The following is a 56,567-nucleotide window of genomic DNA, read 5'->3' as shown; positions in this document are numbered from 1 at the left end:
CATTTTGTACATTTTTTTAATTTATGTTGAATATAAAAAGTCCCATCTTTTTTTCTTTTTTTTTTCCTTTTTTTGTAAAAATTTTTAGACATTGCTCTGATTGATAGTATACATATGAAGTATTGTGCTGTAAAGGTTATACCTGTCCACCACTCCCCCACCCTTTGTATAAGAGGGCCTTTGGAAACCACAACCCTGAGTTTCTCATTTGAACCAGTCAGCTAGTCCTCTCATTTTTGAAAGGGATCTCTTTCATTTCAGCTCGACTGCTTTCTGCCTAGGTGCGTCTGCTTCTTTAGACATCAGTTCTTGGGAAGGTCTGATAAATTATGGTAAGCTAAACCTGTCTCTGTGATTGCGGAAAACCCCTTGATTGGGGTTTAACTTGAAAGTAGATCGCTCCAATCCTAGGAACAGCTTACAGTCCAAAGGGTGTGTTTACCATAATGGCCTACTTTCTTCTGGACTCCAGTTCCTTGAAATGTAATCCTGTGGAGCAGAAATAATTATCATCATCATAATAAAAGATATTCTTAGGATTACTTGTCAATTGAAGTATAGGTGTTATTGGTTTAAGACGTCCCTTTAAGATTTTGGGAGAGAGAAGTTTCTAGAAAATCTCATGTAACTACTGTCACTGAATGCTTTCAAACATCTGCTTCCGTTTTTATGCTCCACTGCTGTGCTCCTTCAACAAAGAAACAGTATTTCTAAATGTTTTCTAAATGCCCTCTTCAAAACATTTTTACAGCTAAAATCCTTTTCTCTATTCCATCACTGTCCCCGTTCTGGGCATCCTCCTTTGTTTCTAACATTTTCTATATTTCTGATGAAAACTGGGACAATGGAAATTGAATCTAGGGTTTCAAGATCCCCCTCTGAAATGTAAATTTGGACAAACAACTTTGGTTTGATGAAGTTCAAACAGAGATTTTACCAGACTCTAAATTGGCCACTTGACCATTTTACTATCTTTCATAACCCGTGATGAGTTGAAATGTATTTGATCATCATTAATATTTCTTGGAACCCAAGGGCAAGAGTTGATATCACAGGCAGACAGCCTTTCCCGTCTGTCCATATTTGTGTGACTTTTGAGTTCACTATTAACTGGTAAACACATTTTACAGGAGCCTTCAAATTTCTGGTTTTGGTTAAGAGAATGGTCTCTGGTGTCTTGCTTTAATAACTGTTACTCAATCTTGTTGGTGAATACATTCTCATCAGTGCTTAAAAAAATGAAAATTTCAGAAATTCCTTAGTCTCATAGGTTGAGTCGGTGTTCACCTCTACATGGATGCAAGTATGCTATACAATAATAACATGATATGCTGGCATTTTGGGGGATTTCAAGGGCAGGTGGAAGAATACAATGAAACTCCTTACTTTCATTAAACAATGCCCTGTTTCCCCCTAATATTTGTATTGATTATCTCCAGTTTTCTCCTTTATGACAATCAGAGATCATCAGGGTGTACGTGACAATTTAAATGCTGTGGCATGGATTTCTCTGCTGGTGTGAAGATGATAGAAGTAGTATAAAAAGGAAGATAAAGGGTCTCTCTGTTTCTGATTTAGAATTTTGTAAAGGAATTGGGGGAAGACACTTGAAAGCAATATCTTTTTTATATCCCTCGAGGAAATTGATCAACTGGACAATCCTTATACTTTTTTTCACAATGTTGGAAAGGATCACTGTCTTTGGGAGAGCTCAACTAATAATAAAGTTGGAAAGTACAATAAGCGATTATATGTATTTGAAAATGAAAATCATTTACCCTTCCTCTCTAGTTCATTAGGATCATAACCACAGGAGATTCACCCCTCCCAAAAAAATTATGAGGACCCTAAGTCATTGGGTAATAGTTACTGCAAATACTGCATTTGCCTGTGAATTGAGAGTCATTCTGGTGCTAGCTTTCATTGATAGAGCTTAGTGCTACTGATCTCTACTCAAATCTCTGATCCATTCCCCAGTTAACAGCAACATGAACATATGAGAAAAAGACCTGAGTAAGTTATTTAGCTGCTTTGGAAATTATAGTGGCTCCTGAATGAAGAGATCTGAGAACTTGATAGAATGTTGAAGCTAATTTCTTTTGTGGTATACTTTGAAGATTGTAGGGCAGAACCAGGGTAAAGTTGGGGGTGGGGTTTCTTATTTTAAAGTAATAGATATAGTTTTCTATAAAGTAGGGATATCAGATAATCCATGTACAAGCAATTTCACTTTTAACCATAACAGATTTGTAGACCAATAACTAGAGGAAGTTGTTAGTGAATAGGATTTTATCTTCTCTCCATGATTCACTCAGGACAATCCATTTTAAACATTTCAAATTTACATCTAAGCAGTTGCTCCCAAACAGACTAAATGGTTTTCTGCTTTGATTTTTCTCATACTATCAGTTTATTTCTTGAACTAATATTCAAACAATCCAGAAATCATGGTTCCATCACTCCTCAGGGTGGTAGCATTGTCCTCCTGTTTTGTGACTCTACCAAGAGTGCTTCCTTAGCAGACTTCAGAAGAGGTGAACAGACTTCCCTAAGACTTCTCTTGCTCTAGAAGAAGTGCTATTGGCTCCACCTCTCTAGCCAGACAAGACCTCCTTTCTTTTTCTGAATTATATGCTTTTAAAACTGAAATATCATATAGATCAAATTCTTCTTTTGGTTCTGTTCACAGTCTATGAAGGATCAAATTTGAAACAGATACTTTTTAATGGAAAAATAGCCTGTTGCCTTTTTTAAAACACCCAATTTTTGATGCTTGGTAATAAGGGCAGAGGAAGGAATCACTTTTTTTTTTTTTAAACAGAGTTGTACACCAGAATAAGAACAGCCTAATTTTTTTCTGAAAATGTATAAAAGATGACAGCTGTCCTTCCAGGTGGACACAGAGGGCAGCTGACTAAGTGGTGACCAGAAGATTTCTTTAAAAGTGGGGGTAAAGGTGTCATGTCTGTGGTGTGGAGGCCTGGCATAGTGAATAAATATATTATATATATATATATATATCTCACAGATATTTGGTCTTTCTAATCATGAGCCTTTGAGACATAATGCCAGTGTGTCTCTCTAGCTTGGATAGTCTTTTCTTAATCCCAAAAGTCATTGTCCTAGCGTTTTTCAAAACAGGAAAAGAAAAGCATTTGTTTTGGCAAATGTCACATTATATATCCCTGAGAAGGATAACTTCGGGACCTATCAGCTTTGGAAGTGCCCTTACCATCTCCCTCTTCTCTAGGGGAGTTCAGAAACACTGAGAGTGAAGCCCCTGTTCCTCAGAATGCTCATGAACCTCAAAAGGTTGCAACCAAAAAACATAAACTTCACTTAGTTTAGAGGTGAGTATATATGCATCTAGTGGTTATTTCCACCTCTCAGGGTACAGTATATTTGGAATCAGACCCCTCTGGCCCATCTTTATTGTATGTAAAATTACAGTTTACATCCAAGGTTTCTGACTGGTTATAGTTTAGACTTTTAAGTATTCACCACCCCCATGAACAGGAGAAATCAGCAATACCATTAGGTAAGCGAGCACTCGTCATCAGACTTGTTTAGGAAAGAAGGGCTTTCACTAAGAAGACAGCATTTGAATACTGGTACGTTTAACCTGACATGCTGCCCAGAGCCAGAAGGCTGACCTAGCCTTCAGACATAGACTTCCTATGTATGAATTATCAGGTGTTTCCCTCCCTTCTCTGTGATGGAAATTTATTCACTATTCCACATAGGCCTATTGAGATAATTTCCTGATTATTTTCTGAGATTGGTTCTAGTTGCCATGGGAGCACTAAAACCTAAGTTCCTTCTCTTTCAAAACATTCTTTACCCCATCCAAATTAGGGTATCAGAAGGAGGGATGAGCTATGAACCTGGTAAGCATGAGGTTAAATTTTACTAGTATCAGTAGTGGTAACCATGAAGACCTGCCATGTCCAAAAGTCAGGTACCCTCCGAATCTGGAGTTCCTGCTGTTAAAAGGGAGTGTGGATACGTGTCTTTAGAACAGAGCAGCCCATGAAAGACAACCATCTCATTCTCTTTGTACTTAGTAGCGGTTTCTTTTTCTCTTTAAAATGTGTGTGTATGTAGACATGCACACACAAACATACTCTCCAAGAATGAGACGTTTTTCATGGCAACTTCAAGAATAACACTGATGCATTCTGCTGTTTGTTGGTGCCTTCATTGTTACTCTCTGAAAATCCCCCCAGAGAAGCCAAGGAAAGAAGGGATGGGCTGTGCAGAGAATTGTTGGTTATCAGGTAACAATAGAGAACTTTAATGGTTGTAGGTCATTTTGCCCCTGACAGCATATATAAAAAGCAGCCTGCCTATATCATTTCTTGAGAATTGTAACCAACCTATATCTAGCCAGCAAAGAGAATAAGGGGATAGTCTGTTCATTTAAGGAAAATAAACACTGGCAATCTTCTCATACCAGTTACAAAAGTTACATGGTTAATGCCTGCTTTCACTGGGTAAAAGACTCCTCGTTGGACAAGCTCAAGGCTTTATGTCTCTCCACAGCCTGGACAAAGAGGACTTTTTGTCAAACTCTGTTGAAAGTGATTCTGGGTTTCCCCACTTCAAACCCTCAGTATAGTCTTGTCTTAAGTGATTTATTTATACCTACACACAACCTCACCATTGCCAACAAATGGCACTTTAAAGTCTGTCCGCTTTCCCCTCCGCCCCTCTCAAATTTCCCTACATCTGTCTTTTTTGCATGTGGTAGCAAAGTGCATGTAATAAGGAGGGAGCTTGCAATGGGGCTTAGGGAACAAAGGTACGTTTTTATCTTCTACCAGAGAACCTTGACAGTGATGCCATCCTGAACACCTTTCTCATCCTTTCTCTGTGCACTGTGATCAGCAGGGATTTTTCTAATAGACTTTACAGCCAGCTCCATTCCAAGGGGATCCTGAATTTACCTGCTTGAATGACTTAGTTAGAATACATGAGACTAGGTAGTGGTAGAAGTATTTTTTTAGGTTCTCCTGAATGATGAATTGCATTCCTGTTCCCTGGAGATTGCCTCCTTTTTCCTGCTTTTTGGATATGTTAATGACAATGGTGGAAAAATGTTATTTATTGGCAGAAATATTTAACAATTTCTTTTTTGTGAACAAGGAACAAATTGTCTTACTGTAAATTGGAAGTCATCTTAAAGGGGAAAAAGAAAGACAAAAAAATTCCCGTCCTTAAGATTAAACTACTTTATTGGCTTCAGGTGTCTTTATTTATTTATTTTTATCCCATGGTGCAGGCACTGAAGTTTGACTTCTCATTCAATTTATCATTCAGGAAGTTGAAAGAAAGCCCAACCTTTGAAGTCTGAAAAGCTGATCTGATGGCACTGCCAAGGAATACCCTTGCATAGGGCACAGAGGCCGGTAATGCTCCTGGATCAGAAATGCCCTGGGGCTTTACGTAGCTTCCCCAGCTGTCCTATAGTGACTTTTCCATCACAGTTCAAAGTCCCTTCTTCCTTCACCTGGCTCTTTATTTGTAAACTGTGCTGGCTCTTACAGTGCCCTTTTTTCCTCCCCTGACCTGAAACAGTTCCACCCCCTTCCCACCCACCACTGGTTCACATTACATACATGTGTACTCTTAGGTGACCAGATTTCAGACATGCTAATGCAGAATAAGACCAGTACCTACATCCTGGAAAGGATCCAGAGAAGAAGTGCATGTTCACTGATCTAAAGAGGTAGCCACAACCAACTTTTGAACTTCCTCTGTAAAGTAAAACTAGGGTTGTTGTTGTAGCAAGCATGGATGCCCCTGAGCAAAAAAGAGGAAGAGGTGGGGACCACTAGGATTACGGAGCAAGGGCTTTCATGGTGGGTGCCATATTAAGGGTGGCATTGCGGGTAACGGGATATTAGAGGGCACTCCAGCAGTGCCATGTTCCGGCAAGTACGTTGTACTTGGAATTTTGGTCCAATTTAACCTCATGGGTATGGTTTGAGGCATCCTGACAGATGTTATTGTACTTCAATCCTTCTGTAAAATAGAAATATTAATAGTGGCAATCTTAGCTAGCATTTATATGGTGCTTACTAAGTGCCTTCTACGCATTGTGCCAGGTGCTGTGCAGTTATCTCATTTGATCCTCACAACAACCCTGGAAGTTAGATGCTATTATTATTCCCATTTTACTGATGGAGTCTAAGGTTGGATTTTTACCTCGAGTCTTCCTCAACCTAGGCTCAGTGTTGGTTTTCTGCCTCATTTCTTATTAACACTGAATGGGCACTGCCTTAGTCAAACAGACCTGTGAAAAACCTTGGCTTGAAAAGGCCAAGGACCCCACTGCTTCCTGGGCCCTCTCCAGTCATCCTGATCCACATCTGGCCACTGGACTCAGATGGTTCCAGAGGAGAAAGAGAGGCCGGTGACTGCACAGCCCACCCTCACTTAAATCCAATTCATTTACATGTCATGGCATCATCACCTCCCTGATGTCATGGTCCTCTTTGAGAATGAAGGACAAACAACAACAATCTTATCGTATCACCACACAGCTGCTGCTAATATAAATAATCATTTTATTTGTCTATGCCCTTCCCTTTCCCATTGATATAAACTAGTAAAGACACTGAATTATAAAGGCAGAAACCACAAATTCAAATTCCACTTTTCCTGGTTCCCTTTAATACTGAATCAAACCCCCTTGGCTACTACTATGGAACCATGTGCTATTCCTTACAGCTTCCTGTGCTGAGAAAGATGGTGTCTGTAATATTGATTATAGGACATTAGGAATTATAAATTAGGTTGGTATACGCTGTTGTGGTTGAAGAGTTTCATTAGCATCTAAGGAGGCAAGAAGACAAGGTTGATTACTTTTGGAGGACCAAGGCACAATATCAGGCCAGTGACCATCTTCATCTTCATCCCTGCTCACGTTGCCAAGAGAGTAGATCTCAAGTCAGAGCTGAGGAGAGGCCGTGGAGTGCATAGAATACAGAACTCACAGTCAAAGGACCTCGATTTTCATCCTGACAAGAATCACAAGTGTGACCTTGGGCAAGTCAGTCATTGGGAGCCACGGTTTTCTCGTCTACAAAATGGTGTTAAACTGTATGACCTCTAAGGTCCCTCCCATCCCTAGATCTGCTCTGTTAGGAATAATTCACATTCCCTGCCTTCAATTAGCTTGTGTTCTATTTGGAGAGAAAAAGTACATACAAATACTGTCATGAAAAATAGAATAAAGTGAATTATAAAATAATGTAAAGTTCTACTGCAGTATTAATTAAATACCTGCGGTGGGTTCTGGCTCTAGGATGGAGAAATGCTGTCAGTTGGATAGAGGAGATATGGCCTTGAAGTGACATTGAAGCTGAGCCCTGAAGGATAAGTAGAATTTCAACACAGAAAATAGGGGAAAGAATTGAGCAAATGTATGAAGTCAAGAAAGTAAAATGATTACTAAAAATGAGTACAGCTTGGTGGGATTGTAGAACTGTGAAAGGGGAGTAGTATGAGATGAGAAAGGGCTGACAAGAAAGGGTGGTGCCAGATTTAACTTTTTAATTTGCCAAACCACCTGCCTTCTCTGTGGTGATGCTTTGAATGGGTTTACCTTTTTGGTCGTCACTGATATCCTCATTTGTCCTTTAATGTTTCAGTGTGAAGATCCATTATTTTTTATTGATGTAGGTAATTTTTCTAACAAAATGCAGATTGAGACCTATCATTGCCTCCCATGAATGAGAAGGGATGATGATGTAACCTCTCTGCATGAGAGTGGGGCCACTTCCAACTATTCTACCAAAGTGAGAATTCATTTTCTCCTGGTTCTTTTTTTCCAACTTTTCTGTCACTACCATCTTTGTCCCCAAGGTCCCCAAGTAGTCTTCAAGACTCTGTCCTTGACCGCTTGTTGATTTCATTGGCTGTCATAGGTTCAGTTATCGCCTTGGTGCAAATGACTCACTCAATATGCCCAGCTCCCATTTCAGTCCCACTCATCTTAACGTCTTGCTGGCCACATCACTGGAATTTCTTGTCGTTATGAGCTCAACATGTCTCCCGCCTCCCTATTTCCCTATTTTCTGTTGATGGTACAATCATCCAGTCACCCAGGTCCACAATCTCATTTTTTTTATTTAAGATTTTATCCTCATCAGTTGCCACGTCTTGAGTCTACTTCCACAATTTTTCCTTTGTTTATTGTTCCCCCTCTCTTTGCTAATATGACCACTATTCTAGCTTTGATCTTCATCATGTTCTGCCTGGACTATTAGCATGGCTTTCTAACTCATCTCCCCACCTCCCATCTTTCCCTACCTTTAGTACATCCTACAAAGGCTTCCAAATAATATCCCTGAGACAGAAATCTCACCATGACATTCCCCCTCCTCAAAAACCTCCAGGAGCTTTCTGTAACCTACTAGATAAAATAAAGTTGCCTCTTAAAACTAGTGTGAATTTGGCCCCAACCAGCCTTTCCAGGTTTATCTCACATTATTCTCTTAAGCCATCCTACCTCTTTAGTAGTAGATCAGCCAAGCAATTGCCATAGAAATGCATTTGTGGCCACCACTCTCTCTGTTCCAAGCTAAACTACTTACTGGTTGTTTTCTGATCTCATCCTACTGTCCTCCACTTCTGGGGAGGTCATCCTCCTTTGTTGTCTCCCAGAAAAGATTAGCCCAATTAGCCACTTTTTCCACAAAGCCTTCCCTAACTCTCCCCCTACCCCCACCATTGAAAGTGGTCTCTCTTTTCAAATTTTCCTGGCACGCTTTGTATCTCCTGCTTCTGTCACACTCCATTTTCTGTTATGTGTGTATTTTGTATGTCTTCCTTCCAGGCCTCCCAAGCAGATTATAAATTTGAAGGCATGTCATTTTTCATCGTTGCTCCCTACTTCCTAACACAGGCTCTTGCACATAGAAGCACTTAATAAATGTTCAGTTGAATAATGCCTGGTGCTAGACAAGTACACCATGTTCAAGAATTTAAACTTCCTAGATCTAGGCACTGTGATTTAAAATGTTCAACCAATACACTCCTAGAAGGGCTTTTCAAGACCTTGAAATAGATTAGTTGTCCTATTTGTTTACTTCTCTTCCCATAGGCAGCTGGCATAGAGGTGGGTCATCAATGGGATCTGGCAAGTAACATAAACTTATACCAGGATGAAAAGATTCCCAAGGGAAAGAAGAGAGCCCAGAAAACTAAAACGGAAAAGGAATGATTGGTGCCAGGGTATCCTGTGTGATCTGATTTTCTGATTTATCTTGCTGACCATTGTGTCATTGTGGTCTTGCCCTCCAGAGCAATCCAAACCACTGAAAAAAGAATGTTTTGTCATAGGAAGATGGAATGTAGGGTGTATAGGGAGCAAAATACCTAAAAATAAGGCATGGAGCCAATTTCTTTGTAAACTCAGTGGATTCTGGTAGAATGGCTTTCTTTCTCTCTGCTAGTAATAGTAGGAAAAGATACTTCTTCCCCTAAGAAATGAATGAAGATCTGGACTCCTGTCTCTTGCAGTTCCCTCATACTTCTGCATTCCAAGAAAAAATATTTGTAAATCCTATCCCTCTTAGACTTGTCTCACCCTTCACATTGTAACGAAAGTCCACCTAACCTGTCCTCTTTCCTTACTTCCCTTGGTGACCAAGCTTGGCTTTCAGAATGACCTGTTATTCCTGTATTTGCAGTTACATAGCTCTGCTCCCCAGTCCCTCCCTCTGTCAGTATGAACAACCTCCCCTGCTCATGGCCACAGATTCATTGCCATGGCAATCTCTTGGCTGAGCCATCTCCTGCCATTAGAGAGGCAATGTGGTCTAGTAGAAAGCTCTCTGGACTTGGGAGTTGGGAATGCTTGAGTTTAGACCCTATCTCTGATGCTTATTAGCTGTGAAAGCAGATTCTGAGCCTCAAAGCACTCATCCATAAAATGCTTGTAGCCCCTGTCACCAAATCACCCTCAAGGCTCCCTTGTTAGAGCCTACCTCTGACACATACCGGCAGCATGTCATAGTGGGCTCCTCAGACAGCTGACTTTTAAGTTACTGACCAGTTGCTGATGTTTGATGTTTATCATGGAGGGGGAGCATCCCTCCCTCTACATTCTCTCTCTCCCTCCCCCTCTCCCTCCCTCCCCCTCTCCCTCTCCTTCCCTCCCTTCCCCCCCCTCTCTCTATCCCTCCCCTTCTCCCTTCCTTGGGGCAAAATATCTACCTGACAGGTTCCTGAGGCTTCAGTGACGTATGGTGTATGTAAAGTGATTTGCTAACCTTCAAGTGCTGTTATGTAAATGCCACCTATTATAATAGGTGTAGAGGACGGATAGATTTCTATTTACACACGTTATATAACATGCAAAAGAAAAGAAAAGACAGCAAAGGAGGTGGGATAGCTTTTGAGGGCTTGAAGCAAAAAACACCTGTGGCTGCTGCATCAAGTAGCTGGGAAAAGAAGAGCAAGCTGTTGTAGTGCTGGGCAGCTGGAACAGCAGTAGCAAGCTCCCCAAAAACAAATAGAATCCCTACCCCCATCCCTCCCCTGGAGGGGAGGGGAGAGAAAGAGTGAATGCCTGATGAAGTGAGCCAGAACAATCACAGCTGAGACCGGACGGAGGAGCTGAGAAACCTGAGGCCTGGGGTTTCCAGATGGAAGAGTTTATCCTGTCCTCTCCAAAAAGATAGAAATCTGTAGGTTTCTCCTGCTTCATACTCTGGGAAGCTCTGAGTATTTCCCTCACTCCCTTGACCTCTCTGTGAGGCAGTATGGGTGATAGAGAGGGCATCCTTTCCAGCGGCTGCAGCCAGGCAGCCGGCCTGGTTAGAGGTTACAGGAGAAAAGAAGGAAAAAAAACCAGGAAGAGAAAGTGATGGTGCCCAAATGCACACATGACGTGCTTTGTTTTGCCTGCTTCGTGTCATTTAATAAACCCAGTTGAGCTTGGGGCCTTGAATTGGCAGGCCAAAGTTCATTTACATAGGAATCAAGAAGTCAGAAGAGGGTGGGTCCATTTAGCCCCTCTTCCACAATTTACACCCCCCTCCCCACTTACCTCCCCCCAGTCTGTTTACTCAAGTGCCTATTCCCACAGTGATGAATGAGACTGGTAGACCATCCTCAAGCTCCATGACCCTCCCTCATGACAAACAGGAAGTCAGGACATTAGTCAGCTCAGCCACAACCTCTGTGTTAAATATTTGTCTTGGAGTCTAGGCTAGAGCCCTGGAGAATAAGGGGACTCTGCTGCTGGCAAGTAGTGTTCTGGTCAGGATCACAGGCAATCAAGGATGTCCAGTGCCAGCCCTGGAGAGCAAGTAAGGAGAAGGCAACAGATCCCTGTGCAGGCCTGGGAGCCTTTTTGGCTGGTTTCCCCTGGGTGGGGATAATGTTTAGGGCAGAGGGAGTGAATGAAGGCAGTATCTTCAAAGGCAGGGAGATCGGGGTGGATGTTCCCAAGGAAGGGTTAAGTCCCAGGCCTCTTTAAAAAAAGATCATTGCTTAGTCCTTGTTAGTTCCTCTTTTCAACGAATCCTCACACAATGCCCACCCACTCCATCCCCTAACTTTTCATTGCGAAGAAGAAAAGGAGTGCTCTAAACCCCCCACACACTTCTGATTAAGTTACAACAGGGAAACCAAGTTAGAGATACCAGTCACCACTGTTCATGTTCATGTTCTTTGGGAATGGATCCCCATTCCTGCTTATCCCTTTCATAAAATATCTCATGTTGGAGGAACAAAGGGCCTTAGAGAAGTTTTACTCTCTCAGTGCACTGTGACCTAAAGAAGGAGGAAGGACCTACCATAGGTTGGGCTCCTAGGCCTACTCTGTGGCTGCTAACCTCAGGGTTGAGGGAGCTGCCCAGAGTTCTTCAGGCTGGGATGCCCTCCTCCGGAGTCCTGAAGCCTACCTCCTGATCATTCGTGGTATGAACAGGGCAAGTGCTATATTTGGTACAACGAGTGGGTCAGTGTTATAGTTCTTGTTTTATAGGGAAAGAAACAGGCCTGGCAAAGAATGGAGCCCAGGTCTCCTAGTTCCCAGTTCCAAACTCTTTGCACTGTACTGTGTATGTCATCCCATGAAACTTGGCAATCCCATTTCTTTCAGAAGCTGGATTGGTGCCTGTGTCCCTTGGAACAGAGGGGACATGGAGGAGGGTATGGGTTGTAGGAGTGGCCTGTTTTCTGAGCTCCCCTTGGGATTAGAGCTATTTCTAAGGTGCAGAGAACAGTGTGAGGGTTCCAACTGGGACTTAATGTCTCTGGAACATGTTCCCCTGGGATGGTCAAAGTCAACCTGGTTGCCTGAGCTCAGCTTACAAACAAGTTCTCTTTTCTTCCTTTCCCCAGGCCAAAAGCTCTTTAAATACTCCCTGCCAAGATCCAGAGATGGAGCATCACTGTGCTTGTTCCTGCCACTCCTCCAGCATCCCTGTTTCCTCCCATTCTCTCAACAGCTATGGTCAGGGGGATCCTTCTCCATTCCTTTCTGTCCCTAAGCTTCATCTGACTATTTAGAAGACCAAACAGAACCAGAGTCATGGATGAAGGCAGGAGGGATACTAATGAAAAATGGTAGCAGCAGCACAGGTTAAGAGGGAGTGGAATGAGTCTAGGGAGTCAATGGGCGTAGGTTCTTAGGAGCAGAGCCAGGAGCAACAGGAACATCGGAAAGACAACAAGATCAAAACGTGTTGTCCGCTGCCTGGGAACATGCGGACCACCCCACTACCGTCAGGGGTGGGCCTCCACCCTCATCCGCCCTCCCAGGCTGGCTTACCCCAGCCCCTCCCCTGTACCATTTCCTTAAGAGAAAATCCTTCCAGCCCAGGGCAGCCTTCCTCCATGTGTTCCCGCTCTATTGGCCCATTGCATGCGTATGTATATGTGTAAACGTACGTCTGCCAAGTCCTTGTTTCTCCACGGCTGTGTATATGTGTATAAATTTCACTATTCACACCTCTTTTATACCTCTAATTGTGCTGCAGCCGTGCCCTGTTTGTGTCAGTCTCTTTGCTTCACTGTCTCTTATTTCTGTCTCTGGGGCTCTCAGTTTCTATCCCTGTGTCTCACTGCGACTGTCCGTCTTATTCATCATTCCTGCACTAAAGGCGGGCTCCAGGACCAGAGGAGCACACCCCACACACCCATTCTGGAAATGTTGCTGGAAACTCTGAGTAGCCCCACTCTGGTGCCAAAGGCTCCACAGGGCACAGAAGGAAAGCTGCTGGGAAAGGTTCTTGTGGTCCCCTGGGACCCCCAGGACTCCTCCTCCTCTAAACACGCCCCACCCTGATCACTGGGTGATCTCCCTGCCTCTCCTCTGCCTCGGTCCCACCCTTGAAATGAGAGCAGCTCTCCCTTCCCCAGGAGATGGGCACTTGCTTGCCTATAGCCTCCTGACCAAATTACACCCCCCCTTCCAGTTTTCCCCCACCCCAACCCCCACAACACACATAAACACACAACATGAGGAGGGAGGGGAAAAAGCTACAGACAAAAAGTATGACTTTTCCCTACACCCCACCCTGCTGCAAACAGGCCAGAGATTGGAAACTCTCTGCTTGGTTCCCTCCCTTCTTTCTCTCTTCCCTCCCTTCCTCCCTCTCTCCAGCTTGCAGACTCCCTGCTGATTTGACTCTTTCTCTTTGTTATCTCTCTGTCCTCTCTATCTCACACCCACACTCCAGTTCCCCATTTTCTCTGTGACTCTGACTCTGTCTCACTGCCTCTCCTTCCTCCCCTCCCACCCACCCACCCACCCTATAAGAGTCTTATTCTGCCCCAGTCACGAGGGAGAGAGAACACACCCCAGACTTCTCCCCTTCCTGGCAGCCTCCCCAGAGGCCCACAGCTGTGGGCTCAAGGTGGAGGCTGGAGGGAATGCTTTCTCCCTCATGGACTCTCCATCCTCTCCACCAGTTCTTCTGCAGGTAGGTGCCAAAGAGGAGGAGGAGGGGGCAAAGGAGGAGAGGCTGAGGTCAGGGAGGGGAGGGATCAAGGAGGGAAGAACAGCCAATCCCTCGAACCAGACAAAGGGAAGGCAGACTGGCTCCTCCCTCTGGAGTCCACAGAAAAGCAGCTGGGCCCTCTTCCTATGCTCAGGGAAACTGAGGTACAGAGAAAAGAAATTGGGAAGAGGACTGGGGTCATCTTGCTCCTAGCACCTTGCTGTTCAAAGAAAATATAAGCTTACCTGGGAAGCCTTTTCTTGTCTTCTTGGGGGGAAATGGGGAAGAGAGAAGGAGCTGAGATTAACCACCACCACCCCATTTATTTTCCCATGTATTGTCCTGGACAAGGACAAAAAACCTCCAAGTAGTACTACATTGATTGCTGTAGTCCCAGAGTCAAGCCTTTAAATTAAAGAGGACTTGCCAAAAGGACTGGAGAATTCTGTCAAGCTCACAGGAAGTAGACAGAGTGCTGATCTGGGAGTCAGACCTGGTTTACTTCTGATCCCATCCCTGCATCATCTGGTGGGATGGATGTAGATCAAGGCCCTTTGCTTCCATTTCTCCCTAAATGAAGTACCTCTCCCTCTCTGTTCCCACTTTACCCCTACCTCTAACTCCTAGGGATACTGGTGGTCAAGAATGTAGAGGCCTGAATGGGCAAAGTGTATGTAAATTCTTATTGCTTTAAGGGACTGGGGTAACTGGGCCCATTCTCCCCATTAGGGAGAATGAGGTAGGATGGGAAAGGAAACATTGAGAACATTGTTTTAGGGGGAAAGGGAATATTGGAAAACAGACACAGTCTTTGCCTCCTGAAAACAGCCTAGTGATCAGGACTAGGGGTGGGGACTAAACTTGGAACTCCCAGATAAGAAATTCCTTCTCCTAGTGCATATTCCCACTTTCTCTCTGAGTCATAGAGAGAACTGTGGGGTTAAGTGACTAGCTTTGGGTCACACGTACAGTAGAGTCAGGATGGGAACCTTCCTAACTCCAAGGCCTTCTCTGCCACACTGGAAAACAAAGGAATTGTCCAGCCTGCTTGAAGGGAAATTATCCACTCTGAATTCCTCCTAGAGGTCAAGGAAGTCAGAGAACGTCAAGAGAAAGGAGAATCCAGGGTCAATTGATGATGATGATGATATAACTCAGAGCACTGAGAAGTTAAGGCCTGATACTTCCAGGCTGTCAGCCCTCAGCCAAGCTCTCCTTAGTCATGCCTCAGTGTCCCCCTGCATAATGTTTAGAAAAGAAAGAATTGGAGAAAGCTTTGATGTGAGTTGATCTGCTGATGTGGCATTGCCCTTAGTCCTAATTGAATCCAGCTGGTGAATGCCTTCACTTCCCACTCCTCCCCACCCCCAACAGTCTAATGGGCACAAAAAAGCAACAGGCAAGCTCCTGCTCCAAGCCCCAGCAAGTATAAGTGGCTCACAATAGGGGGCCTGCTTCCCTGACCTTCCTGATTTCTGGGACTTCATTACAAGTGAACAAGAGAGTGACAAGTTCCCCATCCCATGCCCCCCCAGTGCACTGCTCATGTGAAATCCCCACTCTGGCCATGGGCATGCATCTTCCCAGCATACAGGACTCCCTCTTTTCCTCCTTTTGCGAATGCTGCCCTTTGTGAGTGTGGAAGCCACCCACAAATGACTTGGACTCAACTCAGGAGGTGCCAGTGTGACGCAGGCAAGTCCTGTGACTCTAGCTGGGGTGGGGTAGGGTGGAAGGAAGTCCCATGTCAACCCATGATTTCAGCCTACACTTTGTATTTAAATTTTCAAGAAGAGTCCAGGTCTCATGTCGCCATCACCCAGCACAGGGACCACCTTCCCTTCATCTTCCACCTGCTTCCTCCCTTTCCCCCAGCCTCCTCCTCCCCCTCTCCAAGTCTTCCACCTTCTCCTGCTGCCTACCCCTATGGGGGCTTTCTCCTCACAGAGCTGATCACCTCTTCTACACCCACTGCTGATTTCCAGAGATAAGCCATTCTCTACTATGGCCTCATTCTGTGGATCAGCAAGAACAGGTCTGGAAGACAGACAGATAGACAAAAAGGGACAGAGACACAAACCTAAACACAGAGACAGAGCAAAGAAGAAGAAACAGAGACAAGAAAAAGAGACAAATACAGGAAGGAAAGCAGAGGGAAAGACTTGTAGAAATGAGTAAGGAGAAAAATAGAAAGGTTAAGAAAGCAGAAGGAAAGCAGAGAAGATGAGACAGACCAAGGGAGAGATAAACGTACATATAGAAACAGGGAGAGAGACCAAGGGAGAGAGAAATATACAGATAGAGAGAAACAGTCAGAGATAGAGACAGAGAGAGACCAAGGGAAAGATAAACATGCAGAGAGAAACAGTGAGAGAGAGAAAGAGAGAGAGCATCCAGAGCCCAAGATTTGAAGGCAGGCCAGTCCCCATTGGCATTCTGAACTCCCCAGAGTCCCTGGGAAGGAAAGCTGAAATAGAAAAGGCTATGACCATTTCATGCTTAACTCCTGACTCAGGGAAGATGATTTCTACCCCTCACCCAAGAGGCACTGCTTGGTCTTGGTACTAAGGGGAGGGACCCTGCCTGTTCTCACTTGGGGCATATAGCCAAGCTAGACTAGTTTCTCTCCTTCCTTCCTTTGTTGCTGTGCCCAACAGCTGTTTCCATTTCTCTTTTCAGGGTTAGGAAGTCATAAAGTGCTTTGAGATCCCCATGGGGTATGCCTGGATGATTGGATGACCCAGGCATTTCCCATCCTCCCCTGCTTCTTGCCATCCCTCTTCTCTCTTACCCTTTCCCTCACCCTGGTCCTCCACACCCCCCCTTCCCCCCACCCCTGCAGTTCCTGGGTCACTCAAACAAGCAGTTCATTGTGCCTGATCCGGCAGCTGAGGCTGCGCCAGGAGCAGGAGCAGGGACTGAGCTGATGGCTGGTGCCCAGGGGAGGAGTCTGCCTCTTGGGGCATCGGGAGCCCAGGTGACACTCCAGACACCCTTCCCCAGACCTCCACTCCCATCCGCACCCAAAAGGGACTCGGGCTTCCAGAGCCAACTCTAATTCTTCCTTGGTCTTTCCCCAAGGGAGAATTGGTCCCCTCTGGGTCTGTGGGCTCTAGCCACACCATGCAGGCTCCATACTACAGCCTCCCTCCCGGGCTCAGCCTCAGTGACTTCATCCCAGGCCACCTCCAGGCACAGCCAGCACAGCATCGTCGAGGGACTCGGGTGAGACCACTGGGGACAAGGGTTGAGAGAGGGAGCATTGCCCTGACCTGGGGAGGTGCAAGGATTTGGTGGAAGGGATGGGGGAGGCAGAAATTACTTGACTGTTTCTTGATTCCTGATACCCTTGCTTGCTGGATGGTTGCTGGGCCCTGTCGTCCCCTGTGTGTTCTGGGAAATCTACCCCTCCTCCCTACGATATCTTGAGCTTCCCTTCTTGTCCCCCCTTCCCAACCCCAACAGGTGTCTGTGCTCCGGGATGGTGGCTCCAACACACTCAACTTCCAGTTCCATGACCCAGCCCCCAGGACCGTGTGCAATAGGCACTTGGCACCCAGGAGAGTCATCCCAGGTTTGCTCAGCCCACATTCGCTAGCAGAGAGCTCCCTCACTTCCATCGCCCTTGGCTTAAACGCTCTACTTGTTCGCTTGTTCCTTCACAAGTCAGACTCTCTCTGAAAGGCTTTTAGACAGTTTGGTGGAAAGCAGAAGATAAACTGCCTGTCCTCCTTTCCCCAAAAGTGACAGCAACTCCATCTTTCTCCATTCAGTGAGGTGGGAGTGGGGCTGGAGGGGCTTCTGTCTTTGGCATAGGGCTCTGGAGCCTCCCCAGGTTCCCTGTTCCTCAGACCCAGCTACTGCAATTGCCTAGATTGATGCTGGCTTCTGTGCACCTTTGATACAAATGTCCACACACATATATACTCTTTCAAAATCTCTTACATACATATATATGTATGTGTGTATATGTACACACATCTATACACATGGGAGATGGTCAAGGCATTTCCCATCATTCCCTATGTGTGTATGTATAAATTTGTAGATATGAATATCAATATAGATCTCTAGATCCCTGCGAGACCATTCTGACAGAGGATGATGTTGCTCTGCCCCAGGGATGCAGGTGTTTTTGAGGTGCATGGGACAAGGGAGGCAGAAATTTCTTGAAACTTTTTGCTGTAGGAGGGCACCTTTGGTTACTGATGCCTTTATCTGTTGTATGTTTTCCTGGGTTGTGGTGCACTGTGAACCCCCCTTTGATATTGCATCTTGTGAACTTCTCACCTTGTATATACTACTAACTTGCACACACATTGGGAATAAAACAGACATTTCCTTTCGCTGTGGACCTGTGTTGCCCAAGACTCCCGTGGAAGAGAAAACTTTAAGGCCAACACAGACCTGTGGAGGAGCAACACTGTTCCTCTTCCTCCCACAACAACTGTTGCCCTTCCCCCAAACTGGCCCAGCTGTAACCAAGCCCCTAGGGATGGAAGCCAGGTCTTAAATCCCACCCCCCACCCACATACTCCTAACTGTACATGAAGGACCCCAAAGCAGGCAGACCAATGCTGGAGCTCGGCTGCTGGGAAGAATGGGAGTGGAGAGTGGGGATGAATGTTGAAGACCCTAAGGTCAACCTCTGAAGTGACTGGCACCTTCCAATCTGGGATAGGACTCTCAGGGCTATCCTGGTTGACATCCTTGGAAAATGGCTGAATTTCACAGGAGTCTATGGGACTGGGGAAAAGGGAGAGAAGCCTCTAACCTAGGAAATCCAAGGAATAGGTGGGAATGTGAATCAAATTGCTTGCCTTTATCGCTTGAGTTACAGGGGATAAAGCAGGATCCTAGCTGGGAGGGATGGGGGGGAGGGAGGCAAAATCCAATTAGAAAATCCTATTTTCATAAATGATATTGGTTTAGGGAACCCACCCCCACTTTAAAGCAGTGATTCTCCCCTCGGGGGAGGAAGGCTCTTCTAAGAACCCATATGGCATCTCCAGTCATTTTAGAGGTTAGGTCCTGACATTTTCAAAAGGTAATTGGTTTGGATTTACTTTAAAAAAAAAAGTCTTATATGCTCCTTTTGTGTGGAGGGAACAGGGTGCAGTTGTGTGTGTGTTTAAGGCACAAAATCAAACAAACAGAATGTCATAACTCAGACAAGGTCAGGGGTTACTGTCCTGGAAAGCCTAGAGGATGAGTGGAGCATGTGTATGGGGTGGGGGTCAGAGTAAACTCACTGACTCCTCCTTACTGTTCTTTTCTCTTCTGCCTCTCAAATGCTACCTACAGATCCTTCTTGGTACCAAACTTGGCCCGTTTCTGAGAGCCAGGTTCCTGGAGGCGTGAAGCAACCCGTGTCCCAGTGTGGCCCAAACTGGTCAGCTACATGGACCAAAGGTAGCAAGCAGCGGGACAAGTGCTGGGTCAAATACGAAGGCATCGGGCCAGTGGATGAGAGCGGCATGCCCATCGCTCCTCGTTCTGTGAGTGCCGGGGGAACCTCTGAGGGAGAAAGGGGGGTGGGAGGACAAGGGATGTTCAGTCCAACTCTTCTCCACACCATTTGGGGATTTTCTTGGCAGAGACACTGGGAGTGGTTTGCTGTTTCCTTCTCCAGCTCACGTTACAGATGAGGAAACTACCACAAACAGGATGTGACTTGCCCAGGGTCACTCAGCTAGTAAATGTATGAGGTTGGATTTGAACAAAGATCTTTCAGACTCCAGGCCCTGAGCTCTCTCCACTGCACCACCTAGCTGCCCCTGAGTTCAGGATTAACCCTCCATTGTTTCACAGAGAACTGAATCTGAAGTCAGGAGAGGTCTGGATTCTGATCCTTACCATGACCCTGGCCACTTCATTTGTAAGAGCCTCACTTCCTTCATCCATAAAGTGGGGGGATAATAATTCTTGTATGTATTTGCTGAGATACTGTGAGGAAGGAGCCTTGTAAATCTTAAAATTGCGTGTAAAGATCATTTTAAAAAACTAGGCTTTGTATAGTGCTTTAACTTTTCCAAATGTCTGGTTGTTGACCCCCAGAGCAACCCTGTGAGGGAGATGCTGTTATTACCAGCATTTTGCAGATTAGGGAACTGAAGCTGAGAGAGAGACAGAGAGAGACAGAGATAGAGAGAGAGAGAGGGAGTAGACCTCAGAGCCAGAAAGGCCTGGGTTCAAATTTTGCCTGTAATAGTTAGTGGCTTTGTGACCTTGAAGGAGTCACTCAATCTCAGTGCCCCTGGTAACTTTAAAACTGTACTTTGAAGAGTAGGTGTTGAGCTGCTTCCAATGTGAGGTACTATTTTTTCCTGTAACATCACCTCAGCAGAGACCCCATGACCGGATTTCTTTTCCTTTTCTTATTTTTTTGGTGAGGGCAGTCGGGGTTAAGTGACTTGCTCAGGGTCACACAGCTAGTAAGTGTCAGGCCAGATTTGAATTCAGGGCCTCCTGACACCCATGGTTGGATTTCAACCAAGAAGGTCTTGAGGTAGGAAAAGGAGAACAGCCTGACTTTGCCTTCTCTATTCCCAGAGCGTAGGCAGCCCACGGGACTGGTACCGGAAAATGTTCCAGCAGATCCACCGAAAACTTCCAGGTGAGATCCAATCTTGTAATGGCTGATGCCTGGGCAGGGTTGGGGCTGGCTGAGGAATGAGAAAGGGAGAAGGATTCTGAGGGATTTGAGGAAGAGGGAGAAGATGAGGAAAGTCTTCTTCTAAGAAAAAGCAGATGGATGTGAGTCTTGATGGAAACTTCTCAGAGGTAGAAGAAAAGAGAGCATTCCAGGCATGAGGCACAGCCTATACAAAGACATAGTGAAAGGAAATGGAATGCCAAGTACAAGGGACAATAAAATGGCTGGTACACAGCTTGTGTATCAGGAGTAATGTGCAGGAAGGGTTAGAGAAAGCCTGAAAAGGTAAGCTGGAGCTGCACTGGGAAAGGGTTTAAATACTAAACTGAGGAGAGGCATAAGGAGCCCTTGAAGATTCTTCATTAGGGAAGTAAAATGGTTGGACTTGTGCTTGTGGAAGCTGGTTGAAGAGGAAAGAGACTAGAAGCCAATTAGGAAATGGTGACAATAGTTCACCTGAGTTAGAGCAGCGGTAGTGTGAGTGGAGAGAAGGGGACAGGTTGAGATAGAAAGGTAAAATCAACAAGATTTGGCAAGTGAATGGTTATGGGAAGTGAGGGAGAGACAGGACTCAGGACAGCATCTTGATGGTGTCACTCAACTTGTAGACCTGGGGAATGCTCTAGAAAGAGTTTCTCTAGATTTTAGCGAAGCACTTGATAGAACCTCTGTTAAGGAAAAGATGAAGAGATGTGGGCAAGACAAGGGGTCTCTAAATGGGTGCATAAGGATCTCTTACTGATTTAAAAAACCATATATTAACATCATCTGTTCTTTTCTATTTTTATTTTTTTGTCAAATATTTCTCAATTACATTTTAATCTGGAGTGTTGTGGACTACACAGGTCTACAGTGTTTGACAGATGGCATTATTAGATGAATTTAGAGCTGATTAGATGGTCAGATGTAGAGAACAGAAATGGTTCAAAATAGTGCTGGATACTAGAAAGATTTCTGGATTTAGAATTGGTTGATCTAAATTCAAATCCTACTTCAGATATTTACTAGTCAAACCTGAGCAAGTCCCTTAACTGCTGCCTGCCTCAGTTTCCCCTTCTATAACGTGGAGATAATTACAGTACCTGCTTCCCTGGATTATTTTAAGGATAAAATGACATGATATATGAAATGCATTTGTTGTTGTGTTGTTTCAGTCATGTTCGACTCTTTGTGACCCCATTTGGGATTTTCTTGGTAAAGATACTGGAGTAACTTGCCATTTCCCTCTCCAGTCCATTTTGCAGATGAGAAAACTGAGGTAAACAGAATTAAGTGACTTGACCAGGGTCACACAGCTAGTGTCTGAGGTCACATTTGAACTCAGGTCTTTCTGACTTCAGGCCCCTGATGCTCTATCCACTGCACTGCCTAGCTGCTGTGACATACATTGCAAACCTTAAAGTGTTGTATAAATGTTATTATTATTAGGAGTTCTCCAGTGGAGTTCTCCAGTGATCCTGTGTTGGCCTTGTGTTATTTAATTGTTTTTCTTTGTGATTTGGATAAAGGGATAGATCATTCAAAAATACTTTAAATCTAGTGAAATGAAACTTAATAGAAGTCAACATAAAAATCCTAGCCTTTGCTTCTAAAAAGTCAGCTTCCTAAATACAATATTGCAAGCCCCATATGCCTCAGTAGGGTGAGATTGCAACTAAGAAAGCTAGTGTAATCTTAGATAGCAATGAGAAGCCCAGCAGGGCCCCTCTCTGCTTTGCCCTGATGATTTCACATCTCTGCTTCCGTGTGATCACTTCCAGGTGTCAAATCTTAGAAAGGAAATCCAAAGAGCATCCAGAAGAAGGCAGCAGGCATGGCTCACACTGTTTAAATATTGACTGAGGGCACCTGGGATATATATAGTTTGGCGAAGAAAAGACATAAGAACTCACGATAACTGTCTCCAAGTATTTAAAGGACCATCAGCCATCAAAAGGCATTTATGAAATACTGGTTGTGTGCTAGGGACTATGCTAAACCCTGACACAGTAAGGCAAAAAAAGACAGCGCCTGCCCTTGGGGAGCTCAGTCTATAATGGGTCATATCTTGTTGAAGAAAGAAAGCACGCTTAGTCTGCTTGGCCCCAGAGAATAAAACTAGGCATGGTTGGAATTTGCAAAAATGGCATTTAGGCCACTGAATCCATGAAGCATCTAGGTGGTACAGTGTAAAGCTTGTCAGGCCTGGAGTCAGGAAGACCTGAGTTCAATTCTGGCCTCAGACACTTCTTAGCTGTGTTACCTCACCAGTCATTTAACCTTTGTCTGCCTCAGTTTCCTCAACTGTAAAATGGGGACAATAATAGCACCTACTTCCCCAGGTTCTTATGAAGATCTAATGATATGTTCATAAAGCATTCCACATAATGCCTGGCACATAGTAGGCACTATATAAAATCTAGCTATTATTATTAATATATAGATCTTTATTATATTATAATTATCAATTATTAATTAATACATAGATAATGACTAGTTCCAGTATATTGTAGAGAGACTAAATGGCCTTTGAGATTCCTTCCAACTCTCCCATTCTATGATTCTTTAAGGTTTGAGTGGAGACCTAAACTCCGTCTTGAATTTCATGTGTTAAGGAAAGAATTCCTCCTCTTCCTTGGAGAGGGACTCTTGACTGCTTCTTACTTTGTGGTAGTTTCAAGGGCTTAGAGACAGGTGGAACAGGTGCCTAAAATGTCATCACGTTAGTTATTCCTTTATGGTAAGACGAGCTGTGTCTGGTTTGCTCATTTAAAATTAAAATATTGGAAGTAGCCTTGGAGGTTGCTAACGCTTTAGCTAGCAGTGCCTGAGTTTTCTCTGACGCTTTTCTCCCAGGCAGGAGAGACACAGGGGGTCTTAAACAAGAAAGATGGATTTCCCTGACTTGGCCATCTTGCTGACCTCAGGCCCCACTAGCTTTAAGTGGATAGGTGGGTGGGTCTGAGGAGAGAGGTGGGAAATCTCGGGTTGCTGGGAGGCATTCCAGAGTCATTGAATACCCAAAGCATTTCCAGACCTCCTAGGAACTGCTCTCCTAATTCCTTCCCTCCTTAGACATTCTTCTGGGCCTGACTCATTCCCCCACCTCCTAAAGGGAGGGGGAGGGCTGCTAGCACTGGAGTAGGGTTGAGGCAGAGGTTAGACCGCAGTAACCTGCTTCCTCTCTCTTCTTCCAGAGCTGCAGCTGGACTGGGCTTTTGAGGAGCAAAGCAAAGGTGAGACACTACCCTGAGAATTGGTCCTGGAGGCTGGCTCCTGCTCCAGTAAACAAAACTTACTATCACCTGTTATAAGACCCCAAATCTTGCTCCCACTTCAAGTCAACAGTGTGTCTTTCAATGACGTCAGAATCTTTTCAGGACCTGGGGAATGAGGGTGCAGTTCCCCAGTTGCCTGGTTTCTTCCTTGAATACTCCAGTCCCCCAGCCTCTCCTAGCCCAAACCTCCTATTTTCCCTCCACTCCCCATCCTTTCTAGAGTCCAGGCATCTCGGACCACTGTTGAGAACGGCCTCTCAAAGTCCCTCATCTCCCCACAGCAGGTGAGTGAGTGGTGGGATTGGGGGAGGCAACTCTGGAATCTCACAGCTTGGTTTTAGGGGGTGTGCAGCTAAGAAAGCTCTGTCTTCCAACCTATTCCTGAGCTGGAGGGGGTCAGAGCTTTGGTGATGGGGCCAATCCCAGAAAGGGTGGTCCATCCCCGTAGTGAATTGGCTCCCTCTGGTGGCCATGTCATAGAGCTAAGTGCCCAACAACCAACCCCAAGGCGTATTCAGGTTCAATGAAAATGTGCCCAGCACTGGGCTGGAGAGTAGCAGAGTTTAGATAAGGCACACTCTGGTATAAGATCAAAAATGAAAATGATCTTAGATCCCCTCATTTTACATAGGAGGAAACAGAAACAGAGAGGTTAAGTGATTTGCCCAGTCACGCAACTAGGAAGTATCCAAAGCAGAATTTGAACCTGGGACATCCGGACCCTAAATCTAGTACTTCATTCACTACTCCTCATGGAACTCACACATACATCAAGAACTCGAATATAAAATGAAACATGGGAATTATTCAGATCTCACGTCCTCTCTGTCAACCACAGTCAAGTGTTGGCCATTCTGGGCTCTCCTTCCTACTAACCTCAGAGCAGAAAAACAGGCTGGAAGCAGCCTTCCCTCAGTACCTGGATTGACTGACAGAATATAGTTGGGTTGTTTCTGGCAAAGCCAGGCCAAGTGACAGAACTCACTCCACCAATCCCTGGGACATTGGCACACCTGCCCTGTCATCATAGGTCACCCCTAGGCAAGACATAAGTTACGTGTTGTTTTTTTTTAACAGGATTCTGGAGGTTCCTACTTTAACCTCACCTCCCTTCCTCTCCTTGGAAATCTCTTTTTTAAATGCATCCTTCAAAAAAGATTAAGAACACACTGTGGCTGGTGGGAAGGTGGAGGGTGGCAGTGTGAGTGGAGAGGTTAAAAATTAAATTCTGGTCTTACCTTTGGACAAAATCATGCTACAAGCCAGTGCAGAGTCTCAGTCTAACTATTCATCTGGGCAGAGGCTCCCCACCCCAACCCTACCCACCCCAAGCAAATAAAGTCAATACATTTATTATTCATTGGTCAGGATTATTTTTAATCTCTTATTGTAAGTATTCTCATCTGAGACACGTCATAGAGTTTCTATAGGTGTGGCTTCTTGTTATGATTTTCAGTTGGTACTGGACTTCTAAGTCATATTGATGTGTGGCTGGAGACCTAATAATAGGCCAGCAAATTCTGGTGGACAATCCACCCACTTTGCTATCTGATCAAACTTCTCATTCCGTGAAACCTGCCTGATGCTGATGGCTCATTTGGAAGGATTATCCCAGAAGCTAGTTGTAATAATAATGGCTTTGTGTTACTTTGAGTCAGTCACTTCCCCTTTTCTGGTCTCAGATTCCCCATGTTCCCCAAGAGGGGCCTGGACTCATTGATTTCTAGGGTGCCTTCTCGCTCTGACCTTCTGTGGTTCTGGAAAAACTGGCAAATATGGGGTTCTGGCTAAAGAAAATGTCAGAGCTGAGGCTTACCCAAGTCAAGCCCCCTCCTCAGTAGAGGCATCTTCTAGAGTCCTAGAATGTTGGGAACTTTAAAGGGTGTCTGGTTCTGTCCTCATTTTCCACATGGAAAAACTGAATTAGAGAGGGGGAGTGGCAGATACAGGATGATAGATTTTGAGCTAAAAGGGTCCTTGGTGGCTATCTAATAAAGGGGAGGAAAAAAAATCTTATAAGTACTTAATATGTGCCAGATATTGTATGAAGCACTGAGTATTTTAATAGCAAAAAAAGATACCCTTGTGCTACAGATAGTCTTAAATGACTTGCCCAAGGTCACCCAAGTATTGACTGACAGTGCCAGGATTTGAGCCCAGTTCCCCTGAACCCAGCCCTCTTTCCACTGAACTGCCATACTTTCCAGATTCAAATTCTGAAGCTCTTTATACTTCATGTTCACTTTCTGACAAAACTGGGTGGGTTTGTGATTTTTTGGCCTTGGTATCAGACTTTTGTTGTATCAGAACATTTTCATCCCAACATTAAATGAAAACTAAATTCAGCTGATTTATCATCTTTATTAAAAGCAATGACCAGAGCAAATGTGTAAGGTTCCCTGCCTCAGACAGAAAATCACGAGCAGAGAAGCTTCTAGGCAATGGAGGAAGTGACCCAGGGCCCTGTCGTTGGCAGAGGCTGCTACACCAGGCAGTCAGGAAGGAAGCAGGCATTTATCAGATACGTGCTGTGTGCCTGGTATTGTGCTAAGCGCTTTATTTCATTTGGTCCTCACAACAACGTTGGGAGGGGGATGCTATTATTAGTCTCATTTTACAGTTGAAGCAACTTAGGCAGACAGAGGTTGACTTTGCTTGAGGAGAAAGCCCTGGACTGGAGTCAGGAAGACTTGAATTCAAATCCAGCCTCAGACAGTGTGACCTTTGCAAGTATGGGATGATCCCAGCACAGTTCCTGGTACAAAGTGGGGGTTGATAAAATGCTGGTTATCTTTCCCTCACCCCATCCATTATATCACCTGGCTGGTGATCTTCTGAGTCCTGAATGAGAAATATGGGGACTGGGGAGAAAGTGATTACATGTAGGGAAAGGACCACAAATCAGAACTGAGGCTGTGGAGAAGACAAAGCAACTCCCTCTCCCTGAACCAACCTCTCTCTGCTGTGCCCCAGTCTCAGCCATGTTCCACGAAAGCAATGATTCTCCCTGCCTTGTCTAGGAGGAGCCACAAGGACCCTAATGAAGGCGCCAGAAATATCTTCAGCTATAAGCCTGGAACCTCACCTCTCCTGCAGACAAGACCTCAGGTACACACCCTTCTGGCTCCAACCCATCCCTTCACAACCTCCTGCCCTTGCTCACTAGAACCCCTGAAACATACATACTTGTGCATGGCATGGCACAGGCAGTGAATGACATCAGTGATGTTCAGCATTAGTTCCTGATATGCTACTAGGTCTCATGCCCAGATAAGGCATTGAATAAACTATGCCACGTAAGGAATGAATGGCTTTCTTCAGATGACAAAATTCTGTACCCAGGCCACTTCATTGGAGTTCATATCCTCTGCTTCGTCATCCAGGTGGTCAGGTACCAGAAGAAAGCTGAAGATATCTGGACCGAGGACTCCTGGAACCAATTTCTCCAAGAACTAGAGACAGGGCAGAAGGTAAGGGGACATAGACTGGGGTGGAGAGCTCAAAGTTGGGGCTGCCCTTAGGCAGGGCAGCTCAACCAAAGACCAGGCAATCATTCAAAGGATCTCCAAGGGGAAAGAGCCTGGGAACTGTCCCACTCCCAGTTCCCCTGATCTGACCTGACCTACCCCTCAGCCCAAGAAGCCATTGGTGGATGAACCTGCTGAGAAGCCCTCTTTACCAATTGAGGTGAGTGCCAGTGTGGTCTAGGCACCAGTGTGAGTGGGGGTGGGTGAGAAAAAGGGCATGGTTTGGATGCTGGGCTTGGGTGGAAATGGGAAAGGACAAAAGATGGCAAAAGACAGGCAAGATTTTCCTCCTCAGAGTCAAAGGTATGAATTCTGGGTCACCTTATGTAGTTTGGGGATTCCCTCTAGCCCACAGCTCAAATCAACAAGAATTTTCTGAACACCTACTACGTGCCCAGCATGGTGGTAGACAGTAATTGGGATACAAATGAAAAGATGGGGCTTTACCTCAAAGAGTTCAAAGTCTAGTTTGGTGAACAATAAGCCTGAGAAAAGCTGTGAATGAGTTGCTCAATTAAGAAATTTATACTTGGGAGCCAGAGGACTGGATACCCAGCTCTGCTGGTTATTTACTGCCTGTGTGGGCTTGGGCAAATCCCTCACCTTCTCTGGATCTCAGCTCCTTCATCTGTAAAAGAGGAGGCTAGACCAGGTAATCTCCACAGTCTCTTCTAGTTCTGTATCTATGATCCTGTGACTTAAGAGCTAAGTTGTTTTTCAATGAAAATGTCATATGAAATCAGAAAAGGGAGAGATTGCAGTTAGAAAATGTTGAAGTCCTATAGAAATATCTGTTATTATTATTTTATTACAGTAGCTAGATATTGTTGTAGTGAATAGAGTGTTGAGCCTGGATTCAGGAAGACTTGAATTCAAATTCGGCCTCAGATAATAACTAGTTGTGTGACCCTGAGCAAGTCACTTAACCCTGTTTGTCTCAGCTTCCATGTCTACAGAATGAACTAGAGAAGGAAACGGCAAACCACTCCAATATCTTTGCCAAGAAAACCTCAAATGGGGTCATAAAGAGTTGGTCACAACTAAACAAAAAAATTATTTTACTTTATTGTTTTATATTATTTATTTATAATAAAATTCTATTAAATAATAATATGTTTATAATGAAAATACTATTTATTCTATTATCATAGTGGAGAAAATGGTATTCCAGGTAAGAAGAACAACACAAGCAATGAGACTAGTAGTGTGCCCTCGAGCAAGTCACTTTTCTCTGGGCCAGAGTTTTCTTATCTGAAAAATAAGAGGGTTGAGTTGTCTTAACCTTCTAGTGTCATGAACCTCTTTGGCAATCTGATGAATCTTATGAATCCCTTCTCAGAAAAAAAGGGGAGTGTTAAGTATATAAAATAAAATATATAGGATTACAAAGGAAACAGATTATATTGAAATGTCAATTATCAAAGTATTTTAAAAACAGGCTCCCAGATCACAGGTTAAGAACTCTCTAAATGAGATTTCTGGGGCACCTTCCAGTGACATGAATGATCATGGGTCAGTGAGACTTGCCCGAGTAAAATAGAGGGGGCATATTGGGGAGTATGTGGAGTATTAGAAGAAAAGCATCCCTGTTATTCTTTGACCCCATACCTGCTGCCAGGGTAGGTAAATTGACTTTACTTGGACAGACCTCAGTTTCCACATTTGCTTTCAATTCTGGGCCAGAAGCAAAAGCTTGTGTGTGTATGTATGTATGTCTGGATTCCTGTATGGTGGGAGGGAGTAGGACAGAGGGCAGATTGTAAATACTGCAAAAGGCAGACTCAGGACTTTAGATGTGCTGTGGTAGCCAAATGAGGAGTTCTTGAGCTGGAGAGTGACTTGCTAAAAGTAAGGGTTTGGGGAAAATAATAGCAATAATTTGGTAGGGGTATGTTGTTGTTCAGTTGTGTCTTCAGTTGGCTCTTTCTGACCCCATTTGGGGTTTTCTTCAGAGAGATACTGGAGCGGTTTGCCATTTCCTTTTCTAGCTCATTTTACAGATGAGGAAACTGAGGCAAACAGAGTTACACTACCAGCGTCATTGCTTGTGTTGTTCTTCTTACATGGAACACCATTATCTCTACTATAATAATGGAATAAATAGTGTTTTCATTATAAATATATTATTTAATATAATTTTATTACAAATAAATAATATAAAGCAATATAATAAAATAAAGTTGTTGTTTAGTTATGACCAATTCTTCATGACCCCATTTGAGGTTTTCTTGGCAAAGATACTGGAATGGTTTGCCGTTCTTTCTCTAGATGATTTTAAAGATAAGGAAACTAAGGCAAACAGGGTTAAGTGACTTGCCCAGGGTCATACAGTTAATGTGTCTGAGGCTGGATATGAACTCAGGAAGATGAGTCTTTCTGATTCCAGACCTGGTGCTCTAGAGGCCAAAGTATTGCAGCAATCCAGGTGTGAGCCTCCCTCAAAAAGTACTTAGTCTTCTCTTTGTAGGGCTCCTTTGACAGAAATGGAGAAGTTTGGAAAAGGGAAGTGTTTAAGGGAAAAGATGAGGATTTCAGTTTTACCCAGGCTGAGTTTAAGATGTCTCCAGGACATCCACTATGAAATGGCCAATAGACAATTGGTAATGTTGGTCTAAAGCTCTGGAGACTGGAGCTGAATATATTGATTTAGGAAAAATGTGTACAGAGATGATAATTAACCCCATGTGAGCCGATGAGGTTGCTAAGAAAGGAAGTATAGTGGAAGAAGAGAAAAGGGCCAAATGCAGAACCTGGGGGAACACCCCCATTTAGCATATGTGATATGGATGATGAGCCAGCAAAAGAAATTGAGGACTGGCCAAAGAGGTGAGACAGAAGGGGTTGATACACAATAGTCCAGGGAGGATAAAGTATCCAAAAGCAAGGGAAAACTCTCCACGGTGTCAAATACAGTAAGCAGGTCAGGAAGATTAGGACTGAAAAAAGAATACCAGATATTTGGAAGTTAAGAGATCATTATGTTAATTGTTATTAAAATGTCCATATCTTATAGCCCAGAGATTCTACTGTTAGTCATATACTCCAAGGTAGTTACTGATAAAAAGAAAGGCCCGATATATACCAAAATATTCCTAGTTAACGCTTTTTGTAGTAGCAAAGAACTGGAAAAACAAAGAGATGAGGGCCTGCTTGAGTAGTGGTCATATCATGCTCTGATACCATGTCCCAAAAGGAGACCTGATTGCCTGGACACAGTGTCCATTCCTCTAGCAAGGGCGCTTTGTGGTCATTCTTGCTTTTAGAGTTGGGGAGGAGATGTTGCTGACCTTGCAGGTAGGGCCTACTGTGTCTTCTGGGGACCCCAGCTTTTTTGCCCCATCAGATCTTACTGGAGAGGGAACTGGCCAGACTGAACGAGGAGCTGGACAAAGACATGCGAGCCATTGAGATGAAGCTGCCCCTAGACAAGGTACCCCTCACTCCTGGGCCCCTCACCCAGTCACATGTCACCTGGGACAATAGCGGGCATAGAGGAGAATGATGTCAGAGCAGGATTCCTGCCTGAGAGGGGAAGGGGCCGCCTAGAGACTGGGCTTCCAGTCTGGTCCTGTAGGTGTATGGTTGGTTACGGGAAACAGGCTAGAACAAGTGAGAGGCATTTGGTTTTTATGGAAAGAGCTGACTCTAGGCCCATTTTTTTCGGCTGTCGATGTTCGAAAAGTCACCTTTCCTCTTTGGGCCTCAATTGCTCAGTTTGGAAAATAGGAGGTGGGATTAGAGTCTAATCTAAGGGCTTCTTAAATTGTGGGTCTCAGCTCCATAGGGGGTCATGTAATTAAATGTAGGGGTGGTGAAAAATTTGGCTATAGTCAAAGGTTTCTGTAGACCTATTTTATGGTAAAAATTTCTCCTGGGAAAAGAGGTGGTGGGTGGAAAAAGTTTAAGAAGATATTTCTCTTTAGATAGATCTATGTATGTATCTCTATCTATGAGTAATCCTGAGGCCACCTCTAAGATCCTTTCTTCCTGTTTCTAAGTCTGGATAAATGTCCCAGTGTCCTGGAGTGGCCGTGTCCCCCTCCTCGGGAACACCCTCCTTCCGGGGGTGTCACTTCAGCTGGAGGACAGGACGGGCTGCTCATCCATCTCATTTCTTTTCTCCTCCCTCAGGCTCTCTGTTTCTGCTTGTTCTTTCTCTTTCCCTGCCTTCCTTCCTTCTTTCCGTCCCGTCATTCGCGGGCCTCTTGTCCGGGCTCGGCTTCCACTCTCCTAGCCTGTTGCCTGCCCTCTCAAGACATCCCGAGGAGAGACTCTAGGACCCTGCGTTCACCCTGCCCCTCCCCCTCTGCCCCCCCTTCCCCAGCCCCAAACTTTCCCAGCTGTAGCGGAGGGGGCGGTCGGGTTGAACTCCCAGTCCGGGCTGAGTCCCGCCCCCGCCTGCCCTCCTCTCCACACCCAGGGCTCAGTGCAGTCTAGCCGCCCCCAGGACAGAAGACCCTTGGCTCGGTGAGTGCCTGGAGATGCCCGGGAGGTGGGAGGAGAAGGGGCTCTACCGGGGGTGGGGCTGGACAGAGGAGGAGGAGGAGGCAGAATAGAGAATCGCTGATGTGGAAAGGGCAGATCGGCCCGGGAGCCAGGGACAGAGGAGGGAGGGCCTTGGAGAGAGAAACAAGGTGGAGGTGGAGTGCCATCCTGAAGGGCAGGGCAAGGAGAGAGGAAGGGACGGAGAGGGGACTCCAAGAGGGGCCACCTAGGGGAGGGAAACCCTTTAGGGGATGCATCTGCCGTTTTCATGGACGCAGGGAAACTTTTGGCTTTGGAGTCCCTTGGTCTCCCTGGAGACCGGCTAGGTGGGGAGAGAAGGGCTTTTCCAGGGAAGGGGAGCGGGAGGGTGAGCTCCCTTTCCCTTGCATACCTCCTCATCATGGCCCAGGCCGCCTTCTCCTTCTCAGGGTCTCCCCTTTCCCAAGGCCTCACCCCTTCCTGGCTTGGGGCGGGAGGGAAAGGAAGTCGGATATCCTGCTGAGATCCAAGGATCAGGGAGTGGAGATGGTTGCTTGAATGGCATTTCTGGCAGCATAAGGGAAAATCCTGGAGGTGGTGGAGGGTGTAAGTCCCCAAAAGAGTAAACTGTGTCTGCACCTCCCTTCTCCCACCCCCATCCTCACCCCATTCTACCAGCTTGTCTCCAGCACGGGCTTCCAGCCCATCCCAAGCACTTTACCATAGCACCTCACGGGTCCTGAGCCCCCACAGAATGGAAGATGGAGGGAGCCCCTTCCTGGGTCGGAGAGACTTTCTCTACCAGCCCCCCACTCAAGGTAAGACTCAGATCCCTTTCCCAGTCCCTCCTAGTTTTGCATCTCTTAATCTAGCTCCTCTTTTACATTTCCCCTTGCCTTATTTGGGTGAGCTGCTGGGCATCCACCCCGGGATCTCAACTCCCAACCCTTCCATTTGGTCTAACTCTACTTGGCCCTGGCTTTGGTCTGCTGAGTTTTTGGTTCCCTACAGATTCAGATGGGACAGAACCTGGGGAAGGCCTGGCTAAGAAAGAAGAAAAGAAGGTAAGAGGTAGCTTCAGGGCAGGATGCAATGAGGCATTGTCCCAGGATCTGGGGCTGGATTTACCAGGGGTCGGGATACACTGGTATCATTTGTAGCTCTTGGAGGGATCTAAGTTTGGGTAGGGGTAAATTCTGTTCTTTCTCTCCTTTTGCTCAGATGAAGGCTGCACGGCTCAAATTTGACTTCCAGGCTCAGTCACCTAAGTAAGTGTCCCTTCTTTCTCTCTCCTCTCTCTTTGGGGAAGGAATATCTCAGAAGGCCCATTTACAAAGTACCCTGCTTTCCTCTCTGTATTCCAATGGGATGGGAATTCAGAAGGTATCTCCCATTGCTCCATGAGGAAAAGCCACAACCTGACTTTCTTATCCAGGCCATCCCCAGGGCTTTATCTCAGGTGCCCTGTTAAATATAGAGCCCAAAAGCTAATATCCACCCTACCTCCTGTAGATATAGAGTGATTTTGTGTGCCAATGAATAGGAGGGTGACACCAACACTTCCCATTCCTCTAGACAACAGCCTGCTTACCATGGAGCTGACCTGACTTGAGTAGCCCCCACCCCTCCACAAGGGCTGAGGAAGTCAGATCCAGGCATGACTCTTTGCACAGGCCCACCATTGCTCTGACCTATCTGAGGCTGAGGGGCAGGGGATGTGTGGTGGGGAGAAGGTTGGGGAGGATGGGTGGCCCTCAATCTTTAAGCCTAGGCTAGGAAATGTGAGGGGTACTTGTGTGTACTACGGTGGAAAGAGGAATAGTGGGGTTACTCACCTGTTTTTGAGAAGAACCTCGGATGTCCATCAATCTGACTGTCCTGGGCTTGACCCATCTTCAACCCAAAGGTTGAAGGAAGGCTCAGACTAGGGCATCATGGAAGGGGGTGTCTGAAAAGCATTGGAGACAGTGTCTTAAACTTCTACCCAGAATTCCACCACTCCAGCATTGTGAGACTTCTTTGCCTTCCCAATATCCCTTAGCCAAGCTTCTTTGAAAATCGAAGGAAGAGTCATATGGGAGGGAGGGGGTCACAGTCCATGCCACACTTTCTTGGGACCAAATAAATTCCACATGATTAGATATATGTCACTTCTTTCAATTTTCCATCAAGCCCCTGTGAAGAATAATTAATTAAAATAGAAAGCCACTAGATGATCTACAGGGGGTAAGTTCTTTCCCTTACCTCACACCAGGTTCCTGGGGTGATCTGTCTTCACCTTTGCTCTCAGGCTGCTTTTCCTGCCTGTTGACTCGGGCAAAAATTCCTAGTGATGAGACTGTCCACAAAGAAGTAATAATCCCTGGGGAGAACTTGGGACAGAGGTCTGAAGAATGAAGTAAAAAGGATTCTTATAGTTTTTAGATAGTCCCAAGGACATAGTCCCCTTTTCCATGACCTTCCCCTACTACCTTTTGATTTTGAGGGACCTTTGAGTGACTTTTTGTGCATGGCCACCAGGGAGTTGACCCTGCAGAAGGGAGACATTGTGTACATCCACAAAGAGGTGGACAAAAACTGGCTTGAGGGAGAACATCATGGGCGACTTGGCATCTTTCCAACTAACTATGTAGAGGTGAGTGAAGGACTTCCTTGGTGGGATGGGAACTTGGGTTCCTCTCTTTCTCCTGGACCCAGAACCATGTCATGTTCAGTCTTTCACCAAGCTCTGCTGTTTCTTCCTGGACAATACCTCACAGATTCATGCCTTCATCTGCATATCAGACTCAACAATTATGAATAATTCTCACCACCTCGTTCATAACAACAACAATAGCTAATTTGGTATAGTACTTTGAGTCCCTTTACGTTCATTCTCATTTGGTCCTCACAATAACCCCATGAAGTAGGAATTAATAATATTTCTTAAATTAAAAAAAGAGAGATGGTCTATTATAAAAGAGAAAACAATTAGTCCAGAATATCAAGAGGGCGTGTGGAGAGTAACTAAATGAAGTGATTTGGGTCTAGTAGACCTTACATTAAAACAAGGAATGTCCTGTGTCAGGGAGTATTCAAATAGTGCTAAAAGTCCTGTGTCAGATGGTAGAGACAAGAGTTGGAGATCAGATGGGATAGCAGGGATTCAGCCAGGTATGATCACAGCCCTACTCTGTTGGCCTCAGTGGTCAGCATAGTCAGGTTGCCTTGCCTTTCTTCTCTTGTGCTTGAGCCTGCAAATTGATTTCTTCCTCCACTTGGTGAAATGGAAATCAACAAGACAGCACTGAGATCAAGAGGGGAGTATACTTATTATGCCCATTTAACAGATCAGTGAAGTGGGGTTCAAATGCTCCTTGTTACACAGTTAACAAGAGGCAGAGGCGCAGGATTCTTCTAACTTTGAATATAGTGTCCTTTCTACTATACCTTAACTGCCAATCAGAATGATCTAATTAATTAAAGTGCTTTCTCTGTAAGCCTTAAATTGTTCTATAAATGTGAGACATTTTCATCGTCCTTTTGGCCAGATACTTATCCTGGCTCCCAGCAAAGGTAACCTTATACTGATTTGAGGTGCTGATTACCTCTCCCTTTTCCTATTCCTATCTGTGGCTCTCCAAAACATCCCAAAGGGTCCATTTTTGATCTCTGAAATTTTACAATTAGCACTTATTTCTTTGGATTAAAATGTTCTCAAGTAGAAAGTAGGAATAGTCTTCATTTTTTTGTCTTTTTATCTTCAGCATCCCTGTTTCCATAGTAACATCCATCATCAGTGTCCTTTTTTGTTTATTGATTCTTCTAGCCCTAATTCCTGAATTAATGTATTTGCTTATTGTCTTCCCCCATCAGATTGTAAGCTTGAGGGCAGAGAATACCTTTAGCTTTTTTTTTGTATGTTCAGTGCTCAGCACAGGGCCTCTCACATAGTAGGTGCTTAATAAATACATATTGGCTGACTTATTGAATTATTATATTATTATAATTTATCTTAGGGCCAGGCTCTGTGCAGTTTGGGAGGGAATATTGTGTGCTTGTATTGTCCTGATCTGTATTCTTGGGGTCCTGCATCTGCGTTCTCTGGGTTTTGACTGCTGTATTCTTCAAGGAACTCTGGAATGGCTTGACATCATAGATACTTAGCAAATGTTTTAGGTTGTTTTTGATCACCTGTTAAAGTGGAATTTTAATCCTATATTTTTATATTATATTATATATTTATATAATATATTTTTGATTAACTTTTTTATTTGTCATTTTGATCTTAATCCTTCTTTGGAGTAGTACATTCAGTTCAAATGAGCAAGCATTTATTGGGCACTTAAAAAATTGCTTGTGCCAGGCATTATGCTCAGTGCTGAGGCTAGGAAGATGAAAATAAAACAACCCGTGTTCTCGAGGAGTTTCTATTCTACATCTGGATTGGAGTTACAATGTGTACACTATAGAATAAATACAATGAACCCTGAGGGTCTTCCCCTCCAAGTTTGACTTTTTTTTTTTAATTAAAGGGGCAATCTCTTTACTCATTTCTTAAACAGGCCTATTCATTGAATGGGTGTTGCCTCACTCCAAGTGAGAACTCAGGAAAGACCTTAGCTTAAAAAGGCCAAGGTCTCCCACTGCATTCTGGGCCATCTCCAGTCATCCTGACCTATATCTGGCCACTGGACCTGGATGGCTCAGAAGAAAGTGAGGCTAACGACTTTGTACAGCACTCCCCCATTCAAATCCAAGTCAGTTACATGTCATGGCATCACCTTTCTGATGTCATTGTCCTCTTACACAAGGACAAACTACACACAACACAACATAATGGGTGGGGGTGGGGTGGGGGAGAAGTACACTGACACTTACTGGGATTAGGAAGAACCTCAGGTAGGAGGTGCTAACTGAGTCGAGCCTTGAAGGAAGTTAAGGATTCTAAGAAATGAAACTGGAGAGAACATTCTAGGCACTAGAGACAGAAGTATACTATCATATATAAAGAATAGCTAACAGTTAGGCTCTAACATAGCATTCACAACAGAGAATAAACACACATTAAGTCCCTATCAGTCACACATACAGCATGATTTATGTCTCTCTTTCCTGGAAAGGGATGAGTTTTATAGTAGCCAGGGAGACGTTGAAAATTTGGACACCTGAGGGAATGAGAAGGGAGGGGACTAGGGAAGATAAACTGCCTAATTGAAGATTTTGCCTAAGGCTGGCAGCTTCTAGTTGAATGAAAACTCTTAATTCTGAACTTGAGGGCCTTCCACCAATCTGATCTCTTACTCCTCCACCCCAACGCAGACAAATAACATACTTAACGTCACCCTCCCACTCCCACTCCCACTCCTTCCCCTCCAGGTTCCCCTTTGGCCTTCTACACTGCAATTCAAGCATTATTCCAGAGACACAGCCTGTCCCACCCACACCTACCTTGTTCCCACTTCCAGATCTTTGCACATACCGTTCTCCACCTGGAATGCACATATCTTCTCTTCCAAATAACTTAAGTATTTGCTAATTGTATCTCTTACCCATTTATCAGATGTCTGTGAAATCTAGACTTTTTAAATGAGCATTTTTCATGTGTTGGATCTTTCCTACCAGTTCATTTTTTTAAATGCCTTTTGCCTGAGAAACTTTGTTTACAATTAGGTAAGTTAGTATCACATCTTGATACAGTTTGCAGTGAGAAGGATATTGAACCTGGAATCAGAGAATCTGGATTCTGAACCCGAGCGATCATGAACAAGTTGCTTAAACCAACTGCATCTCATTTTCTTAATCTGCAAAATGAGGGGATATGAGTAGATGACTTTTTCTGATGTTATAGCCCGATCTGTAAATTCTTGCCTTAAGGGCTGACCCAGGGGCGTGTTGGTAAATGTTTAACAACTAGCTAAGGGTGGGGTAGAGAATGTTTTGTAGTACACACTTAAGTTCAATTTGTGCTATTAATATTTTCTCCATCACTTTCTTAGACATTCAACAAAACGATAAATCAGGCTCTGATTTGTATCAGTTTCTGAGGTGTAAATAAATGCTCACACTAAAAAATTTAGCAGTCAGCTCTTAAGAGCTTCTAGGAACTGGGTCCAGTCCCCCATATTGTTTTCTTCCAAGAGATGCTACATTTCAAGTCAGGAAGGGCTGGGTTTGAATAATATCTCAATGAGATCCTGACCAAGTCCCAACTATGATCAGCCTCAGTTTCTCCATTTGTAAAAGGGGGTTTATACTTCTATCACAGTATTTTGTGGGGATCAAATGAGGTGATGCTTAGGAAACACTTTGCAAACTTTATCAACAAAATAATGATGATTTTGTGATTTTCTTGCTATGAGCCCCAAAATGCATGTTCAGTAAATGTTGCTGATAGTGTAGTACTCTTTGTAACCCTTTTGGGGGGGGGGGGTTCTTGATACTAGAGTGGTTTGCCATTTTCTTCTCCAGCTTATTTTACAGATAAGGAAACTGAGGCAAATGGATTAAATGACTTGCTGAGGGTCACACAGCTAGGAAATATCAGGCGGCATTTGAGCTCACTGGGCCATCTGGCTGCCTTATACAACAAGTGGCTGATCCAGGAGCCTTTGACCCTTCCTTCTGCGCTTTTATCTCTTCCAGGTGCTGCCTCCAAATGAGATCCCAAAGCCCATCAAACCCCCAACCTACCAGGTACTGGAATATGGAGAGGCTGTGACCCAATACAACTTCAAAGGGGACCTGGAGGTGGAGCTATCCTTCCGAAAGGTAAGTCACCTGTTCAGAGGGAGAAGGATGAAGGGCAGGGAAAGTTTTAGTTGAATATTAGAATTGGGTGGAGAAGGGGAGAAAATAATAGTCAAACAACCCTCCAGATATTTGGAACTTTTCCTTCCACTTTCTTGTTGTGACTGGCTTCAGAACCACATTTCCTATGAGCTGTAAGTGCCTGGAGGGTGGGAACTATGGATCCTTCTGGATCAATTTTTATAGTGTAAGATGTAACCATAAACAACAAATACCACTTTCTATTTGGGCAAAGGGGAAGTGGGAGGAGGCAGGAGGATTGAAGAGGCCAGAAGAGGAGAGGGAGAAAGGAGAACAGCAAAAAAGGAACTTGAAAATTGAGAGGAGAAGGAGAGAGGAAGGGAAATAGGAAACAGAAAGCAGCAAAAAGAGTTCTAAGGAACCTTCAAGTCCTTTTCCTTTGTCTCTCCACTTTAAATAATCAACATGTGTTGAGAACTTACTACAAGGTAGACTTTGGGGAGAAGATAAAGGCTTGTCCGTTTCTAAGTGTGTGTGGCTTTTAAAAATAAGTTTCTTTTCTTTTCAGAGGCAATTGAGGTTAAGTGACTTGCTGAGCATTAGCTTAGGTCCTCCTGACTCCAGAGCTGGTACTCTATGCACTGAGTCACTGAGAAACTCTAATCAGTTTCTTTTCTAATGAAAAAAGTTTATCCATAACAAATTCCCATAATCTGGTTGAGTAGATAAAACTAAGGTGAAGAGAACCATTTGTACTGGGCTTAAGGAGGGAACTCTGGATAGGGGAATCACCTGAGGTGGGAAAGGGGTGGAATGTTTTGGATATGTTTAGTGTATCTGCCTGACTGGGAGAGGAGGAGAGACCTGCTTCAGAGCTCTGTTTTCTTCCTCTTCTATTCCCTGCAGGGTGAACGCATCTGCCTGATAAGGAAGGTGGATGAAAACTGGTATGAGGGTCGCATCTCGGGGACTGGACGACAGGGCATCTTCCCTGCCAACTATGTCCAAGTCTCCAAAGAACCCAGGGTCAAGGTCTGTGAAGATGGCCCTCCTCCCACCCACCTGAACCTGGCTGGCTCTCAAGTCCCTGGGTCCCCACGCCTGGGCACCTCCCGCCCAGCAAGGCCATCTGGTTCCCCCTCCACACCCCAAAGCACAGCTGACACCACCGACTGGGGGGGCCGAACCTCTCCCTATCGCGCTGGTTTCACCTTTCGATCTAGCACGCAAGAACCTTCCCCACGGACCTCTCCATCCAGACCTCAGAGCCAGGTGACTCCCAGCTTCCCATCAAGAGAATGAGGCATGCCAAGTCAATGAGAAATCCCCTCTTCAGCCATAAGAAATGTGCCTCTTCCCCATATCTGTAGCTTGTAGGGGAAAATGGGACAGTTATTCCAGGTAGAATACTGAATGTAAAATAACCCAGTGGAATGGGAGATACTGCCTTTGAGCAGAGCAGGGAAAACCAGCCTGTGTCTGTTGGAGTTTAGAGTTAGAATGTGGTCCCGAAAGCATATGAGGCACTTTGGCAAATTGAGTCCCTATTTTTTTTTTTTGTGGGGCTATTTGATGGTGGCTGTTAAGCACTCAAGGTCGCTGCCCTCCACAAATACTATGTTATTTTAGCCCTATGTACTATATTTATATTGAGTTGCATTTCAATTAAGATTTTCTGGTCCTTTCATGTCATTCTATATTTACATATGAATAAACAGGCATTTTAATTACTCTAAACATAGCAAAACCTACAAACAGGAATGGAATAGCTTGGGACCTTGCATCCTGCTCCACCTTCCTTTGTTTGCCCTTAGTCTATGGTAGAGCCTGGGCCAGAAGAAGGAGGAATCACTGTAGGCAAGAGTAGTCAGGAAATGCCAACTATTAGGGAGCCTCGGTCCTAGGACTTGGGTCGCATTTGTGCGCCCCAGGTGGTACGGTGGTTAGAGTGCTGGGCCTAGTGGCAGAAAGACTCTCCTCATTAGTTCAAATCTGGCTTCAGAGACTTATTAGCTGTGTGATCCTGGGCAAGTCACTTAACTCTGTTTGCTTTAGTTTCCTCATCTGTAAAATGATCTAGAGAAGGAAATGGCAAACTACTTACTCCAGTATCTTTGCCACAAAAACCCCACATGAAGTCATGAAGAGTCATATGTGATTAAATTGACGGAAAAAATCACAAAACAACTAAACCTTTTTCATTTCCCATCCAGAGCAATCTTTAGGAGTCAATGGACAGAGTGGGTTGCCAGTTACTTCATGATTTCCTAAAAATCCAAGCATTTTAGATGTTCATGCCTTAGCTACTCATATGTAAAAAAAGGGGTCATAAAACCCTACATACTTTCTGAGGTTGTGGTTTGAATAAAGTGAGCCAACATATGAAAATGTGTTGAAAAGGGTTTAAGATGTAATTATTCTTCTCTTTAGCCCATAGTATCCTTTGAAAGTTTGAGTCTTCCCTACCTGCATTACACACATACTTCAAAATAATCCATACTTTTCTCATTATTCATCTTTAGGGTGTTGCTGCCTCCAAGACATTACCATCCCACCAGTGGGGTCCCAGCCCTCACCAAGACCCTTCTTCTTCCTCTTCTGGATCCTCTAATATTCACTGGACCCCGTGAGTATGAGTAGAGGAATAGTCAGATGGGAATGGGAGATCTTATAGGGCACGTAGCCCAATGAGTAAAGACTTTCATACTCAGAGTCACTAAGGAAACTAAATACAATTCAATTTAACAAGTAAACCCAGCCCTATGGGTTGGGAGAGGTGGAAGACAATGGAAGTGTACGAGGTAATCTCTGTTATTTCAGGAATATTTTAATCTAGATCTGGGGCTAGCAAACTATGGCGTCTGGGCCAAATTCAACAGCCAAGAAATGTAAAAGTCATTCTTAGCTCACAGGCCAGACCAAACAGGTGAAAGTCCGCAGCTGACCCATGGGTCGTAGTTTGCCAGTCCCTGACCTGAATAGAAAAGTGAAAAAACAGATGAACAGATATGCTATATTCATATGAATTTACTCTTAACGTTATTGCTATTGGTTGTTGATGATAATATAAGAGATTCCTGGCTCTTCTCTATACAAATCACATTTTCTCTCGGCTTTAGTTGATCTATAAAATTAGAGACTGGATTGGACGATTTCTAAGATCCCTTTCAGCTCAAAACATCTGTGATTTTGTACTTGTCTTGAAATGATTGACACAGACTCCTGAGAAAAGGGCGGCGGGAGGGTCAGTGTGACTCAGGGGCACAGAAGAAAGCTTCCTGGAAGAAATGAGCCTTGAAGGATGGGTTGGGTTTGGAAGGGAAGGAACAATGCAGTGGGAGAACAGATTCTCTGAGTTTTCTGAGGAGAATGTACAGAGATGAAAAAGATCTGCTGAGTGATGGTGAGGCAGGGGATGATTAGGACTGAAGACCTACATGGTTTGGAAGGGCCTGGGCTGGGGAGAGGTGAGGATGCTCATGCTTATCACAGCAGTATCCTCCCTCAGGTACCGGGCAGTATATCGATACTGGCCCCAGAATGAAGATGAATTGGAACTTCGGGAAGGAGACCAGGTGGATGTCATGCAGCAGTGTGACGATGGCTGGTTTGTAGGTACGATTGTAGGTACCGGGGCTTGGGGAGAACTCCTGTAGGTGTCAGCGCTTGGGGTGGGCCTGGCAAGACTGGGATCAGCTGTCATTTGCATCAGCTGCATTTAGGGGCCAAGGTAAATGACAGAAAAGGCCTTCATTTCTCTAGCATCTTTCCTTTTTTTTTTAATTTTCATTTCTAAGATCTCTCCCTCCCCCACCCATTGAGAAAGAAATAAATATGATGCTCATTATATGTAGCATTTTTCTAAGCATTCCTTTCATGCCATTTAATCCTTAAAACATACTTTAGCTAGGTAGAGGAAACGGGTACAGAAACTGGACTCATCCATTTCTGTCTCTCAGAGCTACTAAGGAATGATGCCTGCTCAAGAGCTTTTATTGTAATGAACACTGACTGACTGGGTGACCCAGGACAAGTCTTTTAACTCCTCAGTACCCCAGGGAAATCTATTTCAAACTAGAGCACAATTCAGTCTAGGTTAGTGCAGGCAGTATGCCTACTGGGACTCAACCTTTTCTGATGAAAGCAGTGTTCCATGTCCCCATCCTCAAAATGGGTGTTATATTAATCACTAGCACTTACCTTGCAAGCCTGATACATTGTAAAATGCTTTGTAAATTTTAAAGTGCTATGTGATTGGCAGAGTTGTTATTTTTATTTATTAATTAAGTTAAATGAATATTGATTGAATCAATATTGGTTTAATTTATAATGATGGCTTAATTGTTATTTATTGTATGACCCTGGGCAAGTCCCCACCTCTCTGAGATTTAGTTTTCTCAGCTGTGAAATGGGAATAATAACACTTACCTTACCAGGTTCAGAGGATTAAACAAGAATACACACACACACACACACACACACACGTTCTCTTGATTTTCTAGATAATTGTTGGTCTTTGTTATGATTATTAATTGTTGTTGTTGTATATCATGCTGACTTTCCATGGAAAACATTTAGCGTTTAACCCATTAACAAGTATTGAGCGCCTCCTGCGCCCAACCCTGGCTTTGGCTCAGAGCAGGTTTTTGAAAAGAATAAAATACAATCACTAACCTTAAGGATCTCATATTCTGGCTGAGAAAATATGGCTCCCTTGGCTGGCCTGTAGAAAGTACTTTATCAATACCTGTTGATTGATTAAAATCACTGAAGGGATATGAACAGATAGGTATTTATCAGAGAATTTGATGAAGAGAGTACTAACAATTAAAAGGGAAAAGAAAAGGCTTGCTGTAGGAGGTAAGGCATGATCTGAACCTTGAAGGAAACTAGGAATTCTAGGAGGAAGAAGTAAAAGAGAAACGATGTTCCAGGTATGGGGCATGACCTTTGCAAAGGCTTCGAGGTGAAATCAGAGAGTAGCAAGTCAGCCACTTCAGCTGGAACATAAAGTGTGTAGGGGAGTGCTGTCATAATCTTGGAAGGACATGCTCAAGCTAGATTGTTAAAGGTTTTAAATGCCAAGCTGAAGAGCTTGTGTTTCCTTCTAGAAGTAATAGGGAGCACTGAAGAATCTTGAGTAGGAGAATGACATGATCAGACGTGCTTTAGGAAGGGTACGTTGGCAGCTTTGTGGAGGATGGCTTGAAAAGTGAGCCTGGAAACTGAGAGTTTGATCAGAAGCTGTTATAATAAAGTGTTCTAGCTGAGAGGCGATGAAGGCTTGAACATAATTAGGGGAAAGAAGGAGATGTGATATAGATTGTGAAGGTAGAATTGGCCGGTCTTGGAAATGGATTAAACGTGGGTAATCAGGGAAAGGGAAGAGTCAAGGATAACTCTTGAGGTTGTGAACCTGACTGGGATAGTGGTGTCCTCAAAAGACAGAGAGAAGATCTGATGAGGAGTGGGGTTTAGGGGTACAGGTAAGTTCCTTTGTGGATATGTTGAATTGAGGAGTCCACTTGGCATTGGGTTGGAGATGTCTAACAACCAACTCGTGACATGGAGTTCACGAGAGCTTACAGCTGAATATATTGAACGGGGATTCATTTGCAAAGAAATGATCGTTGAATCCATAGGAATGAATAAGATGTCAAAGAGAAGAGGTGTTGAAAAAGAAGAAAAGAGGGTCCAGGAGAGCCTTTGGTAACACCCAGGGTTAGAGAATGAGACATGGGTGAAAATCTAATTTGACAGAGAAAGAATAGAGGGAGAATCGAGAGAGAACAGTGTCCCAAAAACCTGGGGAGGAGACAGTATCCAGGAAGTAGTACCAAACAGTGTCAGATAATGCAGAAAAAACATGCAGAAAAAGCTACTGAATTTAGAAATTCAGAGAACAATCTTGGTGAGAGTTGTTTCATTGAATTATGAGATTAGAATCACATTTGTAAGGGCTTGAGGAGTGAGTAGGAAATGAATAAGAATAGGCAACCAGTGTAAAAATATTTTTAGGAGTTTAATTGTACATGGAAGGAGAGCTATAGGGGGATAGCTTGAGGGGATAGCATGGCTCTATGAAGGTTTTTTTGGTGAAGATTTAGATGCATTTGCAGGTAGAAGCAAAGGAGCCATTTCATTTGGAGAGAGTGAAAAAATAAAAGATGGCAAAGAGATGGTTGATGGGAAAAGGTGCTGGAGGAGATGAGAGTGATGATATTAGGATCATAAATAGAGGGATTGAGAAGAAAAGCCACTAGGGCAGCTGGGTGGCACAGTGGATAGAGCACTGGCCCTGGAGTCAGGAGGATCTGAGTTCAAATCTGGCCTCAGACATTTACTAGCTGTGTGACTGGGCAAAATTACTTAACCCCATTGCTCCGCCCCTCCCCCCTAAAAAAGGCCACCTCTTTGTCAGAGATAAGAAGGTGAAAATAGCAAATGATGTTAAGAAATTTTAAGGTTTAGAATTGGGGAGAAAAGGGCTTTCACATTAGAAGGCCTATGTTTTCTTGGTATGATAAGAGCTTTTGCTGAAAAGGAAGGGAGACAGTCTGGAGTAGAACAGTGGTGTCAAACTCAAATAGAAACAGATCCCTGCCCCCTTTATATTGACTTAGAAACCCATAAATTAACGTCATCTGTGTTGTATGTTTATTTTGTTAAACAATATTTCCCAGTCACCTTTTAATCTGATTCTGAAAGATTTGATTTGCTTTGAGTTTGACACCTCTGGAGAAAGTTTGAAAAGATTTGGTGCAATGGCTATTGGGAATTGAATAGCAAATCAATTAAAGAAAAATTCAAGGATTGCCATAGACCAGTGAGAATCTATTTGAGATAAGATTAAATTCATCTGCAGCTGTTTGCAGAGCACAGTTGTTTGACTTCCTTCATCAGTGTTCAGCAATAGTAGGGTAGGAGGGGTGAAGATAACTTATGGAGTAAGCCATGGTTTGGGTTTGACAAATTACGAGCAATGATTGGACCGGGGGACAAGAGATTTGAGAGAAGATATTGAATTGATTAGCCAGCTCTAAGGTCAAAGTTATGAATGGGGGTACATGAGGCCAGAGAAGTTGTGATGTCCCAGGAGACATAAAATAACTGGAGAGCCTAGTGAAGATAAATGTGGAAGAGTGAGGGGAAATCAGAGATGGGAAGGCTGAGATTGTGATCAGAAGCATCTTAGTTTTGGATCATGGAGTTAGAACACTTTTAAGGTATTCAAGGATTTGACTGACCTATCTCTGGCTGGGGTGGGATGAAGGAGGAATTTGGGAGTGACGGAGAGAGATTATCAAGGCACATCCACATGAATATTGAAATTCTAAAGTGTAAGGACAGGGATTGTGTTGGACAGGAGGACTCTGAGCCAGGTGCTGAGCTCCTGGACAAAAGAGGTAGGATAAGCCAAACTGGATAGCATGATATTGGTGGAGGTGGTAAACTTCAAAGGAGAATTGTATCAGTAAATGTTTAACAGTCAGTTGCATGTCATACTTATAAATTAAATCTGCATCAATATTTTCTCCATTATTTCCTGAAGTTCAGACAATTAACAAAACAGTGAATCAAGCCTGATTTGTAGGTTTGAAGACATCCGATGTGTAAATGCTAAAACTGAAAATTTAATAATTGACTGGCTTCAACACACCCCTTTTCCTGATAATAGTGATAGAGTGATGCTAGTAGTCTCTACTGGTGGCGGGGGGAGGTAAGCTTTCTCTTTTTCCTGGCCCTGGGTCATGTGAGAGGAAGGGGGCCCAATGGTAAGAGAAGGAAGACTAGGTTAGGAACTTGTGAAGAGTAAGGCTGAGGTAGACTGTATTGAGAGAGCAGGGGAAAAAAAGTAGGTTTTCACCTAGGCAGTTTTAAACTCCTTAATAATAACAGTAATAAAAGCTAATGTCTGTATAGTTTGTTAAAGTTTATAAGGTCTTTCCATATACTATAAAATTCATTTATAAATTTAATTTTAACATTTAGTAACTATTTTAAAATATTAAATATCTTTAATATTTACACATTTACATTGTTGTTATTGATCAGTCATTTTCAGTCGTGTCCAACTCCTTGTGACCTCTTTGGGGATTTCCTTGGCAAAGATACTGGAGTAGTTTGCCATTTCTTTCTCCAGCTCATTTTACAGATGAGGAAATTGAGCCAAACAGCATAAAGTGTCTTGCCCAGGGTCACACAGCTAGGAAGTGTCTGAGGCTGGATTTGAACTCAGGTCTTCTTAACTCCAGGCCTGGCCCTCTATCCACTGAGCCACCTAATTCTGTGCCTACACAATATACTTATGTGTATTATATATGTGTGTATGTACACATACATGTATGCATATATACATATTTACGTATATATTCTGTATTTTTGTTAAGATTTAAATTTATTTATTTTTAGTTTTCAACATTCATTTCCATAAGATTTTGAATTCCAAGTTTTCTCCCCATTCCCCCCCCAGATGGCATGCACTCCGATTACTCTTTCCACCAGTCTACTTTTCCTTTTATCATCCCCCCTTATTCCCTTCCCCTTTACTTTTTTGAATGGCAAGATAGATTTCTATAATCCATTGCCTGTATATCTTATTTCCCAGTTACATGTAAAAACAATTTTTTAAGATTTGTTTTTAAAACTTTGAGTTCCAAATTCTCTCCCTTCTTCCCTCCCCACCCATCCCCACTGGGAAGGCAAGCAATTCAATATAGGCCATATCTGTGTAGTTTTGCAAATGACTTCCACAACAGTCGTGTTGTGTAAGACTAACTATATTTCCCTCCATCCCATCCTGCTCCCCATTTCTTCTACTCTCTCTTTTGACCCTGTCCCTCCCGAAGTGTTGATTTCTAATTGCTCCCTCCTTCCATTGCCCTCCCTTCCATCATCCCTCCCACCCTGCTTGTCCCCTTCTCCCCCACTTTCCTGTATTGTAAGATAGGTTTCCATACCAAAATGAGTGTGCATTTTATTCCTTCCTTTAGTCAAATGTGATGACAGTGAGCTTCATGTTTTTTCTCTCACCTCTCCCCTTTTTCCCTCCACTGAAAAGTCTTTTACTTGCTTCTTTTATGAGTGATAATTTGCCCCATTTCATTTCTCCCTTTCTCCTCCTAATACTCCTTAATTTCATTTTTTTAAGATATGATCTCATCCTATTCGACTCACCCTGTGCTCTCTGTCTATCTCTCTCTCTGTCTTTGTGTGTGTGTGTGTGTGTGTGTGTGAGTGTGTGTGTGTGTAATCCCACCAACTACCCAGATACTGAAAAAAGTTTTAAGAGTTACAAATATTGTCTTTCCATGTAGGAATGTAAACAGTTCAACTTTAGTAAGTCCCTTATGATTTCTCTTTGCTGTTTACCTTTTCATGCTTCTCTGGATTCTTGTATATGAAAGTCAGATTTTCTTTTCAGCTCTGGTCTGTTCATCAAGAATGCTTGAAAGTCCTCTATTTCATTGAAAGACCATTTTTTCCTCTGAAGTATTATACTCAGTTTTGCTGGGTAGGTGATTCTTGGTTTTAGTCCTAGTTCCTTTGACTTCTGGAATATCATATTCCATGCCCTTTGATCCCTTAATGTAGAAGCTGCTAGATCTTGTGTTATCCTGATTGTATTTCCACAATACTTGAATTGTTTCTTTCTAGCTGCTTGCAGTATTTTCTCCTTGACCTGGGAACTCTGGAATTTGGCCATAATGTTCCTAGGAGTTTCTCTTTTGGGATCTCTTTCAGGAGGTGATCAGTGGATTCTTTCAATATTTATTTTTCCCCTTGGTTCTAGAATATCAGCATAGTTTTCCTTGATAATTTCTTGAAAGATGATGTGTAGGCTCTTTTTTTGATCATGGCTTTCAGGTAGTCCAATAATTTTTAAAATTATCTCTCCTGGGTCTGTTTTCCAGGTCAGTTGTTTTTCCAGTGAGATATTTCACATTGTCTTCTTTTTCATTCTTTTGGTTTTGTGTTATGATTTCTTGGTTTCTCATAAAGTCATTAGCTTCCATTTGTTCCATTCTAATTTTGAAGGAATTATTTTCTTCAGTGAGCTTTTAGACCTCCTTTTCCATTCAGCCAATTCTACTTTTTAAGGCATTCTTTCCCCTCATTGGCTTTTTGGACTTTTTTTGCCATTTGGGTTAATCTATTTTTAAGGTGTTATTTTCTTCAGTATTTTTTTTTGGGGGGGGGGTCTCCTTTAGCAAGCTGTTGACTTGTCTTTCATGATTTTCTTGCATCACTCTCATTTCTCTTCCCAGTTTTTCCTCTACTTCTCTTACTTGATTTTCAAAATCCTTTTTGAGCTCTTCTATGACCTACAACCAATTCATATTCCTCTTTGAGGCTTTTGATATAGGAGTTTTGACTCTGCTGTCCTCCTTCAGTTGTATGTCCCAATCTTCCTTGTCACCAAGGAAGACTCCATAGTCTGAGTTGTTTTACAATGTTTACTCATCTTCACAGCCAAATACTTGACTTTCTAATTCTTTGTCAAGGTAGAACTCTGCTTCTAGTGAGAGTGGGTGTGGGGGTGAGTGTAGTATCCTAGGTTTCAAGGATTTTGTATCAGCTACTCAATCCCCACAGTCTATGGGCCCAGAGCTCCAGAAACAGCCTCTGCCACCTCTGCTGCTCCTGCCGCCACCGCACCACCCCCACTGCCCTTAGGCTGGGGCCAGACTTGGCCAGACTGTAAGCTTCTCTTTCATCTACATCCCATTGACCTTTTTGGCATTTGTGGATTGAGAAGTCTGGAAACTGCCACAGCTGCCAATGATTCAGTCCCCTGAGGACTGCTCTGTCCAGTCTGTGCCTGTGCAGCCTTCGCTGGACTGCACTCTTCTCCTTGCCTGGTGCAATAGACCTTTCCTGTTGACTTCCTTGGTTGTCTTGGGCTGGAGATTCGTTTCACTCTGTCATTTTGTGTGTTCTGTAGCTCTAGAATTTGTTTAGAGTCATTTTTTATAGGTATTTGGAGGGCTTTCGGGGAGATCTCAGGGAATTCCCTGCTTTTACTCTGCCATCTATCTGAGGCAGACTTTGAATGCAGGTCTTCATGACTCTAGGGTCAGTGCTCTGTCTGTTACTCTACTGCATCTTATTATTCCATGATGTAGTTAATGAAGGGAGGGAGGTGACTGAATATCCTTCCTAAAATTCAGTGCTGAATGCCTAGCTTTGTAGACAATACTTTAGATAGTGGGCCAGGGCAGAGTTCAGGGGTGACTCCCACTTCCTCATCACTGGAAGCTATGCAACCTAAGATGACCCTAACTTTCTTGGCTGCCACACCAAACTGTTTGCTCATATGGTGCTTGTGGTACTGTAAAATCTGCAGATCTTTTTAAGAATGTATGTATATGTGTGTGTATGTATAATGTGAACTTGAGAGAGAGAGTGTTATAGAGAGTTATAGAATGTCTGGAGGTCAGCAATCAGGATGGTCCATGACTTGTGGGGATGAGTTAAAAGAAACTTGGGGGTTGTTTAACTGGAGAAAAGAGGACTCAGTGAGGCTGTGGTAGCTGTCTTCAGGTTTTTGAAGCCCTGGAAGAAAGATTAGAATCGTTCTGTTTGACTATGGACTGCATAATTAAAGGGAATAGAGAGAAGTCACAAAATAAATAAATAAATTTATTCCTTGATGTCAGGAAAAACTTTCCTACAGTCAGAGTTATCCAGCTATGGAATGGGCTACTTGGTAAGACAGTGGGTTTCTCTTCTTTGGAGGTCTTCAAGTTGAGCACTCATTAGGTATGTTTTAGAATTTGCTGAAATTCTGTGATTTTGATAATGTTCATTAGTTTATCTTCCTCAAAGGAAGATATTTAGATCTGATTTGAAATGCTTTCCCTTCAGCAAAGTGATTTGATTTGGCAATGTGAGACCCAAACCTTAGAAGGGTGGTGTGAGACTGGATGCTTTGAAGTGGACTTAACACTTAGAATGTGAAAGCTGGAAATAATCTTTGAGGTCATTTAGTACACTCCTTTCATTTTATATACTTGGAAGTTGGGGGATAGAGAGGGAAAGGGACCTGCCCAAAGTCATACAGAAAATAAAGGGCAAAGTTAGAACTGGAATCCTGGTCTCTAATCTTTAGTGCCCCCCAACTACCCTGCCTCTCTACATGATGCATAAGGACCTTCTCTGAGGAAGGGATGGGTGAGGTTATTCCCTGAGGAGCTTGGCTCTTTGTGCTTGACACCTTTGCATTGTACCGTACAATTTTATTCTGAATAAACACTTGTTTGTTCAGATGTGTATTGGTGGGGGAAGGAGTGTGGATTAATGGAGAGTTGGATTGTGAGTCAGAGGACCTGGGTTCAGATTTTATCTCTGATACTTACTGCAAAACCTTGGGGAAAGTTCTTAACCTTTCTGGGCCACAGTGACTCATTGATAAAATGAGGGAGTTGAACGGGAGGGTTTCTAAGTTAGCTGCAAATGCTGTGAGTCAACTGGAGTCCAGTGGTTGCTTCTTGTCCTTCTAGGCTTCTGCCGCCAGGGGGTAGCAGTTAGAGGCTAGAAAGTACCCTCTACCTCCAGGCTGCTGGGGAGCTAAGTGGGCTAGAGACATTTTTCTAGTTACTGTCAACAGGAGGGGGCCTGAGATTTGTGTGTGTGTTTATTCTCCCTCTTCTCCACTCCCGTAACTTTTTTTAAAAAAGGGTAACGTTATATTGATAATTTTGTTTCCACATCCCTCCTGTAACCCTGTATCCCTCCTTAACTGAGTCACCCCCCAAAACCAAAACAAAAACAGTTCAGCAAAACCAACATAGCAAAAATGCCTGACGTTAGCGTTCTGTACCAGTAGTCCCCCTCACTGTGAAGACATTTGCCTCCCCCCTCTCCGTTTTTCATATTTCCATTTCGTCCCTTACAGGTGTCTCCCGGAGGACCCAGAAATTCGGAACATTCCCAGGAAATTATGTGGCCCCCGTGTGAGTGGGCACCTTGGCAGCCTGGAGCAAGCCCAGAGCACTGTCCTATGACTACCCAGCCCGGGGAATGGGAAGAAGGGGGGGTGGGAGGTGCTGCATTTGGGGCACTGATGGCAGGGCTCTCTCTGAAGCCTCTCCTCCTTCAGCTAACCTCCACTGCCCACAGCTGCTTTGTTGTGGTGTTTCTTTAAGACCTGAAGGAGGATGGGGATGGGGGTGGGGGTGGTAGGAGGGGAGGGGCATCTGCAGGATGCTACAGCTTCTGTGAGGCCCTATCCTGTGTTAGACACAACCGCCAACTCTCAGCCTCCTCTTCCCACCCTCCCTGCCTTAGGGGACCTGGAATAACTGCACTCAGACATTCCTCTAACAGCCCCTTTCCTTCACTGCGTAGCTCTCCTCTACCAAGGACTAGTTCCCCAGCTTTATTGAGACCAGACGCATCTTCTCTTTCTCTCCAGCCCTCTCCTCACCATCATCTCCCCAAAGTGGCATGTCCTGTAGCAAGGACTGACTCCTTAACTTAATGGGGACCAAATGCTTCCACCTGGAAGAGCTTTCTTCCCCAAATCCCATGTTCACATGCCTTCTCTGGAGCCTTCCCCTCCCTTTCTTTGCTAGCAGACTTGGGAAAAGGGGGAGGTGGGGAGGGAGCAGTGAAGGACCATTTTCCTGCTCTCCTTCTCAGAGCTCCCAGTGAGGGTGGAGCCTGTAAAGCTAGTATTTCCATCCCGTAGTCCTAGGAGACTCTAGCTGCACATTCTCCCACCTATGACACCCTTGTTCTCCTCTTGGAGAGATTGTATAATAAACCTGGACACACCTTTCTTGAGTCTGAGGCATTTTTGTTGGGGCTGGCCACTGGTTCTTTTCTCTAAGAGAGGAGGTTTCCCTGCCATGAGGTTGACGTTCACAGCTGCCACTACCCCCTCTTCCATCTTTAGAGGATGAGGCACAATTTGACAGGAATAGTGCAGAGATAACTTCCATGTGTGACTGGGGAACATGGAGAGATGAGTGCATGACTGGGGAGGAGCCTGAAAGTATGGAAGGAGGAGGGAAGGCCACCCTCAAGGATTCTGGGGCAATCAAACTCCCCTAGATGAGAGGACATCGATAATTATTCGGCTGATAATGTTTTCCATGTGTGTGTCCGTCTGTCTGTCTGTGTGTGAGACAGAGAGAGAGAGTGTGTTAGTTGTAGCTTGAGAAATTGGCCAGCGGTCATGGCAGGGTTAAAAGGTAGACCAGCCTATGGTTGTACCTCTGTCCCTTAGGTATCTAAACCAAGGGCCTTGTCATGGGCTGTTCAGGAAGGGATTTTTTTATGGGGCTCAGGGTGGGTTCATTGATCATAGCTCTCTGGTGCCTTCATAGCTGTATCCCCTCTATAGCAGGCCAGTTCTGGTACATCAGGTTCAAGAGCAAAACAAAGTGAGACAGGAACTTTGGATTTAAGATCAGAAGAAACTGAAAAAAGATATTAGATTAGTCATAGTCAGGAAAGGATGCTTAGATCAAGGGAAAGATTTTTTTTTTTAACATCTTAAACATTTTTAAATGTTTTAAAGTTTTGAGTTCCAAATCCTATCCCTCTCAATATCCAGTCCCAATATCCTTCTCTTTCCCTCTCTCTCCTCCCCCTTCCCCTCCCCTCCACTCTCCTCTCCTCTCCCTGAGACAGTAAGCAAGCAGATATAGATTATACATGTGAAATTATGTAAAATATTTCAGGGAAAATATTTTAATTGAGGCTATAACATTGATTCAGCACAAGTGCCAGGTTTGGCTGTGATGATCCATGGGTCATAAGCCAAAGGGAGGAGTCAAGTGACTATACCTGCTCTGGTTTTTGTATTTATGGCACCAGGAAACCACTTCAACTGGCCAAGCCTTTAATGCTCTGAGCCAATTAAGTCTCCTGGACAGTTTCTATACCTTTTAAGTGAAAACTAGCCTAACCTGCTTGAGGCTGGACCTCAGGATATTGGTCCCACCACACCCTCCCTTAAGCTAAATCTCAAAGGTTTTTTAGAGCTTTCAGTAGCCTTTGGAATCCCCAGGCTTCAGGTGGGTTGGGAGGAGCAGTATTTAATTTGGAAAGTGAATGAGTCATGTGGTGCCCATTTGGGCTTTGAATTCCAGAAATGAGACCCTACAATCTGGTAGGAATCTGGTGTGTGTGTGTGTGTGTGTGTGTGTGTGTGTGTGTGTGTGTGTGTGTGTGTTTTCACATGCTTTTATCTCCCAAGACAATTTAAGAATGAAATCAATCACAACCTCAGTACCTTCTATCTACCTCACCATGACCCCAATAATGATGTAATCCCTGTTCCTTAACCACTCACTGTCCCCCAACTCAAGTGTACAGTCTGTCTCCTCTCACATGACCCAACGTAGACATAAAAGAAGAAATACATGAGATTTCCTTTAAACAGCAACCTACAAACTGGTAGTGCCCCCTGGCCTGGGCCTGGGCTAGAGGTAGGGGTAGGGGTAGGTAGCCTTAAGGGTCACCACACAGAGAGTAAAGTGAGGAGCATTCTTTAGGATGTTTTTTCTTTTTAATAAGAGCACATTTTTGGTGCTGGGAAATGTGACTCTCCATGGCCCATAAGTATTTATTCTGAGACTGAGTCAGTCATGCAGCAGAGAAGCCTCCAGCACCTACACACCTTGTAGACACACACCACAGTGAAGGAAAACAGGGCCCTTGAAGCTATTTTCATGTAATAACATCCTTTGTATAGTAATATAAGATTTGCAAAGTTATTTACAAATATTCTCATTTAACCTTACAACCCTGTGAAATAGGTGCTGACAATGGTCTTCATCTTACAAATGGGAAAACTGAAGCAGAAAGAGGTTAAGTGACTTACCCAGAGTCAGAGAGCTAGTCAGTGTCTGAGGCAGGGTTTCAATTCAGTCTAGGGCTTTATCCACCCAGCACACATAGATGCCTTATATCAATCCCAGTCTGTCCATCACAAATAAGGTGACCAAATGGTCCTATGAATTCTATCTGTGAGCTAGTCTGCCTATTGAAAGCAAAAAGGCCAGAGTTTGGGGTCTGTGGAATGAGTGTTCATGGAGCACAGTTCACAAGCCACCTGTCACATATCTTTTCATTTTGATGATATAATTTCTGGCCTCACAGCCTGGCAGGAAAATGTTGATTTTTTCAGCACCTTTACAGCTGCCCTATTGAGAAGGTACCTGGGTTCTGGGGTGTTCCTCAACAGTAGATCAAGGCCAGACTTGGAATAATATTCAAAACAGCACGAGTTAGACAACTTAACATAATTAAAAGACTGATCTTTAAGGCGCTAGGCCTAGGTCCAAGTCCTATAATAACCATATTACTGTGGGCAGGTGACTTAACCCCTTGGTGCCCCAGTCTGATGCTCTAAGACTATAAATTACAGATCAGGACCATATCTGAATTAGTCTACTCTAGGATTTGGCAAACTTTTTCTGTTAAGGCATAGAGGCAAAATTAAGAATATTATGTAGGTACTTATTATATAATGAGAGGAAACAAACTTCCAAAATTTCTTGATGAAATTCAAAATATGACAATAATAATTGAGTACATTTTTTGTAACACAGGTCTCCTAATGATAAGAATAGAACATTTTTTGGAGGGGGAACATTTCATTTAATCAAAATTCAAATTGGTATTTTCTGTCATCAAAATCAGTTACAAATGCTCATCTGTAATGTGATTTTATGTATTACATCTTTGAAAATATCTTCTGGCCCAGGTATGGCCAAATACTGACATCCATCCCCACACAGATGATTTTAATTGCACATATTAATCCACTAGAAGGCATTTACAGTTTTTATTAGATTCTCTGATGTTTGCCCTCTAGCATGTCATCACATTTGAGATTAAACACTTGCAATTGAAGATTTGGTGGAAACTCCTCAACTGCACAGTCAAATAGACTTTGAAATATAGAGATTTCTTTCATATTTGCACTGAGGTCTGAAAAAAGGTGCTGGAACTGTACTTTGAACTCACAAAATATATCTACTGCAAATTTGTGTGGGAATGGAGATCTCACTTCTTGTTTCAACCTTTGACAGCATAGGAATTCTCTAAATATATAAAAATATAAAATAATAACTAAAGCAGCTTAATATTACTTGTGATTCAAACAACATTTTGTTGTTATTTAGTTGTTTCAGTTGTGTTTGATTCTTCATGGATTTGGGATATTCTTGGAAAAGATACCAGAGTGGTTTGCCTTTTCCTTCTCCAGCTCATTTTTATGGATGAGCAAACTGAGGCAAATAGGGTTAAGTGACCTGCCCAGGGTCACCTAGCTAGTGTCTGAGGTCTGGTTTGAACTCAGTAAGATGAGTCTTCCTGATTCCATTCCCAGCACTTTATCCACTGCTACACCTAGCTGTCCCCAAATAACATTATTTGTCATCAAATTGACGTTGCTAAAATGTAAGTTTCACCTATCATCACTTGTTTTGCCTTGTAATTTTTGATCGAAATCCTTAACACAATCAAGTCTGCAGCAAAAGCTAATGTCCAAAACTATTCAAAGTTCTACCATAGTGGTTGAGGGAGGTTCCTCCTCTTCAGAAAAATTTCAATCTTGGCTCTGAACAAGAACCAAAAAAAAAAAAGTCATAACAAAACCTTTTTTTCTTTTTCTTCTTTTCTTGTTTTGACATGATAGGCATGCACTGGTAATTAAAAAAATGTTGTGGTATGACAATACGTCTGGCACTGGAAACACCGTTGAATTATAACTCTATCACTTCTGTCTTTAGAGTGTGGAAGAACTGTTGGAAAGTGATGAGTGCCACAGACAATCAACTCCAGATCTCCACCAGTGAATTCACATGCAGGTCCATATCCAACCCAGATAGGAGCAACTGATGTTGACTCGTGCTTTAAAGTTTACATGTTATCCAATCCTTTCAATGGCCTGGAGAAGTGGCTACTATTGAATTCATTTTACAGATGAGGAAAC

At 43.8% G+C, this 56,567-nt stretch overlaps 2 protein-coding genes across 5 annotated transcripts in view; both read left to right on the top strand.

Annotated features, from left to right (window-relative positions):
• Positions 1-1,747, top strand: part of PPP3CC (protein phosphatase 3 catalytic subunit gamma) — a 98,667-nt gene extending 96,920 nt beyond the window's left edge. Inside the window, exon 13 of one of the 2 annotated variants that reach the window (XM_072634888.1) lies at positions 1-1,747. This exon is cut by the window's left edge and continues 340 nt beyond it. The gene's annotated coding sequence lies outside the window, so the exon portion shown is untranslated. The other variant, XM_072634887.1, reaches the window with a different exon arrangement.
• Positions 1,748-13,789: 12,042 nt separating this feature from the next.
• SORBS3 (sorbin and SH3 domain containing 3) lies at positions 13,790-52,397 on the top strand. Of its 3 annotated transcripts, none has more exons than XM_072634878.1 (21): positions 13,790-13,943; positions 17,043-17,186; positions 17,427-17,535; positions 19,266-19,459; positions 20,514-20,577; positions 23,793-23,831; positions 24,094-24,157; positions 26,894-26,981; positions 27,257-27,343; positions 27,507-27,560; positions 30,744-30,830; positions 31,821-31,867; positions 32,543-32,682; positions 32,876-32,928; positions 33,086-33,132; positions 34,385-34,499; positions 38,489-38,614; positions 39,521-39,886; positions 41,137-41,240; positions 42,123-42,229; positions 51,513-52,397. In XM_072634878.1, the coding sequence occupies exons 1-21, from the start codon at positions 13,908-13,910 to the stop codon at positions 51,572-51,574; spliced, it is 2,133 nt and encodes a 710-aa protein (XP_072490979.1). In that variant the 5' UTR covers positions 13,790-13,907; the 3' UTR covers positions 51,575-52,397. The 3 variants fall into 3 exon arrangements, with proteins under 3 accessions (XP_072490979.1, XP_072490978.1, XP_072490981.1); XM_072634877.1 differs by lacking the exon at positions 13,790-13,943 and adding an exon at positions 16,924-16,938; XM_072634880.1 differs by lacking the exons at positions 13,790-13,943; positions 27,507-27,560 and adding an exon at positions 16,924-16,938.
• The last annotated feature ends 4,170 nt before the right edge of the window (positions 52,398-56,567 follow it).

The sequence above is a fragment of the Notamacropus eugenii genome, chromosome 1, assembly GCF_028372415.1.
Source record: "Notamacropus eugenii isolate mMacEug1 chromosome 1, mMacEug1.pri_v2, whole genome shotgun sequence".
Classification (NCBI taxonomy): domain Eukaryota; kingdom Metazoa; phylum Chordata; class Mammalia; order Diprotodontia; family Macropodidae; genus Notamacropus; species Notamacropus eugenii.
The sequence above is the reverse complement of the archived record's forward strand: the minus strand, read 5'-3'. Positions and strand labels throughout refer to the sequence as shown.

What these genes read in the sequence shown, in the direction of transcription:
- SORBS3 (XM_072634878.1), top strand. Translation starts at nt 13,908, where the DNA reads ATGGACTCTCCATCCTCTCCACCAGTTCTTCTGCAG. An exon ending in TTTTGAGGAGCAAAGCAAAG is followed by an intron (nt 23,832 to 24,093) that starts GTGAGACACTAC and finishes CATCCTTTCTAG; the next exon opens with AGTCCAGGCATCTCGGACCA. An exon ending in TGACGATGGCTGGTTTGTAG is followed by an intron (nt 42,230 to 51,512) that starts GTACGATTGTAG and finishes CGTCCCTTACAG; the next exon opens with GTGTCTCCCGGAGGACCCAG.